The sequence below is a fragment of the Gekko japonicus genome, unplaced genomic scaffold (genome assembly GCF_001447785.1).
Source record: "Gekko japonicus isolate JY-2015 unplaced genomic scaffold, Gekko_japonicus_V1.1 scaffold1195, whole genome shotgun sequence".
Lineage (NCBI taxonomy): Eukaryota > Metazoa > Chordata > Lepidosauria > Squamata > Gekkonidae > Gekko > Gekko japonicus.
Genome location: NW_015176007.1, coordinates 181,518 through 252,619, shown reverse-complemented (window position 1 = coordinate 252,619; position 71,102 = coordinate 181,518). Strand labels below are relative to the sequence as shown.

The window sequence follows — 71,102 nt, the reverse complement described above, 5'->3', positions numbered from 1 at the left end:
TGCATCAAGGGCCGAATTCAGCAATCTGGACCAAGAACAAATTGGGTTGGCTTGCTTTGCATGACTTATTCAGCTTCTCCTATCAATAGTGGGCTAAGTTAGTTGGCAAGATCTTCAATACCTCATCTCTACTGATGGCCGGTAGACCTGCTCAGTGCTTCTCTTTACTTGGCAATACCTGGGGGGGGGGGAGGTTCAACTATATTTCAATTAATTTTGGAATAACTCATGGTGAAGGATCTCTTGTGTATATATATTATTTCTATGCAGGATAAAAACAGACCTGATCATAGCTGGACAGCAGTTTCAAAGGAGTCTACCTTCAGGAATTGCTTGCATTTAACTAAGAGTCTAACTTTGAGTGAATGCCACTTTTTTTTTTCCTTGAAGAGGTAACAGGTGTGTGCTCTTGTAGCTCCAGGGCACTGTTGTCTCGTCTTCTCTATTTTTAAGCACATATCTGAGATCTGCGTGTTCCCCACCCACCCTCATACCAGTGTACATTCTGTGCATGAGTGGAGAGGTAGGAGTTTTAGTTTATGGCTCAGTCACAGTTATCATCTTAGAGGACATTGTGAAGACTAACAGCTGACAACACGCCAGCATCCATCTTGGACTCTACTAAGAGGAGGTCTATGTGTGAAAGACCTGTTTGAATTTAAGCAAACTGTAGAGCACTAGCACAGTAGACGGCTAGGCTTCTTCTTGATGTCCTGGTTTTCTACACGCAGAGACTCTCTCTCATGCACGTGGTAGACTCTGACCATGCAGTTCCCTTCTTGCAGTTTGGAATGGCACAGCCTGGAAAGGACTATACTATAGAGCACTGTGTGGCATCAGCCCCACCTTCAGCGAGTAATGCTTTGCCTATATTTCTGCCAGCCCGGTGGGCACGGGATGGTTGTGAGCCCAAAGCCAATGTCCCTGGTGCTTTTGGGGTACCCTACAGGCATCTTGTCAGAAGGAAGTGTTGTCAGGACTGAGTGTGTGTGAGTCACCTGGGCAACACATTGCTTCCAGTCAGGACTGGATTGTGGCTGCAGGCCTGGGTATTTCTATGCGCAGGTGTTGTGGGGTGGGGGTGGGTCATTCTTGTGAGCCCTCCAATCAACTTGAGGGAGTGTGTGTTGGAACTGGCTGCCCTCTTCATTCTTCCCCACCATCAGTACCAGTTATTCTGCTGGTGCTGGCTTCTTACCTGGGTAGGGTGAAGAGTGATAGGGTGGGGAGAAAGAGCCGATTGGGGCCTTTGAAATGCTGACCATTGTGTAGTGAGCGGATAGATGATGCGCTCTCTCAGAACCTGAAATTTATTCATTTGCTCCACTTGTACACTGCCTTTCTCTACAATGGGGACCCAAAGCAGCTGACATTGTCCTCCTCTCCATTTTATCCTCGCAAGTCTATGAGGTAGGTTAGGCTGAGACCGCTGGGTGACCTTGGGCCAACCACACAATCCTCCATGGCGGAGTGGGGATTTGAACCTGGGTTTCCCAGATCTTAGTCTGACACTTTAACCAGTACACAACACTGGCTCGCTTGGGTGAAACTTGGGTGGTGTTTGGGGCGTGTGGGTGTGAACATGGAATCTGAGTGGATTGTTTACCCTGAGCCTGCCAAGCAATGGTGCCTCACGTAACTAGCCTATGAATTCTTAATTGTGGGATGCTGTATGCACCAGGCGTACACCTGGCACAATGGAGATGGACTGTGGCTCAGTGGTGGAGCATCTACTTTGAATGCAGAAGGTCCCAGGTTTGATCACCAGCATCTCCAGGTAGATGAAGCAGGTAGCAGGAGGTCCATATGAGGGTGCTTGGAGTCTCCTGCCAGTGAGACTAAACACCACACCAGTAGTCTGAGTCAATACAATGTATTAATCTGGCTTTAGACAGATACGGAGGCATGGAGGATAAACCATCAATAGCCTTGCCCTTATAGGCAGGAATGGTGCCTCCATGATCTAGGGCAATCTGTCGTTGACTGTTAGATTCAGGGAGTAAACTGCTAGATAAGTGATGCTCTGCTTGTAACTTCTGAGGGAAGGTTAGTATCTGGTACAGTGGATTACAGAATGACCTGTGATCCCAGAAGGTCCTGGTTCAAATATCACCTCTGCCAAAAATGCAGATGGTCCCAGTCAAGACATACACACTCCTGACCTCAGGCACTCCCCCAGTGATCTGTGACATGGAGGCAATAATACAGCGCTGCCATTTGAAGCACTGTCAGATAATCAAATGTAGAAGTGCCTTGGTGCAGTGCTGTGCTCAAACTGAAAGAGCCTGTGCATAAGGAAACATGGACACATGTCTGTTTCCATTTGTTTATCTGGATTTTTGATCTTCAGTACTGGCAAACCTGCTTTTCCTGAAATACTTTGTAGGAGGCTAAAGATTTAGAGCCAAAGATATACCATGCAGGCTGGCATGTGATCCAACAGGATTTGAGGATAGGGGGAATTTTTTTTTTTTACAGTTACAGTTCAGATGTTGGCTTTTCACTTCGTGCTCCCTGCTTAGCCCTGATCACATGGCTTAGAGAGAGATGGGAGGAGATGTCCCTGACCATATTCAGAAGAACAAGGGGGCTGTGTGCACACAGAGCTGGATCATTGGTGAATCCAGCCCTATAATGTCTCTTCTGATTGGCCATGTCTAAGGTCCAGGCAGGGCAAGATCTTTCCTAACCTCTGCTGCCTGAGATCCTTTGACCGGAGATGCCAAGAACTGAATATGGGACCTTCTGCCTGCAAAGCGGGTGCTTGACCATTGAATATAAACATGGATCTATGTCTGTTGTCAGACCATTGCTTTCTTCAGCTCTATATCATCTGCTACAACAGTCTCCAGCATGGTTCCCATGGGTGCCACGGCTGCTGCTGACACCATTTCCAGAAAGTGGGTGGGGTCAGGTGGGGGCTCTTGCCCAGAAAGGCTTCTGATTGGCCACTGGAGATCTGATGGGTTGCACGGATTAAAATAATATTGTTTCTCTGGTAGCTGCCACTCCAGTGTCGGTTTTACTCTCCCTCATCTCTCTTTCCCAACTACCCCTCTTCTCTGCATTTAGGCTTCCTCTGTGGGTGTGGCTCTGCCTCTGCAACTGTCGTGTTGTGATTGGCTTCACCTCCAGCAACAGCTGTTTTGTGGTTCTGCCACAGGATCAAAAAGGTTGTGGGGACCCTTGTCTACAATGTCTAATTCAGTGCTACTCGCTCCACAGTTCATGGAGAGTAATCACCATTAACCGAAGAACCTCAAATTTACTCCCGTCCCCGGCATGAAGCCTGCCCTTCATGGAAGCTCACAGCTCACCTGTTCTTCAGCTGTGGCTGTTTCATGGTGGAAACCATCATGCCCTGTTAGGTAGTGGCATTGCATACTCTCCTTAAATGTGGGCCAGGTGCCACATTGGGAACAGTGGCCACAAGAGCCGCATGTGGCTCCCAGGCCATTAAGTGAGTATCACAGCTCTAGCTTAGAGGGTCCTGAGAAAAGCAAGGTTGTCCTCAGCATCTGCTGTCCGAAGGTTTCTTGCTGGAGATGCTGTTGAGTTATGGGCTCTCCGATTTTGAACTTGTCCTTCCAATACTTTCTCACTAGAAAAGCCTGTCTTTCTGTTGGCTTGCAGCTTTACGTATAAACGTATCTTCTGTGCACCTGCCACATGCATCTGGTGAAGTAAACTGTGGCTCGTGAAAGCTTACGCTGGAATAAATTTAGTTAATCGGACTTCTTTTTAATTTTCACACTAGAGGACTCTCTAGGAAAAAAATGGAACCAGCCTGCGTGTTTTCTGAGGACTCCAGTGTGTTTTGTGGACCTCTGCTGCAAAGTGATGCGCGTCTGTCCCAAGTACACGGCTGAAACCTTTATAAGTCATCTGTGCTGAAAAACACCTCAAATTCTATTCTGGACTTTCCCTTCGTAACAGGAAGTGAGCGATCAGCTCATCCTAGCAAATCCTCTGAAAAATCTGTTGTTCGTCCGCCCACGTAGCTGCCTCCTCCGCATCAGTGTGCTGGAGTGATACGATGGTGAAGAGCATGCTTCAGGCAAGAGATTTTCTCAGCCCCCTTCCGTCTCTCCCAGCAATCTGTAATATGGTGGTGACGGTACTGGCCCGCCTTATAAGATTGTTGCAGGAATGACAGATATACGCAGAGGTATTTTGTATCATGAGCAGAAGGGTCTGGGAGGGCTATGAAGGAGGGGGTGGTGAGGGAAATGTTAGAGAGTGGAGGAACTGAAGGAGGTACTATTGGCTGGCCTCCCCCAGCTTCATGGGAAACCGGTGTATGCCTTGTGGGAGTTAGGACCCATATAAAGGATGGCCGTCATCCGCAGAACTGAGTTTCTCAGAGGGAAGCTGTATGTCAGTTCCCACAATGAACCTGACTAGCGTATGACCATCCAAAGGTGACATTGACAGAGCGGTTGAGGCCTTGCGGTACCTGTTGCTAAAAGCTGTACAACAATATTTGCGTAATATAAGGTCAAGTAGCATTTGTTTGACTTTAATTTGTCTATTGTTTGCCAAACTGCACTGAGGAAAGGCTTGAGAGCCCAAAGGCTCTGTATAGAGTTTTACCCCCCCACACACACACACACCAACAAATTCTTTCTTTATAGCCCTATCAACTGGCAGATTTCCTCTAATAATCCCTTAAGCAGGCTAAGGAGGTGCTTTACCTGGAGTTCTTCCAGATACAACTTCCAATTTTTTTTCTAATCTAGAGGGGAAAGAATGGGCTAGGCAGCCCCAAGGTAGGATCTGGTGATCCCTTAGCAGAAGGAGCTGACAATCGCTGATCCTTCTACCCTGGCACTTCCAAACCCTGGAGAGGTTAACTGCAGGTATTGCAGGACCATTGAGGACTAATAGCCATGGGGGGGGGGGCTTCGCTGAAGGTGGGGAAGGGGAGAAATCGGCCTGTGCATCAGCAGAGCTGGCCCCTGTAGAAGAAGGGGCAGTTTTGTCCCTATCTCTGGCTTTCAATGGAGTCTACAGGTCTGCATCCACAGGGTGCCCAGGGATCAACTTTCCCAGGGTCAGGGAGCACGGGAAAGATCCTTGCACTTATGGGTTGTGGGATCCAGCCCATAGGTATGTACATGTCCTGGTGACACAAAAGTCTCTAAATTGGGATTTCAACGGCTCCCACAAAAGAACACAAATTTTGGTTCAGGTAGTCATTTTGGAAGGAGATCTTTACCTACCCATCTGCCTCAAACTAAATCAGACCTTGGCTCCATCCAGCTCAACATTGTCTTCTCGGACATGCAGCGGTTCCTCGGGGTCAGAGGAAGGTGTCCCCACCACACTTCACTTGAGATTCTCTAATTGTACTTGTGTAGCTTGTCCTAACCTGGGTAGCCCAGGCTAGCCTGATCCTGTCAGATCTCAGAAGCTATGCAGGGCTAGTATTTGGATGGGAGACCTCCAAGGAATAACAGGGGCATGACGGCCAGCCACCTCTGAACATCTTTTGCCTTGAAAACCCTACGGGACTGCCATAAGTCAGTTGTGACTTGACAGCAACAACAGCAAACTTGTGTATCATACACAAAAGGGTTTCCCGTCCTATTTTGTCCTCACAACAACCTTATAAGGTAGGGCTAGTCTGGGGGGGAGACGACTCTCCCAGTATCACCCATTGAGTGTCATGACTGAGATGAGATTTGAACTTAATATCGCCCTACCCGGGTCTCCCAGTTTACTGGGACGCTGAGTTTTAGGCTGCTTATGGAATCCTGCCATTGCCCGTGGAGCAAAGAACATGTAGCTCTTGACTAGTCTTACAACTCAATTGCTTCTGTGCCCTGCTGGGCCCATTCCTACTTGCTTCCCCGTCACCCCTTGAGTTTGGTGCAGTGGTTAAGTGTGCGGACTCTAATCTGGGAGAACCGGGCTTGATTCCCCACTCCTCCACTTGCACCTGCTGATGTGACCTTGGGTCAGTCACAAGCTCTGGCACAGCTGTCCTTGAAAAAGAGCAGTTTGTGTCAGAGTTCTCTCAGCCCCACCCACCTCACAGGGTGTCTGTTGTGGGGAGGGGGAGGGAAAGGAGTTTGTAAGCCGCTCTGAGACTCCAAATGAAGGGCGGGGTATAAATCCAATCTCTTCTTCTCTTCTTCTTCTTCTTCCAGTGCCTGCAAGGCCCTGCTTCCCAAGTTGTCTTGCTTGGCTCCCCCCCCCCACAACAAAAAGGAGGTTCCTGTGCAAGGGGAGCAGCTGCAGGAGGGCTCTTGGGTGGGCGGTGGCATATGATTTGAGCATCTGCTGGAGGGGAGTCAGCCTCGATGGCACAGGGGAGAGGGGGAGGCTGAGCCAGACCTCTTCCTGGCACACTGTGTGGGAGCTGGATTCTGTCAGCACATGAATTATGCACTAGCAGCTCACTGTTTATGGCAGGCAAGCACTCGTAGCTGGCTTTGCCAGCTGCCTCTGGCCACAGCTTTCCCACTCACAGGCCTTGTCAACTCAGGCAAATACTTTGTCTGCGTTCTCCCATCGCCGGAAGGTCTTGCTTACCAGGGGGCTTCTGTGGTTCCGGATTCAGTTGCTTGCAACACCCTGGAGATCAAGGAAGCTTCAGCAGCCAAGATCCAGGCCTTGGCTGGCTGGGGTGTGTGAACGGGTGATCGAATTTTTTGATGGGGGGGGGGGGGATCCTCTATGTCAAGAAAATGTCACTTGGGAACAAGGGACTGGCAGATGACAGACTACTCCCAGGCTGTACATTTTACTTACAGGGCTAAACCGCCTATGATAATGTTATATGAATTCATGAAGCTGCCTGATACTGAATCAGACCCTTGGTCCATCAAGGGCAAAAGTGCTTACTCAGACAGGCAGTGGCTCTCCAGGGTCTCAGGCAGAGGTCTTTCACATGACCTCCTGCTTGGTCCTTTTTACTGGAGATGCCGGGGATTGAACCTGGGACCTTCTGCGTGCCAAGCAGATGTTCTACCACTGAGCCATGTGGTCATGAAACCTTTGCCTGGGAAGGGGGGGGGAGACGTAGCCTGTCCTGCATTTCCCTTGCCTATAGGGGCTACCTGTAGGGGTTTATTGCTGCTATGCCTGGCTTTAGGGAGCCATTTGTGCCTTCGTGACATCAGTCATCACACCAGTCTCTGCCATCATCGCAGACCTATCTGCTTGCCCAGCAGCTGACATTGCTCACTCATAGAAAAGGAACAGAGCTCTCCTCAAATGACAAATTGATCCAGAAATTATATAAAATATTATTGGAAGAATACATGAAAGAAGAAACAATGAAGAACAATGTGGATGCATGGACGAGAGATATAGGTTATGTAATTCAACCTGAAAAATGGCTTAAGATTTGGAAAACAACTAAAATTATGAGAGCGACTAACTTCAAAGAAAATGTTTTCATAATGTTTCATAGATGGTACTGGCCGCCAGAAAGAATAGCAAAATGTTATGCAAATTGCTCCAACATTTGTTGGAAATGTAAAACAAGTGTTGGAACATTCTATCATATGTGGTGGTGATGTACCAAAAAACAGAGATATTGGTTATTTATTCAGAAAAATAATACAGGAAATGGTAAAAGTTAAACTTGATTTAGTGCCAGAAATATTCCTACTCAATTTACTTCCAGAACACATTAGCTACAATAATAGATATTTAATAATATATATATTAACTATAGCTAGGATACAATGGGCGAAATGTTGGAAGCAAGACAGTAACCCCAAACATGAGGAAGTAATAGAGAAACTTATGGGAGTAGCCGAAATGGACAAATTGAGTTTAATGTTACAAGGGAAAACTGAAGAAATTTTTGTGGAACGATGGTTGGGATTGTACAAATGGTTAGAAAATAGATAAATGACCCTAAAATGTATATATGTAAGGAAATAATATGTATGAAAAACTAATAAATATAATTTAAAAAGAAAAGAAAAGGAACAGAGAGTGCTGTGCTTTCTGGGCTACAGGTGGCTGTGGGCATCGAAAGGGGATCAACCACCTATGCAGCTCCTTTCAGCTAATAATGTGGTGACAACTTGGTGTGGCCACCTTTGGGATACAGCAGAGTGTGTGAATCTGACTGTTTTCTGCAAGGGAAGTTGTCGTTTTGGCTGCCTCTGCTCTCTTGCTGAGATGTACCCTTTGGGCAGAACAGCTAGATGCTAATGGGCAGAGGGAAAGGGAAAGACATTCATGGCTGCTTTTCCTGGACTGGAGTGGAGAGGAGAAAAGGCTGTTTGGTTTTTCCAGGGGGTAGTAGACTGAGAAAACTCCTCTCCCGCCTGGTTTGGAGCATTAGAGGAATAATCAGCTTCTAAATCTCCTTCTTGCCAATTTAGTTTAAAGGCGCCCTGTAGGGTGGGGAAGACTCAGTGTTTGACTTAAGGGCAAATAAAATAGTGTTTGGCTTGGGGGGGGGGGGATAAACGGTCAAGCTGGAGTATTAATGGAATCATCCAGAGCACTTCTCCCCTCCCCCAAAAGTTTTTGCGATGACATTTTGAATATTTTTGATGGGCATATTAGATTCTTAGTGATATTGGCGGAGATTTGCAGGGGGGTTATGAAACTGGTTCACACCTCTGTGAGGTTAATGACATTGAAATTTGTCTTGTGTGTGAAAGAACACGGAATTATTTTTCTTGGGAACTGGTTTCCCTTATTAGGCTTAATGATGATAAAGATAACGCTTTGCAGTCTGTGGCTGTTGTGGGTGGAGGTTTAAACAAGAGTCCTGGAGGCAAAGTTGGTAGGACATAAGTGTTCTGCAGAGCTTCCTGTCCGTCCCTATTAGTAGCAAAAATGAGAACAAATTATGCCAACTGGCTTAATTTGAGTAATACATGTCTTAGAATTCAGCCTGGTTATAGATGCAGAGGAGATGATAACGGCAAATGGGACTTTATTGCCTTGGAACATTGTGTCTCCAGAGCTGCGACTGCTCTGAACTGGAGCTAGGGTCTGCTGCTCAAGCCCAAAGTCAAGGTCGTCAAAGGCAAGCCTTTTTGCACAAGTGTAGTGCGCTGAATCAGGAGGCTGCACCAATTGCAGCCAAGCTCCCTGGCTGTGTCACTTGCACAACTGCTTAGGCTGGCGCGGCGGCCCTGTGTGGTTTTTTGTACCAGCTGAAAGAAAGTGGGCATGAGAGGTGCCAGACAGGGCATTGGCAACACTAAGCATCCTCTGTTCTTTAGTCAGCAGCACCATCTAGACCGAGCACAGTGTTGTACTCAAAATGAGTCCATTAATTCTAAATGCAGGAGGATATGGATCAAAAAACCCAGGAAGAAATGGTCTCTTGGGGGGGGGAAGAGTTGTTTTATTCATTACTAGAAAAGAGTAAGAGTCCAGGAGAACCTCAAAGACTAACAAAATTGGTGGTAGGGTAGGAGATTCGTGAGTCACTGCCCACTTCTTCAGATGCAGCTGGAATGTGAATCCATCTATCCTATATATTGGAAAGTGGAGTGATTTCAGATGCCCAATGACATCAGCAAGCAAATGACAATATCCAAATCATACCTTCTATTGTCATTTGCCTGCTAATGCCATTTGGCATCTGAAATCACTCCACTTTCCAATATATAAGATAGATGGACTCACTTTCTAGCTATATCTGAAGAAGTGAGCAGTGACTCACGAAAGCTCCTACCCTGCCACAAGTCTTGTTAGTCTTCAAGGTGCTACTGGACTCTTTTCTACTGCTACAGACAGGCTAACACAGCTACCCGTCTTGTTTTATTCAGTACATCTGGGACAGTATATCTGAATGAAGCAACTTTTTTTCTCCACTACACCATTTATTTTGTTCTTTTGCTCCATTAACTCTAAAACAGGAATCTGCAGTGCCTGGGCCCATAGGCTGATGCCTTCTGGAGGCTTCCTGGGTAGCATCTGACTTTGAGAGGATAAAACTGAGCTGTCATCTTGGGGTCCCCAAGCAAGCGCTTGTGTACCCAAGAGCGTGGATGCCGGCTACACCTTGCAGGCTTGAAGCTTAGTCCATGGGGCAGTCATGGTTCTTTACAGAATGCTGTCAGTTTCCTTCATGACTTGCATTGCAAGCAAAAAAAGGCTGGATCCTGCTCCAACAAGCTTACAATCTGAAGAGCAGAGGTCCATCAGTGGCTATTAGCCACAAGGTATAGATAGGGACTCTGGGGCAAGTGATGCTCTGTCATCTTGGTGCTTGGGGGGGGGGGGTCAACAGTGGGAGGGCTTCTAATGTTCTGGCCCCACTGGTGGACCTCCTGATGGCACTGGCATTTCTGGCCACTGTGTGACACAGAGTGTTGGACTGGATGGGCCTTTGGCCTGATCCAACATTGGTGTCTCTTATGTTCTTATGTCTGAGAGGTGAGAATGGAAGGGATAGGAGAAGGAGAGGTCACTGTGCATTCATTACTAGGCTAAGGAGCTGAAACGGTGCTGTCGGTTACCTTTGCTTGGGTAACGGAAAAACAATAGGAAGAACGAAGGATGCGACTTGTTTCCCCGTATTCTGCTTTTAGTTGCCTATAAAGCCGGGACCCTTTCTCTTCTGTGTCCACACCTTGGCTGGAAGGATCTCTTTGGAAAGGGATGCAGCCCTTGAGAAATTCATGGACATTAGGTGGAGGCAGAAGTTACAACCCCAGATGTTTCCAGTGGAAATGGATGCAACAAATGAATAACAGGACAAGTCTGCACATCCTTCAACTTTACTGCCCTGAGTGGCTGTTGGGGTGGAGTGGGAGGGATGAAGCAGCTCTTGGATCGTGTTGGGTAATGCTTGGCTGTTGGAGGAGGGTCTGTTTGTCCCTTGGGGCAGTGGCTGTCTCCCTCCAGTTCAGTGGCTTTAGGCAGGCCTGGCTATCATGAGATGATCCTTCTGGAGTTACCGTTTTCAGGATTTCAGATTAGCCCCAGATAATGCTTCCCTCTCTCGGAAGAGAAGCCCCTCCTAGTTTCTGATCTGTGGCGGCAGCTGCCAAAGTGGCAGAGGACGCTTAACAGAAGGCCCATAATTAGCAATTTCTCCCTGTAGCAATTCCCGTAATGAGGAGAAACGTGAGCGTTCCCAGGCCCATAGATCGGAGGCGAGCTCTCATTTCTTGGTAAGAACGGTTCCGGTTGCCGAGACAGAAGAGCTGCGGGGAAGGGTGTGCTCTCGCTGGCTAGCTGGAGTGCAAACAACATTGTGAGCTTAACCAAATATTTAGCCAGCTGAGCTGAAGGTGGGGGAGGGGATCTGAACACCTAGCAGTTGCGTAACCAGCTCGCCTGTGACCCAGTCCAGGAGGCTAGCTAGGAATCCGTGGCCCTTCTGAATTAACATATCCCCCTGCATTTCACAGGTAGAATTTGGGGGCTCCTCTGTCACCCTCTGTCTCCTCTGTCATGCCCCCCACCTCTGACACCTTTGCCCTGCCTGCTGTAAATTGACTTTATCACAGCCAGCTCTGCTCTCCACTGAAGCAGCCGATTTGCATAAAGATAAATTATTTACAAAATGCAATCCTGTTACAGTGGGCGATTGGTCCATCGATAGTTTCGAACAGGCAGGATTTTGGATGCCATGGCCAGTGCCAGGGGGCACAGCTGTAGTGTCTACCCATATGCATTCATGTGGCTGTACGCTGGCGACCAATTTCCTCTGCCCCTGGCGCCCACTTGGGGACTTAAACGTCTGTAGACTGGAGGAAGGGAGCTTGAGCCCTGAAGAATAACTACTACCCCCACCAACTCGCACTAGCAAAATTTTAATTTGGCCTCAACCAAAGGCAGAAGTTGGGATGGTGACGGGAAGCAGAAAATAGGGGTTGTCCCTGGAGTGTTTGAAAGAAGCCAAAATTATTGGATTAATGAATCAATAATTGGATAATGTTAATTTATTTCCTCAGCCCCAGTAATTGTTGAAGGAAATAAGCACCTGGTCTTCTCTCATGATATTTAGAAAATTGTGGGCTGTATGGCATTTCAACACATTTTAAAGGATATTAGAATGAAACAAGAAGGGGGGACCCGCGATACTCACGGGGGGGGGGGGGGAGGAACGGCGCGAGGTTTTTTTTGTGTGCCTCCTCCCTGGCCCCCTCATCCCCAGCACCCACAGCGAGGCCCGTGTCCCTCCAAGCCTTCTCCCCCCTCCCCCCCAGCGGCGAGGCCTGAACTCGGCCTGCCAAGCTTTCTCCCTCCCTCCACCCTAGTGGCGGTGAGGCCTGGCTGGCCCGCTGAACTTTCTCCCTTTCCCCCCCCCCACGGCAATGGCGGCAAACACTGGCCAGCCTGCCAAGTTTTCTCCCATTCCCCCTTCCCCCCAGTGGCGGCAGTGGCGAGGCCTGAGCTCAGTCCGCCAAACTTTCTTCCCCCCCAGGCAGCGGTGGCGAGGGCTGAGCAGCTTACAGCCGCCAGCCGACCAAGCCTTCCCCCGCCCCCTCTCCCTCCCTGTCGGCGGTGGCTGTACTTTCGGGAGGATTTAAATATCCCCCGCATATTTTTTCCAAGTTTTCAGATTTTTCTGCACATCTGGGTATTGCCCCAAATGTGCAGGTAAATCTCCCTGCCCCCGATGTGCGGATTTAGATATCCGCACAGAGGGGGCGTGTTAGGAATTGGATATATAGATATTTGTATGTATTGTGGTGGTATAGGATACTGTTGCACTTTATGTATGGCAAGGAAGTATGAACATAAGAAGAGCCCTGCCAGGTCAGACTCCTGGTTTCACATAGTGGCCAACAGCTTGCCCTGGGGGGGGCAACAAAGAGGGCATAGAGGCCAAGGCCTTTCCCTGCAGTTATCTTCTGGTACTGATATTCAGAGGTTTGCAGCCTCTGAATATGGAGATTCCCTTTAGTCACCTTTGCTAGTAGCCACTGCTGGACCTCTCCTCCATGAATTTATGAAGCAGGGAGAGCGTAACGGAATAATTAGTCAGCTGATTCAAAGCAAATTTAAGGAGCTATTGTCTTAGTCTCGCCCCCTCCACCCTGCAGTGGCAAGGTAACCCTGCCCTGTCTTGTTGGGTGGTGGTTAGGATAACCAGCTACGTATTGTGTGAAGTGCCTTGAGTAATTAAAGTGTTGTTTTGGCCTCTGCAAAGGATGATTGGCAGCTGAGTCCTGGACAGTGCCCTCCACAGCTTTGCTTAGGGCCAGAGCAGAAATACTGCTTTTGAGAGAGTAAAGACTGCCTCTAGGCATGTACAGAGTACTCTTTTGCCACTGGTGATTAACAGGGGTGTAGACGGTGGCTCAAGTGGTTAAGATGCTGAGCTGCAGGCTGTGGAAGGTCAGTAGTTCAGCAGTTCGAGACCCAGGTGCCGCATGATGGAGTGAGCTCCCATCTCTAGTTCCAGCTCCTGCCAACCTAGCAGTTCGAAAGCAAGAAATTGCAAGTCGATAAATAGGTACCACTTCGGTGGGAAGGTAACAGCGTTCCGGGCGCCTTGGTGTTTAGTCATGCCGGCCACATGACCACGGAAACGTCTTCTGACAGCGCTGGCTCTTCGGCTTTGAAACGGCGATGAGCACCGCAACCCTAGAGTCGGATTCGACTGGCTTTCAAGCAAGGGAACCTTTACCTTTACTTTAGACATTCCACAGCATCTCTGAGGGTCCAGCTTTCAGAGGGCCTTGATACCTAGCACCTTTAAAAATAATTGGCTGTTCATTAGATCTTGCTGGGCAGCAATGAGTTAAGAGCTTGCCTTATGCAGAAATCTACAAATCCTGAGTCTTGGAAGGGGTCTTCGTGGTAGGTGGATTTTGCATGTACAAAATGCTTGTTTGCCCCAGGGGCCTCTTACCTTTGGTCAAAGGCAAGGGAGTTGCTTTCAATTAGCAAGGGAATGCAGCTGAACCCCTTAGCAAGCTTGTTGCCTTTCAGAGTGCCAAGCTGGTCAATGGCTTTGAAGGTTACCTTGCTGCCTTCCTTGCGGCTGCCCCGCGCTGCAGAGAGCCCCATCAATAATTCAGCACTGCTTACGTGGCAAGGAGGCTGTTCCAGGCACTAGTGCCAGGGCTGGAAAAACAGGAGCCTCCCAGTGGCTGTTAAGAAATCCAGGGAAGGTTAAGAAGCCAAAGGATGTTCGATGCAGGTGGTCAGCTTAAGTTATCGCTAGGTGTGTTGGGTGGTCTTGGGGCTTTCACACAGCTGAAGGACAAGAAGCCTGCTGAATCAGATCAAAGTCCAGGATCTAGTCCAGGATCCTGGATACAGTATCCTAGATACTGGACTAGTTTTTCTAGTCCAGTCTTCTGTTGCAGATGCTTTCAGAGGACGTTCCCTGGCAGGAAATGAGTGAAGCTACAACCTGCCTCTGGGTTTTGTCCTCAGCAAGGGGATGCTGGCTCTGGACCATGGCGATTCCACTTGATTAGGTCCTGGGGCTGAGAGCTGTCCCTTGGCCCCTCTGCCATGAATGGGGCTATAATCTTTTTTTTAATGCTGGCTAAGCCGGTGAGAGTTTTGTGCTCTGCAGTGAAAAGGGCTAGAGGTTTGCTTTTCTGTTTTTTAATGGAAGCTGGGGATTCAGAGGAGTGAGGAAGTCATGGCATTCGATTGTTGTCTTGCTATAGTGATCTAGCAATTACAGTTTGTTTGTTTTTTTAAAAGCCCGTCACTGGTGGGGGGAGGAGGTGAGGGATTTGGTGCTGAAGTGGGCATGACCTTCAGAGATGTGGGCCTTTCTTAGCTACCCCAGCGTGCAAAGGTGTTGCGACGGCAGTCTTTCACAAAAAGGTGATCTCAAAGCAAGGGAGTACCTGGAAAGCAAATGATGAGGGAACGACATTGTGTGGATGCTTTTAAAGAAACAAGCAAGCGTCCTGATCCGCTTTGGATTCCAAACCCGCGCCCAGCCTTCATGCGGAAGCAGCCTTTTTATCCACTTATGATGCTGAAATCTCCTGGGGTGGGCTTCGGAGGAGCTGACCTGATTCCTGATGACCCCGTTTGCCGGTCTCCTGAGAGTGTAATCATCCTCTGCAGAGTCTGGCCTGCTCTTCAGTTAATGCAAGGCCAGCTGCTAAGGCTGTTTCAACTTGTATCTAGCTCTGTATTTCCCAAAGGTCTGATACCTGGGGGGACACTCTCTCCTCCTCCCTCCCCACATTAATAGGGTTGCCAAGTCTGGCAAACTCACCGGCGGGGGAGGCTCCGACGAGTCCGGGAGCAGGGTCCATATGCACGCGCGTGCGCGCCGCCACCACGTCACCGGAAGTGACGTGCGACGTTGTCAGCGGAAGGGCCGTGCGACATCGCTCACGTTGGGGGCGTGGCCATAATCGTCGGGGGGAAACCATATGGTTTCAGCCCCCAACGTGAGTGATGTGGCTGCGTCACCTCTGGTGACGCAGCTTTGGGGGGCGGAGTTCCCCCCGGGGCCCGATTCCGCCACAGCGGAAATCGGGCCTCCAAAGCGGGGGTTTCCCCGCCCCCACTTGGCAGCCCTACAGGAGCTGGAGGTCTCCCGGTATTACAGATATCCTCCAGATTATGAAAACGGGACAATTTGCACAAATTTCCTACTCAGATGGGCTTTGCACTTGTGTATCTGGATCGGGACCCTGGTGCACCTCTAACTGTTCTGTTCTCAATGGTCAGCTTTTAGGTCTTCTTGGAGATAACTTTTTTTAATTAAATTTGTATTAATTTCAGATCTTACAAATTAGTTACAAGCTTTTTTACAACAAAAAGGAATAAATTTAACAGTCTTTAACAACAGTCTACTACAAGTTGCCAGCTCTCTTCTGCTTCTACCTCATTTGTGTATAAAAATCATTAATTGAGTCTGATAGAGATTGGCACGCCTGAATAAATATTTCTGCCTCTCAAAATTACTCCAGTACCAATGCTTTATTTATAAATCCTATTTCCCATTATTTTCCTTATAACTATTTGAGTAATGTTTTGTTAGATCTCCTTATGCTTATAACTATATATATTCTGCACATATTTTGTTTCCAAATTTATATTATAAGATAAAATGAAAGAAAATAGAAAGAGAAAATACATTACACCATATCATTACTCTGTCTCACTATCTTTTTCTGTCTTTGCGTTCTTCTTCTTTAACTGGAGCTCTTCTAATCGGTGATCCCTCCCACCGGGACTCCGGAACAGTTCCAAAGAAGACTCAAAGTGTGGGTCTTGCCCATTGGGGAGGTGGGGGGGTTGCCCCATTAGCCCTTCTCACGTGCTCCTCTGCACTTTATAGTCTGGGCTAGTTTTCTTGGGGAAAAGATAAAGGAGATAAAGGGGAAAAGAAAAATCTCTGGGACTACAATCTCCTCCAATGTAGTTCTTTACAGTCTTATGGTACCTTCCTCTTCTTCCGGTTACCAATTCTTAGCTTCTTTGCCCAATTCCAATTCCAATGCCTTCAGAAGCTCCTTACCAGATATTAAATCATGAGCTGTGTATATGCATCCTTGGTGTGTAACCGATATATGGCCAAGCAGAAAGCAACGGTACCTATAGTTCCTCTCTGCGAGCTTTTGTGCAATTAGGCGCATATTTTTCCTGGCATTTAATATTTCAAAAGCAATATCTGGACATAGCTGAACCAAGGTGTCTTCGAGCTTCAGACCTCTGTTCTTCCTAGCCATTTCCAAAAGGTGCCACTTAATCTTTGTATCCTTAAGTTCTGCCACTATATCCAGTATCAATGCATTGTTTACCACAGGCCCCAGAAGCTGTATAATTCCCTCTAGCCACTCGTTTAAAGTGGCAGTAAGGTCCTCATTTAAACCAAAGTTCAGGGAAATTCCACGGAATTTTACTTTAGTTTCCCGTGATTTAATTTCTAACAGCATTAGCTTACTTTTTGCCCATCCTTCAAAAGTTTTCAGTTCAGCTATTTCTTTTAGAGTTATTTTGCATACCGGTAACCACTGTCTCCGCCTTCACCTGTGCCTCCAATAACTTTTTGTTAACTTCATCTAAGTTATTCATAATAGAAGTGATGCTGTTTCTTATCTCTTCTTTTACGTCTTGTTTTAAGTCTGTAAGCATCTCTTGTAAATGCTTTTTAGTTAAGGAGTATTCTCTTTTCCTTTTACTTGCCAGGGCTTCTTCTTCCTTCATTTCCAATGGGGTCTCCATCAGAAGAGTCTTGGTTTTCTTGCAGTGCTCTAGGCATCAGTTTGGATGGGTTCTTGCCTCCTTTTGGTCCCTTGGTTTTCCCCATAATTTTGGTAGGGCTATACTATTTGAATTGTAGTCCTTTTTTAATTGTAGTTCTTTTGTAGGAGCTTGACACAGAGGCAGTGTCGGATGCGACTGCGCAGCTCCACCCCCTCACTCTTGGATAGATCTGATTTTATCTAAATACCATCTTCCATTGGAGCCATGGGTGATCTCTTATTTACTGGCAGACCCTGACTCTGAAATTACTGTTTCAGTTGCAAAATATCTAGCAATTATAATCTCATTGAAACATAAATAACTGTGTCACATTGGAGAAGTTTCATTTCGTTACCTGTATTTAGAATTGTTAAACTTTTGACCCAAATCTCTTAGCTTTTAATGCTGAATTTTAACTTGTAGTGTCTTTCTGCTCACTTATTTTACTTTCTAACATTTTAAACCGAATTTCTTATAACCATTTTATAGCTTGTAAAATCGTAGATGTTTCAATGTATTATTACTTGATATATTTGTAATTTATTTTAAACTGAAATAAATCAATAGGCTGATAGATTACAGAAATCAGTTCCCATGGAGGAAATGGCTGCTTTAGAGGGTGGATTGTATGGCATTATACCCAGCCCTCTCCAGGCTCCACCCCAAAATGTCCCTGAATTTCCCCACCCGGAGTTGGGAACCCTAACTCCTGTTCACTGCAGGGAATACAACAATGTCTCTCTTATGCTCATATTAAAAAATGCTACCACCAGCAGTGCTATAAGAGGTGTGAAAAATCACCCTTTGTTCCCTGCAGTCTAGGTGCATGGTGTGTGTGTGTGGGGGGGAGGATGGTGGCCGCAACGGGAGCTGTAGGCAGGCTTCATTCTTATAAGGAAGCCAGAATCCTTTTGGAATAGGAGTCTATGTAGGTGGGGGTGGGGAGGGAACTATCGACCGGTGTCCAATTTGCCCTATTTGGGCAAATTGATTGAGAGGGCGGTGGCGACACAGCTGCAGGGTTTCCTGGATGACACTTCCACCCTCGACCCATTCCAGTCTGGCTTTCGACCTGGGCATGGAACGGAGACTGTACTGGTTGCCCTTACTGACGACCTCCGCAGACATCTGGATCGGGGCGGCGGGGCGGCACTGTTGTTACTCGACCTGTCGGCCGCATTTGATACGGTCGACCATCAGTTGCTTGCCCGCCGCCTTGCCGATGTGGGGATTCAGGGGCTCGCTCTTCAATGGCTTGTCTCTTTCCTCCAAGGTTGGGGACAGAGGGTGGTATTAGGGGAGCAGCGGTCCCGGAGGTACCCGCTCGAATGCGGTGTGCCTCAGGGGGCGGTTCTCTCCCCGATGCTATTTAACATCTATATGCACCCCCTCGCCCAGATTGTCCGGAGGTATGGGCTCGGGTGTCATCAATATGCCGATGACATCCAGCTCTATCTGATGTTGGGTGGCCAGTCGGACTCTGATCCAGAAGATCTGCACCGGGCGTTGCAGGCCGTATCTGGATGGCTCAGGCTGAGCCGGTTGAGCCCTGCGGGACCTGTTGCAGTTCCGCAGGGCCTGCAAGACGGAGCTCTTCCGCCAGGCTTTCGAATAGGAGCCGCCGCCGCCACCACTACCACCAATGGGGACCGTTTTACAGCACCGCTGGAGGCCAAGTGGCAAATAACATCAGGAGGCCACAGCAACCTCCCCGGGAATGAAAGGGTATGTGCAATATGGAGAGAGGGTTTTAGTCACGCGGGATCCTTGGGCGTGGCCCATGTATTAATTGTTTTAAATTGTTTTATTGCACTGTGTGCCATATGGTTGTAAGCCGCCCTGAGCCCGCATGCGGGGAGGGCGGGGTATAAATAAAATAAAATAAATAAATAAATAAACTGACCTCAACTGAACCTGTGGCTTTTTGTGTGTGAGCGCTGCTGATCTGGGCAAGCTCGGAACAGTGACTCTTGGAGATTTATAGCAGGAAACATCCACTGGGGTGAGTAATTCTTCTGCCTCTCGGCATTGGTAGCAACTGAATGATTCCACTGTATGTGATGCTGAGATAAGGCAGAAGTATCCACCCAAGGGTAGGTTGACTGTGGAAGGAGGCATGTCCACAAGAAGCAATCAAGCAGATATAGTTGCATTCTGATGATCAGCTGTTGTGAGAGGTAAATGGAACCTCCATGTACCAGGTCCGTAGCTACAGTGGGGCGTTTCAGGGCCTGGCCCCCCTGACTTCCTGCCAAGGCCCCCCAACTTCCATTCAGCCCCCAGGCCCCTGGCTCTCTGGGCCGTCCAGAAGACTCCTGATTCTCTGGGCCACCTGGAGGACTTTCCACCACTGCCCCTTCCCCAAGCATGACTTGCCTTCCCATTTAGGCAGGCAGAGTGTGAACGCTGCAAAAGTGAGTTTTTTAGAATTTAATTTTAATTTTTATTTTGTGACATCAGTGCTGCCTGACTTACTCAAAGGCCCCCCAAATTACAAAATCCTGGCTATGGATCTGCCATGTATAGAGGCAGAACACCTCTATATACTGGTTGCTGGTTGGGGGCAACAACAGTGAGGTGAGGGGGGCTGTTCCCGTCAGGCCATCCTGGACTCCCAGAAGCATCTGCCTGGCCCCTGTTGAAAACGGGTTGCTGCTCTAGATGGACTTTTGGTTTGAGCCTGTTAGGCTCTTCTTACACTGTGCTTTTGTCTGTCTTGGGGGCAGAGGCTCCTCTCATGGGTGTCAGATTATTTCTCTGCTCCTGTTAAGCTGGAACAGAGTAGGAGGAAGGAACAGATTGTGGGCCGTAATGCGACCCTTCCTTCTGGCACAGGTCAAAGCCAGCCATAATCTGCTCTGGGCCTCCGAGATTTCCCTGCCTCTTGTTTCTCAGCAACCTGCCTGAAAAATACCGCTCCCCCCACCCCCAGCTGTTTTCCTTGGGATTCTTCTGCAACTGTTTGAATTTCTTTGTAGCTTGCATTTTCTAATACCATTTCACACTTCAAAACTCACATGGAAACAGTTCTGGTTCAGGTGAGGGTAAAACTCTGTATGTAGGTTCTTATGTGAGGACTGCATGAATGAATTTTCTGTTGGAAAATCTTGTAAAAGTAGTTAGATATTCAGAGCTTGCAATGGATCTATGTTCACTGGAGAGGAGGCATATTCTTTCTACGTAAAAATCTTTATTTCTAAAGGGAAAGGTACACGGGAAATCTACAAAACAACAAACACTTAAAGACTACATCCTTACGGTTACAAGTACAACAGCAGTCTGGCTGACCACATGGTTGGTAATGGAGATTCTTCTTTCTTCTTGACCCTTGAAGGAAATTACCTGAATACAATAACCAATGATTGTTAGTAAATAGGCTCCGGTTTCCTGGGCTTTCTCCCCATTGGCCTTGTGCCAGGTTACCTTCCAGGTCAGTCTAAACAATAGCACACAAGGTAAACACATTAACCCTATGATGACTGAATTTAGACCTTGCAACACACATTTCCAACATTTTCTACCACGGGTATGACTTTAGGTAGCTGTGGTTGGAGCTGAGGAATTCTGCCACCCAGTGAATGAGTGCAGTCAGGATCCTGTGGCTTTGAACGGAAGAGTATTTAACACCTTCCCTGCAATACTCTTACTAAATAATAATCACAACATCGAGGTTACCTGGTATAAATGTGAAATGGAGTGGAGCTGTTAGTGTCATATTATTGCCTCCCTTCTCCATTTGGTTGTCAACTCTGCCTTGGGAAATTGCTGGACATTTGGGAGTGTGTGGATCCTGGGGAGGGCGGGGTTTAGGGAGGGGAAGGGGGCATCAGTGGGATATCATGCCACAGTGTCCACCCACCAAGTCAGCCACTTTGTCCAGGGGAACTGATCTCTTGTCTTCTGGAGAACAGTTGTAATTCTGGGCAATCTCCGGGCCTCACCTGGAGGTTGGTAACTCTTCCTGTGTTGGTCCAGAGAGGTCTGAATGTTGCTGTAGGTGAATCCTTCCATAAATGAGCCAGGTTGGTTTGCAAGTGCTCTCTCTCCCCCCTCCCTGGTGCTGAAATGTGGGCGTCCGAGAGTATGTGCAAATTTTATATAATCCTACACAAATCAGCGACTCCAAAGACTGGGAGTCTCTCTGGGGAAACTGAGCTGCTGTCCTGCCTGTGTGCAGAGAAGTCAAGAATGGTCTCGGGTTGGGGTGCGGTGGGGCTGAGCAGAGCTGAGGCCGTTTCCCTGTGTCTAGCAGGACGGGAAACCCTGTTCAGATGTTTACGGTACATGAAGGCTGCACAAGCTGGCCTGACGTGGCTCTTACATACGGAACAGGTACAAGTCAGTGTTGTGGTGGCCAACTTTTGTTTTGTCTAATGCAAAAAATATATATATTTCATGCATCCAGTTCTTCCTCCAGCCTAGCCACCTGAGCAATCACTTGGGATATCAAGGAGAGCCAGTTTGGCGTAGTGGTTAAGTGTGCGGACTCTAATCTGGGAGAACCGGGTTTGATTCCCCACTCCTCCACTTGCACCTGGCTGGGTGACCTTGGGCAAGCCGTAGTTCTGATAAGAGCTGTTCTTGAAAAAAGAGCAGTTTCTGTCTGAGCTCTCTCAGCCCCACCTTCCTCACAGGGTGTCTGTTGTGGGGAGGGGAAGGGGAAGGAGTTTGTAAGCCGCTCTGAGACTCCTTTGGGTAGTGAAGGGCGGGGTATAAATCCAATCTCTTCTTCTCTTCTTCATCTTCTAATGAGGAAGATGCAAAGAGCAGGAACTTGTTCCTCCTGGTTATTTAATTTACCTTTTAAAAACCTATTTAAGACTTTCCTAATCCTGTTGTTGGACTGGGAAATGACCAGCGTCACCTACTGAACCTGCACCACCAGTGTCACATAGTAGTAAGGGTTTTCAACTAGGATCTGGGAGATCCAGGTCCAATCCCCACTCTGCCATGGAAGCTCACTGGGTGACCTTGGGCCAGTCACGCACACTCAGCCTACCCTACCTCAAAGGGTTGTTGTGAGGATAAAATGGAGGAGAGGAGAACTGCTTTGGTCCTCCAGTGGGGAAAGGGGAAGGATGTAAATGAAGTAAAATATAAAATCTGAGTCCAAACCAAGCACTTGCAACACCTGGCTGGTGGCTGGGTGGGAGGTAGCAGCAAGGAGCGTGTGGTTTGGGGTGACAAAACACTTGGAATCTGCCCTTCACGAGTTTTCCTTTCTCCTGTAGTGATGAGAGAAAATTCCTGTTCTGAGGTAAAGTGGCCTCCGGCCAGCTTATGTAATAGTCTCTGCTGAGGTGTTAACTGTTTGGCTGTATCCTGTTTTGGATCCCACAAATGGTCTGTTAATTTCTCAACACCTTTCAAATGTTGTCTCTTCCGACCTCACTGCTTTGGTGGTGTGAAGAGTGACTAGTCACCATTCACAGTGAGAGTGTTGTTTGAGTTTACTACTGCTGAGTGCTTTTTAAAAAAAAAATACTTTTTTTTGGTTTAGTGCTGAGCTGGAGAACGGTTGGCTCAAACAACAGCAAGGGCCAGTGGAGATATGAATCAAGGCCCCCCTCCCAGTTGATCCAGCCAGCCTATCCACCACATTGCTCTGGGGCCAAATTGTGCTGAAAATCTGGCTGATGATGGGTAGTTATTTCCCACAGCCAAGTGGTAGTCTGACATGAAAGGGGGGAGGGATTGATGGAAACCCACAGAGGTCTTGGTTAGTGGGTGTGGCAGGGTAGGAACTCAGGGTTGAGGAAGGATCCCTACTTGGCCCTGATGCTCCTAGGTGACCTTGGGCCAAACCCTCTTTCGTCTTCATCTCACCTCTTTCTCAAGGTTGTTAAAATGGAGGAAGAGAGAGTCCTGAAAGTTGCTCTGAGCTCCTTGGAAAGGTGGGATCAAAATGTGGTATAGAAAAGGGCTAACAGATGCGGTCTGCGTGTCCTGAGGCTGTCAGCCTTGGATGACCAGATTTTTCAGGCAAGCAATGTAGTGTGGTTATTTTCTTCTGATCTTTCCAAGAGCAGTGTTGGCGATTGAGTCCTGTTCTATTTGGGTGCTTGGATGAATCCAGCTGAGGCGATTTTTGTTGGGAAAAGGAAGGTCTGTGTGCTGTCTCATGCCTCAGACTTCTGGAGGTTACCACAGATTTAGTCAGATAGAGGGGTCGGGACACAGAGCATCCTTTCTTTCCTGTTATCTGAAGTAGAATGAAGTAAAATGCTATTCTTAAGTACATGTTTCCTTCATTCCAGCTTGCCACCTCTCTCCTACACACACATGCTTCTCTACCAAAGAGGGAGCAATGGATGCAGGGCGCATTTCCCCTGCATCTCTGTCCATCCTAGCTAATTAGCTTAGATTCTCTCCCTATCTCCTATCTATCCTGTCTAGAATGGAATTCTGTATAACAAAGGACTCTTATTTATTTATTTATTTAAATTTATAACCCACCCTCCCCGCGAACGGGCTCAGGGCGGCGTACAGATGGGGCCAATGCCCAATACATAAAACATTAAAACTGCATTTTAAAAACATTCAGTGCAACATAAGTGGTCTCCACAACAACTAACAAGGGAACCGATGACATCACCAGGATGGTATCCTTAGTGGCCACAGCTCCACGCAGTACCACCATTTTTGCACTCACGACGAGTTGGTAATAAGGGCTAGGACAGATAGTAATAATCGTAGACAGATGGTAACAGTCGTAGAACAGTAGTTCTATAAATCTGACTACTGGCTCTGTGTGACTTTATAAGCTTGCTAGCACATTCAGCACCTAAGCTCGGTGCACTCTGCTACATTGATAGTGCTTCCTGGCTGCATCAAAACCAGAGATTCCAACCATTTTTGTGTCCCTAAAAGGCAGCAAGCCCTGACCTGGATGACCCAGGCTAGCCTGATCTCATCAGGTCTCAGAAGCTAGGCAGGGTTGGCCCTGGCCAGTACTTGGATGGGAGACCCTCAAGGGAAATCCAGGGTTGCTACGCAGAGGCAGGCAATGGCAAACCACCCCTGTTCTTCTCATAGTGACTCAATGGGCACTTTCCTCTACCAAAAGGCAGAGGAATGGCCGTAGTTCTGGCCGGTTGACCCCAGGATGTTCACAGCCGGGGTCTGGCCCAAACAGGGAAATGGGTTTCCACCAATGTTCCCTCTAAGATGTGGAGTCTTGTGTGCAAAACTTCAACTTTGTGAGCAACTGGCATTAAAGCTGTGAGCCAGCGATTTGGCTACTGCATAAATTAGTTTGCTCTGGAGCCGCCCTTCCTGAGCTAAGACAAAAATCTGTGAGCTGGAGGCTAAAAAACTGAGCTAGCTCACACTAACTCAGCTTAGAGGGAACACTGGTTTCCACGTGTCTCTTCTTCACAGACTGCCCTGCAGGCTTCTTGGCTGTTGTCAAAGGCTTTGCACAGACTCCTTGACCAACCGGGGGCTCTCTGGAGAGGCAGCACTCCGGAGAAGATCCATGGCTGAGCTGGAGGGGGTGTGTTTGTGTGTTTTCCCTCTTGCTGACGTGGCCCGTTCCAGGGAGGTGCCTTGACTTCTGTGTTCCCTCGCCTGATCTGGGCAACTCTGTTGCCTCTGCTTCTCGGCCAACTTAGCATAGTGGAAGGCAGGCAGAGGATTTTCTGGGTCGGTTGCCTTTTCATATAGGCTTGAGAAGCTGAGGTAGAGAGAGACGGATGCAATTGCTGGGGCTGGCAGCTGGGCTGATTCTTTTGTTTGTTCTTTTGGCCTCACCACAGAGGATCGAGTTTTCACATCTTTTCCCAAAACCCTAATCAAGATAGGAGCTTCCTGACCATCTCAGGTAGAACATTCGAGAGGACAAGATCTCCTTCAGGGATTGCTCTGATCCTGACACTGCAGTTCTGAACAGCATTATACCCTTCAATGGACTTAGAAAGGTGCAACTCTACTTAGAATTGTGCTGCAAATAAAGATGTCGGCCTCCAGGTGGGACCTGGGGATCCCCTGGAATTACAGCTCATCTCCAGACTACAGAAATCCGTTCCCCTGGAGAAAATGGCTGCTTTGGAGGGTGGACTCTATGGCATTGTACCCCGCTGATGTCACTGACCCCAGGCTCCATCCCCAAATCTCTAAGAGTTTCCCCAACCTGCATCTGGCAACCCAATCCCCCCCATTCCCTGCCGGTAGCCAGGGGAGACCTGGCAGCCCTATGTATAGAAGAACGAAACAGTTCCTTCTGACCTCATCTTCATTTACATGAGGCGGGACTCTGAGGGAGTCATCAAAAAGGAGGTGGTCCTAGGCTTGTTGTGTGTGGAGGGCACTGAAAAGTTAACCCAGCCATTCAAGCTGGGCCTGAAGGCGATCCTAGTTCTGCCGAAGGGCTGCCACAGGCAAGCCAATCTAAAATAGGAACAGTGGCAACCCAGAGGGAGCCGTTTGAGTTTTGACCTTAGCTAAGTGAGTCTTCCTTTAACTTGCAAATGAACTCTGCAGCTTGTGGCCCTGACCTGGATAGCCCAGGCAAGCCCGATCTCATCAGATCTCAGAAGCTAAGCAGGGCCAACTCTGGCAAGTACTTGGAAGGCCGACCTCCAAGGAATACCAGAGGCAGGACTCAGAAGCAAGTAATATCAAAGCCACCTCTCTGAAACGTCCTAGCCCCACTGGGGGTGGCCAGAAATCACCATGACTTCCAGGCTCACAAGCACATACACACATAAAATACAAAAATAGTACCAACCCCCCCCCAACCCTCTGCAGCTTGCAGTGACATGCACTGCGAGCGCTTGGACTATCTACCCTCCCTCCCTATGTCTTTTGCAGCACTGCAGGATGGTAGTGGTCCTCTGGATCATGTTTCAGATTGTGCGCTGCTTTATAGCTAAGGCGTTAATATGGCCCAGCTTTGAAGCTGAACATCTCCTGTTAGCAGACCTGGAGTTTTCTTGGGGAGGCTGTTGTGTTTCAGGCTCAGTGTGTGAGGCTGGGCTTCTGCCAAGGCCCAACAGCTATTGTTCTGGCGCTACTGGACTTCTCTGCACACAATGACAGGATGGGAAGCTCCCGGCTGCTTCCTGCAGTGGCAGAGTAGAAGTTCTTAGTCTGTGCCTCTCCCAGCAAGGTTTTCCCTAGTGGCCGCTATAAGGTTTCCTTGCTGCTCACAAGCCAGTTGTGATTTTATTTGTAAACTGTCGCTGTTCCTCTTCCTTTGCTAACCACCTAGTCTCCATCTTTGAGCCTTTTAAAGTTAGTTGGGCTCTTTGCTGTTCTCTCTAGTATTAGCCAGGGCTATTTTTGGGCAGGAACGCACAGGAACGGAGTTCTGGCTGGCTCCCAAGTTGGCCACGCCCAGCAGGAACTCATTAGCATAATAGGCCACACCCAACAGCAAAAACTCATTAGGATTGGCTACATTAGGGGTGTGTGGCCTAAGATGCAAAGGGTTCCTGCTACAAAAAAAGCCCTGGGTTTTGACAACAAACAAGGTAAACAGAATAAGAAGCAAAAGGTGGGTGTGGCTGAATGACCACACTTCTGGTAATGTGGGGGGTGGCCTAATAGGCTAATGAGCTGCTCTGTCAGGGGTGTGGCCTAATATGCTAATGCGTTTCTGTTGTTGGGTGTGGCCTATTATGCTAATGAGTTCCTGCTGGGCTTTCTCTACAAAAAAGCCCTGGGAGTAACCAAAGTCAGCTGTTCTATCTGGCCATTTGCAGCCAGGGTGGAGCAAAGACTAGAAGACTTGAGCTTACTCAGCATCTTGTTTCCACAGTGGCTAGCTGGAGGCTCACAGGAAGTTCACCAGAAAGGGCACAGAAGCCAAAACTATTCCCTGTTGTTGCCTCCAGCAAATGGTATTCTGAGTTATACTACCACTAAACATGGAGGATCCATTTAATCCTCTGCTTCTGGCTATCTCGATGAAGTGTCCTTACCTGGTCCCGTCTGCATCCATTCCTTCTGATACTGCTTAGAAAACAAACAGTGGAAATGGGTGTGTGTGATGGAGAAGGTAGAGCCCCCCGATTTTGCTTGCAGAAGGTCCCTGGTTCAATCCCCGGCAGCAGCAGCTCCAGTTATAAGAACTCAGACCTTATAAGAACATAGACCTCTGCCTGAGACCTTGGAGAGCTACAGCCAGTCACAGGAGATCGTAATGGAGTACAAGGACCAAAGGCAAGACTTGGTATAGGGCACCTTCATAAGGAGAGAGGCTGAGAAAGTGCAAACCAGTTCTGCTGAAGAACTTTGTCCTGCTTGTTCAGACCAAAGATACACTGAATCCAGCGTCCCTTTGCCCACTATGGCCAGCCAGATGCCCCTAGAAAGTTCACATGCAGAGTATGCAAGTGATAGACATTATTCAATGTTTGTCAGCAGCATCTGGTTGTTGTCATCATCTGTAAAAACACACACTGTTGTCCAGGCACTGTTCAGGAATCAAATCAAATGCCATGGCTCAGTGGCAGAACATCTGCTTTGTGTACAGAAGGTCCCAGGTTCAATCCCTGTCATCTTCTGATATGGGTGCCAATCTTCTGATAAATAGCGTCCAGTAGTAGGTGATTCGAAAGACTTCTGCCTGAGACCCTGAGAGCTACTGCCAGTCTGAGTGGACAGCATGGACTTTGATCGACCAATGGTCTGATTCAGTATCAGGCAGCTGCCTGTGACTCTTTCTTGTGGGCCCTTAATCTTAAAACAACAACACCTCGTCTAGTCAGAGGTAGACTGTCTCTGAAAATGGAGGTTCCGTTTAGCTATCACAGCCAGCGCTCCCTCTAAGCTGTGGAGTCTTGTGAGAAAAAAAATGTGCTTTGTGAGCTACTGACATTAAAGCTGTAAGTGAGCAATTTGGCTACTGCATATATTAGTTTGCTCTGGAGTCATCCTTCCTGAGCTAAGACAAAAATGTGTGAGCCAGAGGCTAAAAAACCGTGAGCTAGCTCACACTAATTCAGCTTAGAGGGAACATTGATCACAGCTAATCATTCTTAGTAGAACAGTCTTCATTAATGTGTCTAACCCTTTAAAAACACACAAAAAACCCACCCAGGCTATGAAGGTTTGGTGTTTACAAAGATAAAAGAGACCTCTTTTCCCTTACAAACTAATTTCCAGCATTGTTAGCCAGTAATGTAGGATACAAGTTTAATTGCTTTATAAATGGTAGTGTGATTATTGTACTAATTGCAAAAGAAGAATGTGCAAATGGCTATTGATTACCTTATTAGAACCTTAATTGGGCTGCTAAAAATCTACTTAGCTTGCTTGGGGGGGGGGGATAGTTGTTTAGAACCTGAACCCAGGTAGGGGTGGAATTAAGGCAGGACCAAGGTACCCTGACCTGGATAGCCCAGGAAAACTTGATCTTGTCAGATCCTGCAAGCTAAGCAGGGCCAACCCTGGCAAGTACTTGGAAGGGTGACCTCCAACGAATACCAGGGCTGGGACACAGAGCCACCTCTCTGAAATGTCCTAGCCCCACTTGGGATTGCCAGAAGTCACTATGGCTTCCAGGCTCACAAGCACGCCCATACACACAGAGTGGTGTTTTTTGTTTTTTTTTAAAGGCAGGACCAGGGCTTTGTTCTTAAAATATTGCATATATTTTACTTTTTTCCTATCTCTTCTGTCCCCCCCCCGGGGGGGGCTTTAAAATTTCTGGAAACCTTGCATCTCTGTTCCAGATGGGGCCTCTTGATCTATCAGGAGGATGCAGTGCAGGCTTTCCTTCTCTTCCTGACTTGTCCGAGAGGAACTCTGGACCATTGCCTTCTGAGTCACTTCTGTACCTGCCAGAAACTCTCGGCCATAACGTTTCCTGTCTCTCCCCTGATGGCCGGTTTCCCACCCCTAGGTGCATATGTGGTGCAATTTGTATTCCAGTTTTCCTCCTGCAAAGCCAATTACCTCTTCTTTTTGTGGCCGTCTCAGCTAGAACCAGATAGCCAAGCATGAGCTGTGGAAGAATATGGCTAGAAATGAACTCAGCCAGTCAACAGAGCAAGGGCTCCTTCCGTGGACAGCCTGGGGTCGCTGCCACACGGAGCTATCCATCCATCACAGTCTCTTCCCTTGTATGCTCCTGACAACCCTATGAGGAAGGTTAGGCCAGGAGGAGCGACTGTCCCATCAAGCTTCATTGCTGAGACCAGGAGTCTCAAGTCATATTCTGACATTTGAACCACTACACCGCATTGACTCTCCAGTGTGTGAAAATGGCATAACTTTAGACTTGGTTTAACAGTAATGCCACCTCTCCAGGGAGACTTTGGAAATATATATATCTGGTTCTTTCGTCTCTCCTGACACTTAGTACCTTCACCAGAACTACAGTTCCCAGGAGTCTCTGAGGAGAAGCCATGACAGCTCCTGTTTTTAAAGTGATGTGCATCTGCGGCGTAGCTGTGCCCACAGAGTCTGAGCTGGTTGTGTTCCACTCCGAAAGCATCCTATATTGTACCCCGGAGAATTTAGCTAAATTGCGTTGTGTGGATTAAGCTTAAATTATTCACTTTTGAAACTGGAAGGCTTTAGAGTGTGAGCCAAGAAAATGACACAGTCCCAGTTTCCCGTTCATGCAAAGTGGCATCGTTCCATGTATACCTTGTGAAGAGCCATGAGACGTCTGGGGTCACTCAGCGCAAGCTTTTTCATGAGATTTAGTGCCACTCAGATGGGGGAGAGAACTCAGGGATGTCCCACTAGTGCAACAACCTGGCATTGTGGTGCAGCTGCCCTCGTGAACTCGGCACCCTGTGCAAGACTCCCGTGGGGTTCAGATGACGGAGGCAGGCAGTTGGGGGGGGAGCAGGCTTTTGGGGGCAAGCCACCCAAACCACTTCCCCTGTTCTATCTCTGCCCTTGTTAGGGGGATCTCCATCTGCCACTTTCCCATGGCTTGCTTTTCTCTATCCAAAGCTGCCCTTCAAGAGCTCACATTCTTCTGCAACACTGTTGTCCCTGTGTGGAATGGCCTCTGCAGCCTCTCCCCTCATTGCTTCTTGTCTCTGTTTAAACCGGCTCCTTTTATTTCTCTGAATTAGCAAATTATCAGGGTCTGGAAGTAATGGAACCCTTCAAAAACCTCCCCTTCAGCTCTCTAACATTCTTCCTGGAAAGCATTTAAGAGAGCACTCCCTCCGGTCCCCTTTTCCTCCCATCCCGGTGGCATGTGGAATAATATTATGAGCAAAGCTCATCAGATTAAATCCTGCCGGCTGCTAGGCCAGGCATCATCAAAATGAGCTTGTTTATCTAATGAGAACTAATTGGGGGGGGGGGGAACCACCTGCCAAGAAGCAACCAGTTCCGGGAAAGAACAAGGATGGGGGCGAACTTCTGCTTCCTATGAATTGCTTCTCAGCACAGCTCACCGAGTTTGCAGAACATTTTGGTGTACAGTAGAGAGGATTCCGGGTTTCTCTTCCCTGCAGATCCGGGTTTCAGTTTTGCTTCACTGTTGTTTGAATCAATACTGTGATTCTTTATTTTTGCACCATTTTGCTTCTTTGCACTGACTCCCCCCCTCCCCCGGAAAATGTATGCATTTTACAACTTTCTGCATTGGCAAATCAGCACTTTGCGTATAAATTATGTACCGTGCACATCTAAATTGTGTATGCGTATGCAATGCCAGCTGGTCTACAGAACCAAAAGCACAAAGCAAAGACTAAAAACCCACAAAATTTTCGATGATATAAAATAAATCGTGAAGATTTGCTCACCTTTAGCATTAGAATTCTTAGCCATGAGATATGTGGAAGGAGGCTTGCTTTGGGTACCTGCTCCCTTCTGGAGGCATTTGACAGATAGGATAGTGGCCACAGTAGCTCAGCACTGTGGGTGGGGAAAACTGCCATCAGAAGGACTGGCCTTATACTCTTATACTGACCTTATACTAGTTTTTGAAGAACTACTGCAAGACAGATTCCCCTCATGAATCCTGTTGGTGAAACACATAGGGAATTTTTGGGAATTTTAACTGAGTAATAAAATATAATTTTACCTGATTTTGTGCCATCGGCCTTGGCCTTATTTTTTAGTTCCTGTCTATTACTGGTGCATTCTGTTCCCCCGATATGTATTATCTTAGCATCCCACGTTACTGTAGAGCAGGGGTGTCAAACTCATTTGTTATGAGGGCTGGTAAAAGGTAAAGGTAAAGGTTCCCTTGCTTGAAAGCCAGTCGAATCCGACTCTAGGGTTGCGGTGCTCATCTCCGTTTCAAAGCCGAAGAGCCAGCGCTGTCCGAAGACGTTTCCGTGGTCATGTGGCCGGCATGACTAAACACCAACGCGCACAGAACGCTGTTACCTTCCCACTGAAGTGGTACCTATTTATCGACTTGCAATTTCTTGCTTTCGAACTGCTAGGTTGGCAGGAGCTGGAACTAGAGACGGGAGCTCACTCCGTCATGTGGCACACTCGGATCTCGAACCGCTGAACTACCGACCTTCCACAGCCTGCAGCTTCAGCGTCTTAACCACTTGAGCCACCACAGCTCAAGAGGACTGGAACTGACATAAATGAGACCTTGTTGGGCTGGGCCATATGTGTCATAAGAAGAGAAGAAGAAGAGATTGGATTTATACCCCGCCCTTCACTACCCAGTCTCAGAGCAGCTTACAAACTCCTTTCCCTTCCCCTTCCCCTCCCCTCAACAGACACCCTGTGAGGTAGGTGGGGCTGAGAGAGCTCTTGACAGTAACGGCCCTTTTTCAAGAACAGCTCTTATCAGAGCTACGGCTTGCCCAAGGTCATCCAGCCAGGTGCAAGTGGAGGAGTGGGGAATCAAACCCGGTTCTCCCAAATTAGAGTCCGTGCACTTAACCACTACACCAAACTGGTGTAGTAAAATGTAATACCAGGGAGCGGCGTTATAAAGGACAGAAACACAAAGATTTTTTTTACTTAAATAAAAACATGCTTAAAACATTAGCACTCTTGCAATATTTTGTTTATTTAACAGTGTCTGATAACTGACACCTCTTGCTCTGAATTATTGCATCAAAATGTCTGTGCTGTTGCAATCTTGAGTATGCTGTTCAGGTGTGTATCTGTAAACTGCAAACCTACTTTTGATTTATTGACATTCACCACAGAAATCTCATGCTCAGAGTTCTGAGTCTAGGGCCCAGGTTAAAACATGAAATGGCTGAGTGATTAAGAGAGTCTGGCGAAGCAAACTATGATGCAGCAGCAGCAGCAGCAGAACTGGAAGCAGGAGATGGCCAGTTCCGCTGCAGGCCTGATAGAAGCCCTCCGGGGGCCTCATCCATCCCCTGGGCTGCATGTTTGATACCCCTGCTGTAGAGCTTTTTTGTTTGCAAGATTGAATATTATACCTACAATGGTTTTACAGGGGAGATTTTTGAATAGGCCTTATTTTGACAGAATCTGCTCTTGTGGCCCTGATAGGTTAGATACATCCTTCCATGCCTGGCTTCAATGCAGGCTCTTTGAGAATATAAGGGATCACTGTATTAAGCCTTTAATCAAGCCACCCTCCTACACTCTGGAAACCCTGGCTTTTTTGCTCAGCGATTAGGATCCTAAGTTTACTCTCTAGCAACTGAAGAAGTTGTCTCAGTCCTTTTAGCCCTTGCATCAAAAAAAAAGAAGATACAAGTATCTTCTGCTGCTCAAGATCTGTGAATCAATGAGCTTCTAAGGGGATAAGAGCAGGTAGAGAAAGAGGTACTTTTCTCCCTTTCTCACAATACAAGAACTCGTGGGCACTCCATGAAATTGCTGAGTAGTCGGATAAAAGGAAGTACTTCTTCACCCAAAGAGTGATTAACACATGGAATTCACTGCCACAGGAAGTGGTGGCAGCTACAAGCATGGACGGTTTCAAAAGGGAATTAGATAAGCACATGGAGCAGAGGTCCATCAGTGGCTATTAGCCACAAGGTATAGATAGAAACTCTCAGTCTGGGGCAAGTGATGCTCTGTCTTCTTGGTGCTTGGGGGGGGGTCAACAGTGGGAGGGTTTCTAATGTCCTGGCCCCACTGGTGGACCTCCTGATGGCACTGGTATTTCTGGCCACTGTGTGATACAGAGTGTTGGACTGGATGGGCCTTTGGCCTGATCCAACACTAGTGTCTCTTATGTTCTTTAAAGGAAAGGAAAAGAGCATTCTATCATGAATTCAGTGGAGTGTGATTTGAGACTCAGCATGAGGTAGTGGTCACAGAGCCATACCAGGATCTCAGGCACCCCGTGAGACCCCATGTGGGGACTGCAGTTTACTGGGTGACCTTGGGCCAGTCTTTTACTCAAACCTGCCTCACAGGGTTGTTGTGAGGATGAAACAGAGGAGAGACCGACGTTGTAAGCTGCTTTGGATCCCCAAAGGGGAGAAAACAGGTTGTGAATATCTAGATAATAATAGTGTGCATGTAAAGGGCCCTCAAGTCACAGCTGACTGAATGGCAACCCCATAGAGTTTTCAAGGCAAGCGATTGCCATAGCCTGCCTCTGCAGTGTTCCTTGGTGGTCTTCTATCCAAGAACCAACCCTGCTTAACTTCTGAGATTTGTTGAGGTCAGGCTGTACTATACAATTCCACATCCAAATAATAATTACCTAATTGGTATTTGAAATACCTATAGTGAGGATTTGATTTGATCTGCTGACTTGGAAGCCAATCCTGTCTCTGCTGGCGAGGCAGAAGGCATTGGAATTTGGATTTTTACACACACTCCTCCAATGCATTCTTCTCTTCTTGTTCCTAACAGACTCGTGTCCTCGGAGCTTGGATTGCACGCTGAAGAGGCGGGCATTGTGCCCTCCCGGATCCCACACCTGTGGACCTTGTCTCCCTCGGTTTGTGGAAGATGGCTATGGCAGATGTGTCTCGGAGGCACACGCGGCTAAAGGTAGGTAGGGGTGAGGGCTGAAACACTTCACTGTTTGCTTTTTGGGGTCCCAAAGGAAGCATTCTTTTCAGGAATTTTGTGCCTGATTCTAAATTCAGGTTCTGTGTATGCTCTCAGTATTAGCTGTTGTTTTTTTCTTCATTTCGCAGACAGGTACCCCACAGACCAGTGTGTGTGCATGCTTGTGCGCACAGGTGCAGGTGCATGCTCAAATTGTACTGTATCTTGGGGGGGGGTTAGTCATGGATATTTTGCTTAATGAGGTGCTGCCTCAAGAGAATTGCAAGCCGCTTCTACATCTTGGTGCCAAACGTGGTTAGCTACTAGGGCACAGGAAAAGATAGATATTGCAAGAATACCAAATTAGATGGCCTGGTAGCACAGTTGCAAGGATGCAGAAAGTGGCATGAATACATCATGTATGTTGCAATAGCATCAGAAAGGTATAGAAATGTGTTTCACAAGTAGGTAGGGTGGATTTGATCAAAGCATTGCAGACTGGGTGGGAGATGTCAGATTCTTGGAATACCATCTTTGGGCTAAAAATGAACTGTAATTGTATTTCCTAGAGTGTGTGTTAGCCCTCAAAAGCTGTTGCAGGGGATTGTGGCTGGTGTGGACCAGGGCCATGGCACTGTAGGGGTTAACTCTCCCCCTTTCTTCATTTTCTCTGTTAAAACTGCCCCCTTCCAGGACTGCATTTGGCCCCAGCAGAGAAACTGGATGAGCCTGAGGGGGTTCCCATGGAGACATTTGTCATGGTCACTCTGAAGTTCCTGGATTTTTGCCCTTAGTAGTAATTTTGCCCTTAGTAACTCCTTGTTATGCCTGCCTATCAACTGCTTTGAATTTCAGCACTTCTAGTGAAAAGCATGGACTTCAGGGCTGCTCACTCAGTCTAGCCTAGTGCAGTAAAACATTCTGGAGATGGGTGGGTGGCTTAATGTTGCCTCCACAGAATGCAAAGAACACATCTGGCCATGTGAATATGCCTGTAATGTGGGGCACATCCGGGTACTGTTACTGGCTGTCTTGAAAGAGAGCATGGTTTCCTTGTGAATCGGTAACATGGTATGAGGAGGAATGTGACAGGAAGTACGTGCTTTGGCGTTTTTGATCGTCTCTTTATAGAAAGCGATACTCTTAATGACAGATGGGCGGCTTATATAAGAGCTCAGTGAAGGGATTGGCATTTGAGCTGCTTTTCAGCCATTCTGCACGATTCTCTATAGTGGGCGGCCTTCCCTTTCTTCAATACCCTGAAGTGTATTGGGCCTATCTCTGTTCCTAGACTGTGACACATTCATCTGGATCCAGGGCTTGGTGCCCAGGCACTTCCTTTGCATGCAGAAAGTCCTTCAATGTCTGGTGAAAGGGTGGCTGGTGCTGGGGAAGTCCGGAGAATCACTGCCAGGCGGCACAGATCATTACTGAGCTAGATGAATCCATGCATGAATGCAAGAAGCTGCCTTGTACTGAGTGAGATCCTTGGTCCATCAGGGTCAGTATCATCTCCTTGGACTGGCATCAGCTCTCCAGGGTCTCTGGCAGAGGTCTTTCACATCACCTATTGCCAGATCCTTTTAAACTGGAGATGCCGGGGATTGAACCTGGGACCTTCTGCATGCCAGGCATGTGCTCCACCACTGAGCCATGGCCCCTCTGTGATCTGAGTTGGAACTGGAGTCTGGGTTCTAATCTCCATCTTGGGAATGATGTACAGTGGATGGCAGTCTAACCTAGCTTACAGAGCCTAACCTAGCTTACAGTTTACAGCCTAACCTAGCTTACAGAGCCATCTACTCTGCCGCGATCTCCTTGGAACAAGCGTGAGATTTTTTTTTTTAAATGAAGGATGTGAGGCAGGTTTATAGGCTTCACTAGAATGTTAAAATGTCCATGAAAAAACTCCTAGCCCCGGAATCCTCCCTCCAAGGCCCAGCTGAGTGGGAGAGGCATCCCTTTGTGCATGCTCAGGGACACCATCTTTCTTTTATTACTTACCACAAGCTATAAACTGGTCTTGAAAAGATCTTCTGAAATGAAGGGCTGGCTCAGATTTGTTGCTTGAGTTGCTTTTTAATATGGTAGTGGGAGCTGCTCTACTGTTGGGGTTTTTTTTTTAGTTAAACTTACCTTTATTGGCACAACAACACCCAAATAACAGCCATCATTCGTTAACCACGGCATTCAGGTACATTTCTCACCTTTTAGATGCAAGATGTAAAAATTTGGCCACAGTTTCAGTAATCGCTGGATTTTGAGTGGATAATAGAAAAAGAATTTTGCCTTTGTCAGGTTGCCCTTCTTGATCTCACAGCCAAGGTATAATAAGTAAGGATCAAATATTAAGGTGATAACTACAATACAAGAAAACGTGTCCAAGGCTTTCTGCATCGTGCAGTCCACAATCACAGAGCCTGTTAGAGTACGGGATTTTCTGAAATCTCCCATACGGTACCTCAGAAGGTAATGCATTAAAGCGAGCTAACATATAAGCTCTACGATAATGCGGGGCAGGGTTTTTTTGGTTGCTGCCTGTTGTGGTGAAGAAGAGGGCTACAAAGGGCTAAAGCACATTAAATTCTGGATTCATTGGTGGTCAGTTTGCTTCTAAAGCTCTTTGGTGGGACTGACCTGGACAGCCTGGGCAAGCCTGATGTCATCAGATCTCAGAAGCTAAGCAGGGCCGACCCTGGCAAGTATTTGGATGGGAGACCTCCAGAGAATACCAGGGTCAGGAGCAATGTTCCCTCTAAGCTGTGGAGTCTTGTGAGCAAAAATTCTACTTTGTGAGCTATTGGCATTAAGGTTGTGAGCGAGCGATTTGGCTACTGTGTAAATTAGTTTGCCCTGGAGCCCTCCTTCCTGAACCAAGACAAAAATGTGTGAGCCGGAGGCTAAAAAACTGTGAACTGGCTCACACTAGCTCAGCTTAGAGGGAACACTGGTCAGGAGGCAGCGGCAGGCTTTCAAGCTACTTCTCTGAACGTCCTCCATGCCCCAGTAGGGTCACCAGAGGTTGCCATGACTTCCAGGCAGGGGCACACACACAGACAAATGCAAAAATACAAAAAATAAATAAAAATAAAGCTCTTCAGTGGGCAAAGTCTTGTTTCTTTGCAAAGCCAAGAGCAGCACTGCGAGAGAAGGGAAGTCTGGACTGTGTTTTGCGTCGCAGTGTACGTTGCATTATTGAAAACGGTTTCTGTGTTCCACATCATAAAATGCTGACAAGGTCATGAAATATTTACTGTGGTTTTAGAAGAATTATGCTTGGAAACATTCATGCGCCCTAAAGAAAACTGGATGGTGTGCTCTGGTTATGAGACCTTGCAAGCAACAGCCTGGCTAATGGGAGGCTTTGCTCTGTGTTGCACCCCAAATGCAGTGAATTCCTGCTTGTGCATGTCCTTGTATAACCCACCTTCCAGGTTTTTCCCTGCTGCATTGATTTTTTTCCTCAAAAAAAACCCTCCCTTGGTATGATCTTTCCTGAAAGATCATGCTCAAAGTGGGTTTGGTCACCATATGTAGGGGAAGGTATGGATTTTTGGACTTTCATGTCTACTCCTGTTTCCTCCCCATCCCTGCTCCTTCTGCCAATGGGATATTTGGCTTTTAAAAAATCAATAGTACATATATTGCTATAGCAGTATACTTGTGATGCTCTCCTTTGCTTGCAAGTCAAGAATAGGGTACTCAAGTACCTGCTTCTGGATTCACAAAGCAGAGGTGAGTGTGTTTAAAATAGCATCCATTTATTAGCAAGGAGAAACTTTACGTCAGAGAAAATTTACCTCAGATGGTTAAAGGTTATAACAACAGACTATCAAGTTTGCTTCCGACCAACGTGGCTACCCACTTGAATCTAATAATTGATTATGGCTTTTTTGAGGCTTAATTTTGTTGTTTCACAGGAATGGTTCAAGAGCATAAACATCAAACCTGTCGAATTAAAAGTATCATTTTTTCTTGTATTAAATGGCTAAATATTTTTAAAGCAATAATAATTCTTTGACAACTGACCAAACCTATTTCAACCAGTCAAACGGTTGTACTCATACCTTCAGACTGGATCTTGTACTGGCTTAGGCTATAGATACCATAGATAGCTATAGATACCACCACTATTATCTGTTCTGGGGGCTGATCCCTGTCATTGAAAAGAGCTGTCAAGGTGGAACCTGGATACATATTAAGCCTGTCTTAAAACCTTTTATCCCCCTCAAGACATAGATGGGATAACACCAATTTATTCATCTCCCTTGAAAAAGCTAACCTGAATAAATGAGATGCAAACTTAGGGTCAGGATGCGACATATCACCTTCAGAGCAGTGGAGCTGACTTTGAAACTCCCTTCCTGGGTTTGGTACAAGTGTACCTTTTCCTCTCCGTAACTAAGTTCTGAAAGAAAGTTCTGCCACTTTGAAGCAGATGCTGTTCACAACACTGCTTGGCTCTTGCCCGGTCTGTCTCCCTGCCCCCTGGTGCCAGGACAGCTTAGCAATCCATCACTCCGGGGCGCATCCCAGGTAGCTCAGTTCCTCAGGCAAGGCTCCCAATAGCCATTCAGTGTTTCTAACTAAATTAGACATGGGGGGGGGGGGAGGACGAGATTTCTATAGCAACCAACCTTTACGAAAGGTGGTGGTGTACATTTAAACAGAGGCTTACACAAGGGCTGCACAAAAGCTCAAGGACTTTCTCACTATATGCTCCATTTTTAGAAAAGAGACAAACACCTGACCACAGTTGCATCTGTACAGTGTAAAAATGCACTGCTGGCATGGAGGCAGAAGCAAGGGGTGGTGGTGAGAACGGGGTCTCAAGCGCATTCCTCACCAGCTGCTACCCTCACCTCTTGCTCCTGCCCCCCCCTTCCACTGTCGCATGTGTGCAAATGCACAGTGTGTGATGGCAATTGTCCTGGGGGACTCCCCTGCAGCTTAGAAACCATCCCTTTCTCAGCCCAGCGACTCTGTAAGGGTACAGCATGACTGGGCTTGAAAAGGGACAGTGCCCTTTAAGCAACTAAAAGGAGGGCGAGAACGGCACCCCACAGCAAGCTGACCCCTGCCATCTGGAAAACTGAGCTTAGCTGCATCTCCCTTTCTGGACTTGGAGCCTCCAGGTGGATGCCCCCCCCCCCCAGCCACCAGGAAGTTCCATATCAAACAGGCTCAATGAGGGTTTATTTTTGATCTGGTTTGAAGGGGGAAGCCCACAGATTGGAATGAGCATGCCTTCATGCGGATATTCCCCTTTAATGCAGGGGCTTCCTAGTTTCCATGTGTGGAAAAATCCCAGTGTGGAAGCAATCCATGTGTTAGTATTTCTGGTTGCTAAGGATGCTCAGAATGGAAGTCTTAATGACTGAAGAGTCTGTCTTGTTCCATGTGCTCTCCAAACATTCGTTTCTAGGGTTGCTAGCTCTGGGTTGGAAAATACCTGGAGACTTTGGGGATGGATCTGGGAGAGGGCGGGGTTTGGGGAGGGGAGGGCCCTCAGCATGGTACAATGCCATAGAGTCCACCCTTCAAAGCAGCCGTTTTCTCCAGGGGAGCTGATCTCTGTCAGCTGGAGATCAGTTGTAAAAGCCGGAGATCTCCAGGCCCCACCTGTAGGCTGACAACCCTATTCGTTTCCCTTCTTCTCTCTGACAGGATGGGGTCAATACAGATGGTCATGTACCCTGAGTTAACTCAACAGTGGGCATGTGACTTCTGCATTTGTGGCTGCAAAACCCTTGTCCGCATGGGTGTATCATGGTTCAAAAAGTATCTGTCTTCTGCAAGAGTAATATTTTTGGCACCATGAAGTGGAGCGCAAGTTGGATCATGTTGCAGACTTCAGGGTCTACTCTCAGTCAGACAGATTGCTTTGGATAGCAGCATCAGATGCTATCCTTAATGGTATCTCCTAGCTCTGCTTGCTTTTGCTCCCTGTGGAATTAGACACTGCCAAGGCATTGCCTTTAGACATGGCTGTGGTATGACTAGACTGAAATGAAGAGGTGCAGTGAAATGGGGTGGCAATATATTCTTGTTGAGGCCCATGTTTTTCAATCCAGGCATGAATTTGCTCATGGACAGTCATGAGCGTGTACACTTTTTGTGTGTGTGTGGCAAGCACATCATAATGAACAGAGGGAGACTTGCATGCCACATGGTCCATTGCCTCTGCTGTTCCTAGTAGCTACCATAAGAAAACCTAAAAAGAGACTTGCTGGTTAAGACCAAAGTTCACCTAGTTCACCATCCTGTGTCCAGTAGTGGCCAACAACGATATCTCCACAAAGACGACAAGCAACACATGGAGGCAGTGACCCTTTCCTGTTTCCAGCAACTGTCTTTCAGAGGGATACTGCCTCTGAACATGGAGGTTTTGTTTAGCTGTCAGTGCTAACGGCTGTGGATGGACCATTTGTCTTGAGCTGAGATGGCTACAAAAGGGGATTAGATGTTGTCATTCCCCTCCTCTTGTGGCAGCAAACGGTGTACGTTAATATGCCTTGGGTGAAGCACTTATTTTCTCTCTTCCTGAACCTGTTGCAAAGAATCAGTTCACAAATGTGCACAGTAGGTTTAAGTTTAAGATGTATAAATGTAAGTCCCCCTGGGAGGACAGACCCCCCCCCCCCCATAGCTAGCAATCCAAAACAGTCCAGTGGAGCCTGAGCGGTGGCTGTTGCCTTCTGACACACTTCCGGTGATGTCAGGGGTGTGTGGCATATGCGAATGAGTTATGCAAATGAGTTATGCTAATGAGCGCCTGCATCTCTTTTTCTACGAAATGACCCCTGGCTGTCAGTGCTAACGGCTGTGGATGGATCATTTGTCTGAGCTGAGATGGCTACAAAAGGGGATTAGATGTTGTCATTCCCCTCCTCTTGTGGCAGCAAACTGTGTACGTTAATATGCCTTGGGTGAAGCACTTATTTTCTCTCTTCCTGAACCTGTTGCAAAGAATCAGTTCACAAATGTGCACAGTAGGTTTAAGTTTAAGATGTATAAATGTAAGTTGGTAATCCTTGCTTGGATTTTCCCCTCCTTTCCAGGGCGATCTTCTTTTCCCAACTCAGAGGAAGAAATTGATTTCCTAGCTGATATGCTATCCAGACAAGATGCTGTCCATTTGCGCCACAGTCAGGATGGTAAGCTGGACACTGCCCTGGGACTGGATATTCTTCCTTTTTGAATGCATGAAATTGCCTTATACTGAATCAGACCGTTGGTCCATTGAGGTCAGTATTGTCTACTCAGTCTGGTGGTGGCTCTCCACGGTCTGAAGCAGAGGTCTTTGACATCACCTACCACCTGCTCCTTTTAACTGGGAATTGAACCCAGGACCCTCTGCATAAAGGTTTCTTCTGTCATGGAACTCATTTCCAGGCTTCCAGGAAATCTCGTATCCTGCTGCTGGCTAAACCCAGGCCTGGTTAGCTTCAGCAAGGCCGCTCATCCGTTCTATCATTATCCTGGACCATTTCTGACTCATTGCTTAATATTGGCCTCTCGTCGTTCGGGTTGTAACTTCTCCTGCATAAAAGTATAGTGGGCGGAAATATTCTACCTATTAATGCCCCCCTTTGTTCTCTCCCTTGTGATGTAACTTATCTTCTACAGAAACTCCAACCTCTGCAGGTAAACATCCCATAGTTCTTGCAGTGATGGCCAAGTCCTCGCAGAAGAGCCGGGCAGGACCTGCAACGCCTCACCCTCCCTCTTCCACAGAGGCTGTGAAGAGCTCTCCAGTGGAGTCTTTGCACATGTTTTCAAATGATGCGCTTATCCTTGGTAAGGGATTGATGCAACTGGATGATCCATCGTGGAGGCCATTGGGAGGAGAGGGGGAACCTCGATTCTGTTGCCAACATCTTCCTGGGATGATGGGGACTCTGAAAGTGTTTCTGGAGGCTACGATGAAGGCCTCTTCATCCTCTCTCTCTGGCATTCTATGGTTTACTGCTCTATATAACAGCTTACCTGTGTAGGTTTGCCAGCCCCCAGGTCTGAGTGGGAAATCACCTGCTTTCAGGGGCTTCTCCCCACTGTGGAGGAGCTGGCCAGTAGGGGAAACCCCACCCAGAAGTGATGTCATCATGTTAGGACACTCTGGTTTTTAGGCAAAACTCTATGATTTCAGGGCGAATTTACCATAGAGTTTCACTCAAAATCGAGAATATCGCCGTTTGTGTCACTGATGCGATGACATCACTTCTGGGTGGTGTCATCGCATTGCACGACGTCCCCGCCCACCCCTGGAACACCCCTCAAATCCCCCTGCCAGATTGACAAAGGGACCTGGCAACCCTGGCAAATATATCTGTGTCCTGTGTTCTGTTACCTTTTAAATTTAATTGATGTGTGGCCCTTTTTTGGGGGGGGGGGAATCTGTGATTAAAAATAATAGAGTCCACATCATGGAAAACTGAACACTATAATTTCAATCATCCAACTTAAGCAAACTGAGCTACTCACTCTCTTAGCATATTCTGCCTTGCTTTTATTGCACCGTATTGCAACTTGTCCTAGACATGCACACAGGCTAGAAATGTTTCTGATAACCCAACATTTCAATCCATCAGCTGGCAATTCCAATCCTGACTGTGATGCACCTGGATCACTGTGACAATACACTGCTGCTAATGTTTTTGTCCCTCTCTTTCTTTCCCTGTCTCTTGGGTCCTCTCTAGGTATGATAATAGTGTGCACCATTGCAGGGATCTCTGCTCTGATTGTGGCAGCCGTTTGCTGGTGCAGGTAAGCTTCCAGGAGATGTTTCTTATCCTGGTTCCAGTGGCTGTGCCTTTGACATCCTGCAGAACCTTTCCCAAGAATCCTCAGCAGGACTGGTAGCATTAGGGGCCTAAGCAGTAAAGAGGCTTGGGCCTGGAACTCAGTTCCTCAGATGTGGTGTCAAGATGCATGCATTGCCACACCATGAAAGCAGCACCATTGGCTGCCCCTTTGTTAGAGTTGCCAGCCTCCAGTTCCCAGCAAGGGTTCCCCCGCTTTTGAGGGCTCAGACTGGGGGAAGATCCACCCCCAAACAGGGATGTTGCTGGGAGACACCCCAAATGTGATGACGTCACCCAGAAGTGACGTCATTTTGTCAGGGACATTGGAGGTGGCATTCTAGTTTTTAGGCAAACTCTATGGTTTTGAAGGCAAAAAACCATAGAGTTTTGCCCAAAAACTAGAATGACACCCCCAGTGTCCCCAGTGTGATGACGTCACTTCCAGGTGACATCATCACACTGAGTGTGCAAAGTGTGCATGGTAAAAGATCCCAGAAAGGACCTTCTGCTAGACAGAAGGGAGGACCTGGCAACCTGACCCTTTGTTGTGGAGCTCCTTGCTTGGACTGTTCGATAGAAGAGTAGAAGAAGAGTTGGTTTTATACCCTGCTCTTCGGTACCCGAAGGTAGCAGAGCGGCTTACAAATCGCCTTCCCTTCCTCTCCCCACAGCAGACACGCTGTGAAGTAGGTGGGGCTGAGAGAGCTCTGATTTGCGCGACCACATAGTCCTTTGAAGCTGTGGGGGCAGCCCGCCACTGCGTGATCAGACGCAACCGCGGGTGAGTCATTTTTTTTGGGGGGGTTGCCGTTTGTTTCTGATTCGCTTAAACGGGGAATTGATGAATTGGCTCTCAGCAGCACTGAGGGCTCCCTATGGAGTGTGTGATGATGCGCATACTGAGAAGGGTCTGTGTTAAGTCCAGCGCTTAACAAATAGTCAGAGAGTGATTTCAGCAAAAACTCAAGTTTAATCTTCAACACGAACACTTCTCCAACACGGTACAACATCTGATAGCCCGAACAGCTTGTCCATAGTAGCTGCTCGGTATTTAAACATTTCCCAGCTAATATAGCCACGCCTACTATACACATAACAACCAATACGATTGAGCATATAAGAGCCAATCACCTTTGTTCCCGCTTACAGCTTGCTTGAACGTGATTGGACACATTTGCCTTGGGCTTGAATCCCTGCCCAAGACGAAGCTTAACATTGCTTCCCTATGAAATGTTTCACATACATCTTAATGCATTCATGGCAGCTTCTGAATACATTACAGTCCGTTAGTGTTCAGGGCAACTAAATTGGGTCTGTGAAAACATAAATCTCAGTTCTCTTTAAAAAGTCATTTATAGAGTGTTGGTCTCCTCCTTGCTGGCCCTCGCAACAGCCTCGTGGTGAAAGCCACTAAAATTCCAGTTCACGGATGAGAAAATGGATGCCAAGGGGCAGCTGCTCTTATCCCAGTCCTGCGTCTACTGCGTCTCTCACTCTCTTCCCCATTAGCAAATACTGTAAAGAGAACTGGCTTTATAGGGATGTGTCTGCTAGAATTCACCTACCTTGCCTTGAAGCCATAAAAATGGGATTTCCATGGTGAGAGGCAGTTTGTTTCTGACTGTGAGGGAGGAGGAGCAGGAGGGGGGGAGGCTGTTGGCCTCCTGCCCTGCTGGAGGACTTCCTGGAGGCCTCTCTCTGGCCATTGTTGGCAACAGGATGCTGGGCTAAAGGTGACGTTATTTTCTTCTCCTCAGGCTGCAAAAGGAAATACAGCTTGCACAGAAAGTGGACTACCCGGCTCACAGTCTACCAGGGCCTCTGTCATACGATAAGATCTCGGTATGCCCTCCGACTTGTGCATCTTATTTTTTTTTTAATCTTTCCGCTGAGGTGCTAAACTTAATGTGCTTCTCTGTTTGAAAATGAAATGCTATTTTCCCCTTGACAATTTCAAACTGATTGCCTCGAGAGGACCCTGGAGTGCTGCAATAATAAAGGAAAATTAAGTAAAGGCTCCCCATAGCAAGATATCCCTCCCACCCCGGGACTCTCTGCAGGATCCATGGCTCTAGCTCTACCTTCTCCCCAGTCTCTCTCTGCTTGAGTGATTCAGGGCCAGACAACATAGTAGGACCTTAAGAAATCATCTCTGGGTTCCAGCTCCAAAATGAGGCAAAAAACTCCCCCCCCCCCAGGCTTGGGGAAAATAGCGCAAGGGGAAGATAGGAGCACCTCCTCTGCCTTACCACAGTCCAAAGCTAAACTGGTTTCCTGCAGGCTTTTAGAAATGACAGTGCCCACAGCTGCTCTCTGGCTTCAGGGAAAGGAAGATGGGTCCAGGGAAGACGGACCGAACTTGTTAAAAACTGTATTGTGTAGTTTGACCCTCAGTCATTCCCAGTGCAGCGGAATTACTGGTACTTGGAAGAGGCATGCATGATGTGTGTCTGGATGAGTCACTGCTCTGGGTGTGGCAGGAAGCACTTTCAGCTCCTGCAGAAACACTGGGGGGGGGTGTTCACTCCTCAAAGAACTGGTGGTAACTATTCTTGAGCACTGTTGTAAAGTCTGTACCTGTCTTACACAGACTTGAGCCCCCAGTCCACCTAGCTCAGTATTATCTGTTCTTACTGGCCGTGGCTCTCCAGGTTCTCAGGCAGAAGTAGGACTTTCCAACATCTGAGTTCAGGTTGTGATAGGGTTGCCAGCTCTGGATTGGGAAATACCTGGAGATTTTGGGATGGAGCCTGAGGAGGGCAGGATTTGGGGAGGGGAGGGGCTTCAGTTGGGTATACTGCTATAAAGTCCACCTTCCAAAGCAGCCATTTTCTCCAGGGGAACTGGTCTCTGTCGTCTGGAGAACAGTTGTAATCCCAGTAGATCTCCAGTCACCGCCTGGATGTTGGCAACCCTAGTTTGCGATGCCAGGGGTTTAACTCGGAACCTTTTGCATGCAAAACAGGTGCTGTACCTCTGAGCCATAGCCTGCATCCCTTTCTTGTACATGTTAAAGCTTTTTGAATGGAAGAGTGAAAGGAGTGTCCAATTTTAAGAAAAGCTTTTGGGAAACAATGTTGTGGATATTCTTCCTTTGACTTTCAACATGAAACTACAGTTTTCATCACGCAACTGCATGCACATGTTTTGTGTTCTTCTTTTCCCAGCCAGGAGACAAAAAGTTGGCGCAGAGTGCTCAGATGTACCACTACCAACACCAGAAGCAACAAATGCTCTCCATGGAGAAGTGAGTAGCTCACTCTTCCACTTCTTTTTAGTTTTGAGTGTACAGGACTCGACTGTCTGGGTTTCCTTCAGCCCTGGAAGGTTTGCTGCTTTCCTGTAAATAGTGTAATGATAGAGATGTCCTTGTGCAGTGCATATTTAAGCTTCCAGTATTTAGAGCATGGTTGCCTTTCCAGTTTTCAAATCGTGGTTTGCACCACAGAGACGCAACGGATAAAGCAACATCCCTGCTTATGATGGTAGTGAATTCATGGCCAATGATGAGGTTCAGTTCTGGAAGTTTAGGCTGTGTGATGCTTAGCTCATATTCCTCTAGAGTTGCCAATCTCCTGATGGGGCCTGGAGTTTTCCCAGAACTACAACAGATCTACAGATTATACCAGTGATGGCGAACCTTTTAGAGACCGATTGCCCAAACTGCGACCCAAAACCCACTCATTTATCGCGAAGTGCCAACACGGCAATTTAACCTGAATGCTGAGGTTTTACTTTAGAAAAACCAACTCATACATTAACTTAAGATGATCCAAACAAAGTAAGGAAAGCAATCCCAAATGCTTTCATTTACTTAAAATTATCTGGCAGAGAATTCGACACTTTAATGATGGTCTGGGCCTGGCTGGGGCGATGGCACGCGTGCCCACAGAGAGGGCTCGGAGTGCCACCTCTGGCACCTGTGCCATAGGTTCGCCACCACTGGATTATACAGATCAGTTCCCCTGGAGAAAACAGCAGCTTCAGATGGCAGACTCTGTGGGATACCATAGATTTTAGGTGGAATTGTTCCCCAAATTCCCCCCTTCACAGGTTCCAACCCCAAATCTCCCAGGCTTGAATTGTAAGCCGCCCTGAGCCTGCCTTGGCGGGGAGGGTGGGATACAAATTAAATAAAACAAACAAACAAATAAGTAAAAAATGCAGCCGAATCCCCCACAGTGTGATGTCACTACAGAAGCACCTGTAGAAAATGGTTGGTTCTCATGGTCCCTGCTACCATCTAGGACAGGGGTGGCCAAACTTGCTTAGTGTAAGAGCCACACAGAATAAACATCAGATGCTTGGGAGCCGCAAGACATGAATATTACACATACATTTTTATTGGAAAATATGTAAATTTGCTTTTTATTTAAAGTAAATGAGACTGCCAAAAATAAAAGCAAAAGTGGTAAAAGAGAAGAGAGAAGAGATTAGATTTATACCCCACCCTTCACTACCCAAAGGGGTCTCAGAGCGGCTTACAAACTCCTTCCCCTCCAGATATTAATAATGATATTTATTTGTCCAATGATATTTATTTGCTTGCTAATTATATCTATTTGTCTAAGAGAGAGAGAAGGAGAGAGAGAGGTAGAAAGAAAGAGATTGAGAAACAAAGAAAGCAAATAGATGAGGGAGGGAGGGGGAAGGAAGGGAGAAAGAGAGAAAAAGAGAAAGAAAGGTGGAAAGCAAATAGATTAGGGAGGCGGAGGAAGGAAAAGAGAGTGAAAAAGAGAAAGAAATGGGGGAAGAAAGAAAGAAAGGTGAAAAGAAAGAAAGAGGTGGAAAGAGGGAGGGGGTAGGGAGGGAGGAAGGGGAAAACAGCGAGAAAGAGAGAGAGGTGGAAAGAAAGCAAATAAATGGGGAGGAAGGGCAGGCAGGAGGGAGAGGTGGAATGAAAGCAACTGTAACTTTAAATGTGTTCTCCAACCCCTGCCCCCTTACACCCCAAGACAGCCGGCTTGGCTTGGAGAAGGGATTGAAAGAGACAAATGCCTTCTCCAAGCCGCTGGGGGGGCGGCTTGATAACACATTTAAAGTTCAAGTTGCTTTCTTTCTCTGCTTCCCCCCCAACTCAAGCCTTCTGGCTGGGGAAGGGAAGACTGATCGCTTCGCTTCCCCAGCCGCCCTGCCGGGAGCCGCACAATATGTGTGAAAGACCCAGTTTGGCCACTCCTGATCTAGGAATTTTTCCACCTGTAGGCATAAAGAAGAGCCCAAACTGCCAGAATCTGCATCATCCGATGAGGAAAATGAAGATGGAGACTTCACAGTATACGAGTGCCCGGGGCTTGCTCCTGTAAGTACTTTGGCAAGAGTGGCCGTTCTGCCTTGAATGTTCTTTCATTCGCATTCTGGTTTTGACCTTGCTTGCTTTGATGATGAGGACTTATTACCTTGCCCTTCTGCTCCAAGGTGCTGTCAAAAGCAGATTACCACAAAAAAATACCATCAGGCTAAAACCAATAGCCAAAGTCAAATAAATTAAGCAGCTGCCAGCATAATTCCAGAAGTGGCAGATTACACCACACTGTTTTGGATCATTCAAAAGCAGCAAAGAGACGAAAATTGAGGCGACAATTGTCTTGAAAACATCACAGCAGCTGTCTGGATGCTTTTTCACCACTGAGGTCTTTTAGGCAGTGGGTTTTTTTAATGTCCTTTCTGAGAAAGGCTGACTTTTGTTTTTACTTTTTATTTTAAATTTTTCATGAAGTTCTCAGTACAGGTTGACAAAAGATAATGAAATCCCTCTGCCATAGTGGAAGACAAAGAGAAGCAGAATCTCAATAGGTCTATCAAATGCATCAAGAACTAGCAAACAAAACAGAGAAGGAGATCATACATACCTCCAGGGGGAGGGAGTTCCACAGTTCGGGTGCTGCAGCCAAGAAGACCCTGTCGCAAGTGCTCATAGACCTGGCCTCTGACATCACAGGCTTTTGCTGTAGGGCAACGCTGGCTGATCTCAGTTCCTGGGCAGTGTGAACCAGTTAACTGTGCTAAATGTCACTGGGCTTCTCTTACTCCTACCAAATAAGCCCCATTTTCTCTACCTAGCTATTGCTTGTTTGGGTGTCGAGAGTATATTGTTTTAGAAGGGGTCATCCCTATAATAATTGTTCTGGGGCCCATTATAGAAGGGAGTCCTCATCACACCCTTATAAGTCCATTAAAAGGCTGTTGATCCCCCACTCCTGGCCCTTTGCCAAGCCAGCTAGCCAGATTTTGGTATACAACTTCATTTAACATCAAAATAAAAACTATGAAGGAGCTTCTGATTTTGGTGCAACAAGATCGGAGGGAGCCGCGGAGCTCTGCTCCAGCGGCCACCCCTATTATGCAGATTTGGGGAGTCTGGTTTTTTTTGATTCCTAGGGGTATCCCAGGAGAGGGATACCTGAAGCAGTGGGCATGACAGGGAGCCAGATCTTGGCGGCGGCTTTGATTTGGAGTCTCCTTTTTGCCCTGAAGCCCCAGCCAATGCAATCGCCATTTTAGCACTAAGTTGTGACTACTGGACTTTTAAGAACTGAAACTATGCATTCTTCTATATCAAGTGATTTTCTACGTAAACTATAAGAAGATATTCTGCAACTAAGTTCTCTTTTTTTTCATGAAATGCCTGCGGAACTAGAGCTGAAGAAGTTAACCAGACTGTAAAAAGGATTAGAAAAATAATAGGGAGAGGGGGAACTGTTCCCCCCTCCCCTGATCTGGAAGCAGCTCTCAAACTAAAGGAATTGACATTCAAAAGGGACTACAATTCTTAGAAGATTTTTGACTGCCGTATCCCTTATTGATCTAACTGGTTGCAAATTGAAAAGTGGGGATTCTCTGGCTTAGTCTAAACAAACTTTGTGGGCTCAGCTATCTAGCTAAGTTGCTTCGTGGGAAAAATGACTACCTTGCAAGTGATAATGGAAACATTAAAGGACATTTTTAACACAGCTACACTTCCAATACAGCACAATTTATGCCTTTTACAGGATCATGTCCAGGAGCTTTCTTGCAAATTTCACCAAGTAGAACGTTTACCAAAACAATTACTAAATGAAGCAGTAGGACATTAAGGATCCATCATTGTATGAGTAAGGATTAGTTCTGTAGTAAATGATTAAGAGGTTTGAATATGAGAATCCATAGATATAAAATTCATACAATTTAAACATGGTTAAATAACTGGAATGTTTTATTAAAATGTATTAAAAAGGTAATAAGATTGTATACTTTTTAAAAAGAAGTTATAGAATGCTTTTATGATGTAAAATCAATAATATGGTTTTTTGCAGATATCAAGAAATGTATGGGCTTAAGTGATTAGAGTTAATATAAAGAATTACCTGATTGTATAAGTAGAATTATTAATGTAATGTAATAGTGTCTGTAGAAGTAATTGTAAGCACTTTCTTTTTTTCTGAACCCTTTCCCCCCCTTTCCTATTCCCTATCCCTATCCCTATCTTTACAGTATTCAATAAAAATCTAAAAAATTAATTAAATGAAACTATGTTCGTAACGGGGGGGAAAGCCCTGAGACAATTGCCAGTAAACATTTAGCATGTAACTGTATTTTTAAAAAACCAAAAACCAAAACAAGATCAGCAAATCAAGTCGGCTCACATCCAGCAATACTTAAATACTTATTGCAAAACAGAATAGAAACTTTGATACAGAAGCACACAGAATGAACGTGGGCAGACAGATATAGTGTTGTTATTTAAAAGTTTTGTGTCTGAAGTTGGTGGCTTTCTTCCAAACCATCCCTCCAAGCCATGCTTTTTCTCCCTGCCAAACTACTGGATGACCCATAAGTAAATGATTCAGGAGCCAAAGCTTCCAGTGGGGGGTGGGGGGTGAGTCAGTGGGTCCTTCCCATTGTATCTGTTCAGTGTTTGGAATTTCAGCAGCAAGGTTTCAGGAGGCACAGGATTTTTCTTTTTCAGGGTATATGACATGATTGCACAGGTTGTTGTTGTTGTTTTTTAAGTCCTGGTGACACCTCAGGATACAATTCTGTTCCAGCAGTTCACATAATTGACTGTGAGCTTTTCATCTGCACGTGTGATTCAATAAGCTCTGAGGTTTGCCAGTGTCCATTACCATGCTGAGGTTTCGCAGAACCCCACAGGCCAAAGTAGAATTCTGTGTCACCTGAAAGTGTACATGAACACCAGCCTAACTTGATACAGGCAATTGTCTGAGTTGCTCTGTGTCATCTTTGAGAACAAGATGGGAGCAATTATTCAGGAATCAGAAATTTCAGACGATGGGAGCCCAAAGGCATCTTCCAGCAAAATATATTCCCACTTCAGCTTTCAAGATTCAGAGTCATGTTCTGACTTACAAAAGCTTACGGTGGAATCTGTTTTGCTGGATTTTAAAGGGCTTTTGAGCTCCTGTTTTCTTTCACTGCAACAGACGAATGTGATGGAAAGGGCCGTCAAGTCGCAGGCAACTTCTGGCGACCTCGTCAGGGTTGCAAGGCAAGAAACAAACAGAGAGGCAGTTTGCCATTGCCTGCCTCTCTGTATGGACCCTGGACTTCTTTCGTAGTCTCCCATCCACGTATTTAACCAGACCCTGCTTAGTTTCTGAGAACTGATGAAATTGGACTAACCTGGGCCATCCAGGTCAGGGCCGTAACACGGCTACCCAGCTGGAACTATTTTCCAACTGACACCTCGGTTCTTATCTAGTGCTGGCCAAGGGACCATCTTGTTCCAGTATTAATAGAGCTGTACTGATAAGCACCTAGCTCCTGTGTCAGAATTCCAGCTGCTGATCTGCTGTTAACCTTGAAACTCAATTTCATCTGTGTCTGGAAGATCTGAGTGTCTTCTCCCATATATTTTCCATTCCTCATGAAATGATGAACAGAAGGTGTTTGAAGAGATCCGGAGTTACTGCTGTCAGAGATTTAACAGGCTATTGCTAAAAACAGGGCCTTTCCAAGGATGGCCCCTGGACTGTGGCATTCCCTCCCTCAAAGGGAATATGCCAAGTGCAGCTGATTTACTAGGAGAAAAGCAGAGAGTCTTTGGCAGATATTTTGGTTAGAGGAAGCTGAAACGGCTTCATTATTTCTTTTATTATACACTTGGGAATGCGCTTACTGATTGTCAAATTGCTTTTTAAAATCCGTTTCTTCTGCATTTCAGTGTTGTAAGGTTGCGTGTCTGTTGAAAAGCAGGATTGCAAAACGGTTAACTGTTTGGTTAATAGGACGGTGGGATGCAGTTGCAAACTTCCTTTGGCAATATTGTAATCACCTCCGTCTTCTCTCTTTCCCTACAATCTTTCTGTTTTCCAGAAATTGCTGCAGACTGGTGAGATGGAGGTGAAAAACCCACTCTTTGATGACTCCTCCTTGCATCCTTCACCCCCCAAGCTGCACCCCTGACCTCCGGCCGAACATGCTGTGGACTCTGTGCGCCAAGCACTCCGCGTAGGAACGTTCCCAAACCACAGACCTCATAAAGAGAGCGCCCGTTGCAACATGCCCAGATGCCCGACTGTTAGAACCCCTCCTTGCAGTGAATCTGTCGAATGAACAAGTGTTGTTGGCTTGCGGGGGGGCTTGCTTCACTCACCAGCTCTTGTTTGCTATCGCCTCCATGCCGTCTGCTCGATCCGCTGCCTCTCGCTGTTCAGATGGCACCTGGACAATTAATGCATTTGTGATCTCTGATTGGCTTGCTTTTTGGGGGGGGGGGGACAAGGACATGGCCCCTTGCTTTCCTAGTTTTCCGTAGTCTTTGGAAAACCCCATGTCTCACTGGGCATTGCTGCAAAAACCAAGAGATCCATTCCCTATCAACCTTTTGTGTAAAAGGATGGAAACTGCAGAAATCAAAATATTTCAAATCCAAGGCTTCCCCCCCCTGAGTTACTTTCAGTCTTGCTGATCCATCTGTTGCAGGTTCCACATGTTAGCTTGCTGCTGCCTAGGCTCATAACCTGTGTGTCTTTCCCCACGTTATTATAACCTTTCAGGCAGTAGCTTGAAGGGGAAGGAGAACCTGCAGCTTTTTGTACCAAATGGCTTCCCTCCTGTGTTCTGCCAACAAGCCCTGGGTTGGGAGACCACCACAAAGCCCATTTTAGAGGGGAGGCAATTCTGTAATAGAAAAATACATGATATAAAAATATAAGACAGCAAAAATGCAAATCACTATAGAATGTGAATTCAACAAAAACATCAACAGAAAAGTACCATGAATTTTAAAAGACAAATGGATGTTTACCACTAATCATTTCCCTCATTCCCACCCAATCACAGAGTGGCCATTTCTCTATACATTATCTGATTGGGTGTTAGAATTTCTGAGACTCCAATGCTGCTGTACTAGTTTTTGAATGCTGTTGCTTGGGGGGGGGGCTGTGCCACAGTTTTTTTGTTGGGGGGGGGGGGGCTGTGCCACAGTGGGGAGGATCTTGGATAATGGCTTGGTTTTGATCCAGGGAATGATTTCAATTCCCCCCGCCCCGGATCGTGACTGATCAGTGAGTAGGAAAGAAGGCTTAGCTGTTGCCTCTCTTATTGAATGTGGATGGGATAGAATCGGAACCTTTGCCATGGGTCATATTCCCAAATACCTCACTGCTGGTGGCAGTCTGGAGTTAAGCATTCTCTAGTTAGCTATCCAGCCCCACTGGGTAAACACTGATATAATTTATGCTGCACACATGTGTATGCCACTATCCCCCCCACCCCGAATATTTCCTTCAGACTTTATTCTTCTTGTAACTTCAATGGAAGCACCTGTGCTTCTGTGTTCTATGCATGGCAGTGAATTTCACCTTCGTTACCCTTAATTAGGCACTCTGTGACCAGTTTCTTTTTTCCCCAAGCACACCCCATAATTCTTTGCCGCAAGAAAGGGATTATGGGGGATGTTCTCTTTTGCGGGAATTCACTTGTGAGTGGTCCCATCTGGAATGGCTGAAGGGCACCCAGTTCTGAAATTGTTGGCACTTCTGATAATTCCACCTCTGTGCTGCTGTCTCTGTGATGAATGAGAGTAAAAAAAGAACTTCACATGGATTTTGTCAGGCCTGTCTTGAAGTTTCGATTATCTTTGCAAACTTTCCTCATATTGACTGAGGTGCTTCAAAATGAAAAAGGTTAGTTCTTACACTTTTAAAGTAACGGGGTGGATCGTAGCCCTACCTTACCATTCAGCTGAGCAAAGCGTGGCACCTTCCTCCCACTTCAGTGGCTCTTCCTCCAGTGGAAGAAGGCTGCTTTGGCTGCAGGAAGGTTATGTCACTGTCTTGTCCAGATTCAAGAACTTACACGGAAGGGGGCAAAGGTGAAGTGACTCAGTAGGTACAGCACCTACTTTACAGACAGAAGGTCCTGGGGTCAGTCTCTGGCACCTCACCCTAAGGTCTTGGGGCTCATGGGGAATTTGTGCCAGTCATAGGAGATGGTATCAGCCTTAGAATCAGGATAATTACCTTCATATCCATGTGTGTACACCCTGTTTTCTCAAAACCCTCAAAGGCTACCCTAAGTAGCATTAGCATTCATGCGGCTTTGTTTTTCTTAAATCCTCAGTCATGAGGTCTAGTAACTTGCTTTCACAAAAAGAGAAGGAAAATGGGGAACTATTTAGCTGCTTGGCATTGTGAGGGACATAACCAAATTCACAGTGCATCTGTTGTAAATCAAATGTTTTTTTAAACTCGCATGTATTCCCATGAAGCACCGTGAGGATCCCCTAAGCAGCATGGCACGAAGCCCAGACAAAGGGCAGCAAGGCATATTGCAGGCTTGCATTGTGTCTCTGTGTGTGTTGTAGTCATCTGTGGGTATTTTTAAAAAATTGCTTCTCTGGGATGTTACACATTTGCACATGTGTTGTCCTCCTGGCCCTACAGAATGAGGTTCAAGTAAGATGGATGATGTTTACAGAACTGTCGGTGTTCTTAGAGCACACTGAATGGTATTTAGCCGCACCAACCCACAGTGGGAAAAGGCGCAATCCCCAGGAAATTCCGGAGAAGTCATTCAGGCGCATCAAATATTTGCCCATTGGATGGACGATCCTTAAGGAGTTTTCCTGAGCATTTTGGGGATGGCACCCTTCTGCTTCCTTGTGTTTCCCTTAAAACTGTACAGAGCAGGTTTTTACTTATGTTGACCTTTACAACAACCCTTTGAGGTAGGTCACCATTTTCAAATGACCTTCCCAAGGCCGCACCATGAGCTGATGTGGGAGGTGGGTACTCTGGCCAAAGTACATGGACCGCAGAGGTGCCAAATGGGAGAGAAACCAGCCCATCCAATCACCAGCACCTTGAATGTCTGATGCTGGCATGTCCTAGCTCTGCAGAGCCCTGGAGATGAGGTTCAAAAGAAACCCACCTTTGGAGGCAAGCGTGGAGCAATTTCACTGTGCGGAAAGTGGGTCTGTTTGGGAGGATATTTTGAGCAAACCCACACCCCGCCCCATTTTATTTACTACATTTTAATCTCTCCCTTCCAAGGAGCTCAGGGCAGCAGACACTGGTCCCTCCCCCCTCCTCCGTTTTACCCTCACACCAACCCTTGAAGCTGGTTAGGCTGAGACTGACCCAGCAAGCTTCATAGCAGAGTGGGGATTCAAACCTGGATCTCCCAGATCCTAGTCTGACACTTTAATCGCCACACCACACTGGCTGTCCTAGCGGTGGTAGAATTGGCATTATTTCTCTCCCGAGACAGGTGGACACCAACAGCGCAATGGTTTGGGCTGAAACCCCTGTCCTGAGTTTTACTGGGGTGGGGGACAAACCTTGGCTGTTTTGTTTCTCATTCCTTGACTCCCTTTCCAAACTAATTGTTGTATGGACTGTATTTAGTATTACCTTAAAGAGAGAAATTTTATTAAATGACCAACATTTCAAACCAATTCATTATGATGGGTCTTGCTTCCCAACTCCCCAACCACCTGGTCCCTGCTGTACATAAGACTAGCTGTCGTCTTTGTCTTGGTTTAAGTGAACTGGAAGTTGACTTTCACACTAGCTTGGGTCATGGAACCTTTTACCCCTTGGATATATTTGCCGATGAACTCCCTGCAAGCAGCGGACATTTCCAAGGATGTCCTCAGTGCAAGATGCATGCCATTTATACAGAGTGGTCTCTGTGTGGGAACAGAATGTGGGCCCCAGTAGGGATAGATGAAAGTGGAGGGGATTACATTTGTTAAGTATGTTTTGGTAACAACGGAATGCTGTGCGTTTCCTGCTTTCTCAGATTCCCGCCAGAGGGAAGAGGGATCCGGGAGAGATTGGGAGATATGCAACTGACATCAAGGCTTTCCAGCCATCAGAGTCAAACAGATCTTTCAATGGAAGAGAACTGTGCATTTCCCCTGCCATGTTTACACCAAGTGGTTCCGGCTTAGAGGTTAGAATAGGAGTAAAGATCTCGGGGTGGGGGTGGGGGAGTACAAGAGGTTGAAGAGAGGTAGAGAATACAAAATGGACACCAAATCTAACATGACTGGCAATTGTTTCCATTAAAATGAATGCGAATAGTAACAACTAAACTTTCGTAATGAACATGAATGCAGCTTCATTTATTCATGCTGTAGCCCCACGTTGCAAGAGGAGACTGGTGGCAACGGGAGCACGCAGGCACAGATTTGGGCATCAATAGGCAAACTGTCCTTTGGTGGAACTTGCACCATTGTGGATCTTCTCATTTTAGGAGCCCTTGATAATCTGAGGGACTTGGCTGGTTTTCCAATTGTGATCCAAGGAGTCCCAGAATAAGATAGCAGGCTGGTGTTGGGTGGTGAAACACAACTTCTGTAGGCATAAGATCCAGGGCTAGTTTCAGGTGTTGGTGGAACCTACGCAGGCAATGCTCAGAGGCCCCATCTGCCTACCCTCAGTCCCTCTCATGCCCCCCTTTCCGCCCTCCCACTGCCCATGCTCAGTCGCCTGCGTCATCTGCACTTCCTTTTCCCAACAGCACTGGCCTTTGCATTCAGTGGGGAGAGCTGCTGCCTTGGTCCCCAGAAGCACTGCCCCTGCACTGCCCTTCCCTCGATGATGCTGGGAGTAGGGGTGGAGGAACACTCAAGCGCACACTTCAAGGGCATGCAGACATGTGGCAGGGGAGGGGCATGGGTGGGGGTCAGCAGCAGTGTTCTGGTCCTCAGCAGCTGGCCCACTTCTGTGTACCAATCCCAATATGAAGATGATTTCTTTTTTAGGCCGTGGAGGTTCGCTTCCCCCAAAACATTGAAGGTGCTTGAAAAAAAGTGGTTGTATGATGTACATTCATCCTACTCTCACATTGTGGACAACAGGTCTGGCAGGGTTTTTGTTTTTTATTGCTTCGAATCCAATTTCTACAAGAGAAAGCCGTGCAACAAACACGGTTAATAGTGTGGGAAGTAAGCTGCCCTTAAACAGTCCCCAGCCTAAAAGGAGCAAGTTGAACTGTGGTCAGGGTTCAGTGAGTGATTCAGCACACCTGGCCAAAGTGGCTTCCAGTAAGGGGTGGGTGGGGATAGGTCCAGAGATGCTCAAACACCTGCCAGTTTGCCGTGCCAAAGAGAACAGGGAGCTGGTTTTCGGGGGAATAGCTTGGCCGTTTCCGAGGAGATCAAGCCTGTTCCCCAAGTTTGCACATTCTGAGAGTACAATACATGCATGTTCTCACACAGTCCAGTGGGACTGTTTCTCCTACTACAGGTTTGTCATTGCTGCATGCCGTCCGGCAAACAGCCGGGTAAACAGAGAATTTGGCAAAGCCACCTTTTGTCATTAGAGTTTGTGGCCAATTCAGACATGCATGTTGACTGCAGTTACAGTCGCATCAAATGACGAATGTATGTCTGATTGGGCATCTGATCACTGCGGGAAATGGGGTGCTGCACTAGGTAGACCTTTGGCCTGATGCAGCTGGGTGGCACTAATGTGCTTGGTGCCCCCCCCCCCATTACCCTCAGAATAGTCCTGAGCTGTGCTAGCTAAGAGCAAGACTGGCGCAAGGTCACCTAATGAGCTACATAATGGATACTAAACTCCCGTAGGGGAGGTGTTAGCTGGCGAATGGAATGTCCAGCTCGGAAGCCTGGAAAAAAGACCTCTTCGGCATCAAGAAGCCTGTAATGGGCCAATCCGGCCAGGCGGTGGCAGTGTGGCGCTACGACTCAAAAAAAAGCAGCCCAGGAAGAACCAACGTCATCAAGCCAAGCCGAAATGAATGCCCGGACCACAACTGAAGCCTATAGCTGAACAAAATCCCCGTCGGCTGCAAATGTGTGCAATTTAAAGAATTATATGTTGTCCTCCCTTACCCCTATCATTGTTAGTCCCTTGTGAAAAACCTGTGTAATTGTAAATCGCTCAGAGCCAGCAGCTCTGCAGGATTGAGCGATCAATAAATCGAAAGGTATTATTATTATTATTCATAGCAGAGTCGTGTTAGAAGTGAACGGAAGTTGTGGATAGGGAAAGCCTCACCTGTTGATGTGTGCCTGTTATGGAGCCATTGTATTCTTTTTTAAGGTGGCAACATTAAGGAGGAGTTGGGAGATGTGGTCCTTGCCTCTGCATGCACTGTGTGGTGAGTGGCCATTCTGAGAGTGAGACCTGTACAGAATCATCTGTAGAGCCAGATTTAAACTGCATGTTCTTGCAGTTGCTGGTTTGGACAGCTGCAGGCAGGTGCTTTGGTTCCTTCAGGTAAGGAGATGCTGCTGCAATTTCTCCAGAACCAAAAGTCAAACAGAAATTAGGCGTTTCTCTTTGGGCAAAACTTTTTCAAGAACTTAGGGGGATGTCAACAAAGCATGGATAAGATCTGCGGAATGCTTTGGGCTGGGGCTGGGGTTGCATCGCCCTTCCTCTGCGTGGGTATTCCTCTCCTTGTTCTTTCCAGCTGCACTGTGCCAAAAATTCTCTTCCAGCCCCAGAAGGCCCTTGATGCAGAATGAACAACAGATCTCTGTCCTCAGGCACTGATTGGTGCTGTATTCTGGACAGGGGGGGTTTTGAGCTGCTAAGCTGAATGGTTCCTAGATCTTTCTCCCCCTGTAGACTTTAGTGGTTGCTTTTGGATACTTTTAATGAGTCACTCCAGCAGCAGTTAGCAAGTACAACAGATTCCAAGATGGGTAACCCTGTGTTCCCATTCTTTAAAAAGGTATTTTATGGACAGGAGGTTCATATAGTCTGGCAGCCACCTTCCCACAGCAGCCAGCCAACTGCTCAGAAGGCCTACAAGCAGTGTTCCCTCTAAGCTGAGTTAGTGTGAGGTAGCTCACAGTTTTTTAGCCTCCAGCTCACACATTTTTGTATTAGCTCAGGAGAGGTGACTCCAGAGCAAACTAATTTATGCAGTAGCCAAATGGCTTGCTCACAACTTTAATGCCAGTAGCTCACAAAGTAGAAGTTTTGCTCACAAGACTCCACAGCTTAGAGGGAACATTGCCTACAAGCAAGGCATGAAGGCTGAAGCCTTTCCCTAATATCCCCCCTCCCCCCCGTGCAATTGGAATTCAGAGGAACACACTGAATGTCAAGGTCTTATTTAGTCCTCTTGGGTAACAACTACTGGTGGACCTTTCTTCCTTCATGAGTCTGTGTAGTTCCTTTTCAAGCCATCCAAGATAGTGGTGATCTCATCTGGTAGCAGTGAGTACCACAAGTTAATAAGGCATCCTGGGGCCATGGTGGCTCAGAAGTTAAGACGCTGAGCTGCAGACCAGAAGGTCTGTAGTTCGGCAGTTCAAGACCCTAGTGCCACTTGATGGAATGAGCTCCCGTCTCTGGCCCAGCTCCTGCCAACCTAGCAGTTCGAAAGCAAGAAATTGCAAGTAGATAAATAGGTACCACTTCGGTGGGAAGGTAACAGCATTCTGTGCACCTCAGCATTGAGTCATGCAGGCCACATGACCACAGAAATGTCTTTGGACAGTGCTGGCTCTTCAGCTTGGAAACAGAGATGAGCACCACCCCCTAGAGTCAGATACGACTAGCTTTCAAGCAAGAGAAACCTTTACCTTTACCTTAAAGATATATTTCCATTCGTCTATCCTCAATACACTACCCATCAGTTTCATTGGCTGCCCCCAAGTTCTAGTATCTGAGGAGTGGAAGAGCTCTGTCTATCCACTTTCTCTGTCCCATGCATAACTCTGCTCCTCTGTCATATTTTCCATCACCCTTGGAGGAACACTCAAGCAAACTAAATCAAAAAGCCTGGTAACTTTTCCTCCTAGGAAAAGTGCTTCAGTCCCTTGATCAATTTGATTGCCTTGATCAGTCCTTTGATATCCTTTTTAAGGTGTGCAGCCATAGATTGCAAGACTAGATCTAATGGGTGAAAATTACAAGGTAGTCGATAGCAGCTAAATATCAGGAGAAACTTCCTAACTGTAAGAGTGGTTGAGCAGTGGAACAGACTGTCTCGGGAGGTGGTGGATGCTTCTTTGCTGAATGTTTTCAAGCGTAGGCTGGACGACCATCTTTCAGGTATACTGTAGGGATATCTTTCGGCTATGCTCCTGCAGAGTACAGGGGGTTGGACTAGATGACCTGCAAGGTCCCTTCTAACTCTAACATTCTATGATTCTATTATAGATGTATACAGTGTTCCAGATGTGGCCATAGCATAGATCTATACACAGGTCTTGTGCTAGTAGCTATTTTACCTTTTCTAATAACCCCTAGGGTAACATGGGATTTAAATGTTAGAGAAATCTTTTTTCTGTACAGAATTACTATTTCCTGACAATCAGTGCATCTTCTGCAAGCCCACCATGACCATGTTGACCTGTGGCTTTGCAGGATGTAAATTTCCACAAGATTGAAACTATTCATTTGGAATTGTTCCATTGATTTCAATGGGCATTTGGAAGAAAGGGTGAACTTTTGAAACACTAAAATTCCTGGTCACTAGATGGGGCTAGACACCCTTTCAACAGGAGGAGTTTGAAAACATTCTCATTTGGAACGGGTATGTTGTTCAAATGTGCTGTTCACCAACCCCATCTTGTGGCTGACCTGTATACAGTAGTAATTCTAAAATAATTATTTTTATATATTTATAGTCCTACTTTCTGGCCGAGGCTCAAGGTGGATTACACAGTGTGAAGCAGTATACCCAAATGGCCTGAGTCATCCAACAAACACTATAATAGGACTAGGATTACACAAATTAGAAACAATGCAGCAAAATGTATCAGATGTGATATGTCGTCAACAATACGAAAAAGAATGGAATTACAATAGTAGAAAATAATGGTCTAAAAGCAAGATAATGCATACAATAAACCGTGGAATAGGCCACAATCCCTGTTCCTTTTATAAAAGCCCCCTTCATGCCATTATACTACAGCCCTCATGAACAATTCTGTTTTACGGTCTGTGAAATGACAAAAGCGTGAGAGCCTTCTTGGTCTCCTCAGGCAGGCCATGTCACAAAGTGAGGGCCACAACAATGAAAGCATATGCGCTGTGTGAGGGATCTGGTGCCTACCCTTGTATTGACTCAGTGTCCGCTACAATAAGTCTAATAATCTTTCATCTGCTTCCAGACTCCTTTCTGTCTCTGTTGCAAAATATTGCGTTGGCTTACCCTTCTTTTAAAAAAGGAAGCAGCGAATGAAGGAGCTTGGAATTATGTGCAGGATAAACCCCTAATCTTGTCCAGCAAATTCTATTAATTTTCACAAATTGGAAAGAAATCACAGAATTAAATTACAGCTAGAAAGCTCCCCTGTAGCCGGCTTTTTGTTTGTTTGTTTGTTTCTCCAGAAGGCTGAGCAATTGCGGATGGTTCTGGGGCAGAGTGCAACTCTTTTAGTTAGCCCTCTTGGGCAAAAAAGGCTTAGCCAGAGAGCTCTTTTCCAAGGAAGCACCATTTGTAGAACTTGGCTCATGCAAGGCAAGTATGGCCACTCCTTTCCTTTCTGGCTTAGATAGAGTAGCTTTGCATAACACGCAGTCACAACTTTGACAGTTAACGACATGAAAGCTGGCAATCTTTTAATTTTCCACTTGGTGTCAGTTTTGTTAAAGAGCACCAACAAAATGGTGGTGGTGGTGAAAATCATTTTTCTTCATTTCCCCCCCTTTCTTCGGAGGGCAAATAGCACAATAATCTGTTCATCAGCGGGCCCTCCACAGCCTAGACATCTGCAAGGCGTCAAGTGATCCACAGTTGTCCTCTGTCTGTGCTTCAAAGGGGATTCAGCTCTGTTTTCTCCAGCACTGAATCTCCAGCCCAGTGTGGCAGTCGGAGCTTAGATGTCATGAGATTGCCAGGCTGCAATTGTCACCCTGGGGCTGTGAACCTGCTATGGCTTGGTCTTGATCTGTTAGGGTTGACAGCCAAGTGGCACTTTCTTGGATGCTTCCAAGAGCTCTGCTGTAGATCATCTGGTCAGGGTAGGGGAATCCATCTTTCTTGTCATCCTCTAGATTTAATTGTGAAGTGGATGACTCCCATCAGTCAGAGAAACCAAGCCGGTCAAGGTCAAGGGAGGGATTTCTACCTATTCTGAATTTCTATTGGGGACTCTCCGGTTATACAGAAAAACAGGATTTTGTAAATTAGCAAGAAGGGAGGGAAGCCTTCCCACTGCCTGATGAAGGCTGAGGCTGCTGCAGAAAGTATAACATCTTGACAGCAGCTGAGAGATGGAATTTGAGGCTCTTGTGGAAAAAGATGTTTTAAATCAATCTTTTAAGGCCTGTTAATGAGATGGGGGCACTGGCTTGCTCTGGCTCCTGAGAATTTAGAGAATTCTGGACAGGGAGAATGTATTTATTTATTTATTGTATGGCAGAGTTACACACAGGAAGCATATAATAATATAAAATATGTAACCAAGTTGATACAATGGGTATGCAGACCGATTGGGCCATTCCCCTAAATACTAATATCTAAATTTTCAATCCACTCAGTCACAGCAGGGGGAGAGTTCAAAGAGCTCCATCACATCTCCCTGGAAAGCACGACATTCACATACCTGTGACAGATGGAAAATAGTTTGACGGGGTGCACTGCAATGGCATTCGGGGCTTGGTATTTTGCCCCATTTAAACAACAGGTCTGCGCAACCGCCAAAACCCATTTGTATCCCATTAGCCATCTTTCATACTTTACGTGGCAAGTCAAATCCTGCATACCTCTTGTTGGTGTTTATCAGGTTATGGATATCGGGTGGAACTGATTGGATTCCCTAGATTGAAATGCTGTGATTGCGGGATTTGTGCAGATCTCATTGCTGGGTATTGGAATCTTAGTCTGGGTAAGCCTGCATCAGCCATGTCTTTGTGGATAGGCAACTCTCTGCTTTCAGTGATCGTTCTATATCCATAAAGAAGGACATCATGTCTTCGGAGATGTGGGGAAGTGATGTGGCACAAGGTGGGTCACCAACAGGTCAGAGTGGGTTTAATACATCTGCTGATGGTTCTCATTGCCGTGTTGAGGACATCAGGTTTGTGGACATGGGGGGCTGTCGAGCTACACTGAAGCATCATATTCCACAGTAATGTACCCCAACCCCAAAGCTGAGCATCTAAGTGTCATAGCAGACGCTCCCCAAGTTGCACCACATAATTTCTGGAGAATGTTCGTTTGCGTGTGTATTTTTGCTGCTGCTACATTGATAAAATGGTGTTCATAGCTCAAGGTCCTGTCCAGGGTAATGCTAAGGTACTTAGATTGTGTGTAAGCTGGGTGCCATTAAGGTTGGCAAGATTGTTACTGAGGTGGGAGCTAGGCAGGGTTGGCCCTGGTTAGTACTTGGATGGGAGGCTGCCCAGGAAGTCCACAGTTGCTACACAGAGGCAGGCAGGCATTGGCAAACTACCTCAGACAAACCACCTCTGAACGTCTCTTGCCTTGAAAACCTCATGAGGGGAACTTCACGGAAGTTGGCTGCAACCTATGCTTTTCACTATGTCTCATTTCCCAGCTTTGTATTAATTATTAGTTTTTGCTTTTAATGAATCACTAGTAGCTTAGAACCAAAATTTCAGCAGCAGTGAGAAACACCAGACGGGGGGAAGAATCCTTGATCTGAAAACCGATGAGCCTCACTCACCCATCTGCACCTCCCCCCCCCCAAGTCTGCAATAGGAAGACTACAACAGTGGCCTACATTATAGGTTGGTTGTGAGATTTAATGAGAGTGTATGTGAAGCATTCTATGTATTCTTCGATCCACCAGTATGTTTCCATTTAAAAAAAAAAAAAAAGGTTCGGGAGATGAGCCTTGGTAAAAATGAAATTTAGCTTTAAAACCATCTGCTCGGAAAGAACCGTGGGGAAAGAGGAGGGGTTGTCTCCCCTTCCTGACCAGCTCATGCCAGCCTGCCAGCACTGAGTAAACAGGAAGGGCAAAGAGTTTCGTTGTGGGGCAAGGAGCTCTGTGTCTCAAAGGGAGGGCTGCAGTCACAAGAGTCAGATTCTCACACGTGGATTCATTTCAATGACCTTATCTCTGCATCTGCCACCCACACGGAACTTTAGTACATGCACCCACTTGCATGCCCCTGGTATCTACCCTCCTGTCCCTCTGTTGCTTCCCCCTCTCTTGAATCTTACAGTTTCTAAGTTTCTTTGGGCTCCTTGCCTGTGGCCAGGCAGACCAGAGCAGATGCCGCATGTAGGATTGAGACTTTCGCAAAGGGATCGAGCATGTAGAAGGAAAGGGTGTGCCAGTGTACATGAGAATCCTCCGTATATTCAAGTTCAATTAATTTGGAGTCCAGCGGCACCTTTAAGACCAACGAAGGTTTATTCAAGGTATGAGGTTTTGTGTGCATGCGCACTTTTTCAAATACATTGGAATGGAAGATAAGAGTTCAAACTTACAGACAGGCTGAACAGCAGATCAGCATGTAACGTGATGAAGATGTTTTAAGATACGCGAAGACAAAAGCTTGTCATTTAGTCTTGTCTTCACATGTCTTAAAACAGCTTCATCCTGTTACATGTTAATTTGCTGTTTAGCCTCTGTCTATATGTTTGAACTGTTACCTTCCACTCCAATGTATCTGAAGAAGTGTGCATGCACACGAAAGCTCATACCTTGGATAAACCTTCGTTGGTCTTAAAGGTGTCACTGGACTCCAGATTAGTTTTACTGCTTCACACCAACATGGCTGCCCACCTGGATCTATATTCAAGTTCAATTAGCCTGCCTCTAAATGATTAGAGAAACCTAAGGGTATGGTTGGAAGGCACCTGTTACAGCCAGCTAAGCAGGTCTGGTTCCGATCCGGGCTAGGCACGCTGCAATCCAACACATGAATATGATTGCCAGGTGAATATACTTTCTTTGAATTTCCTTGATTGCACGCAAAGTGAGCTCCTGATTGGTTCACCCCAATGTTCTTCGGCAAAGTTAGTGATGAGGGTGGTAGTGTGCTGAGCAGTTGTGTGCCTGGGCAGTACTTGCTTGGGCTTTGCTGTTTCAGCTGTTTTGTTAGGTTCAAGAACAATGTTATCTCATTACAGAACAGGTAATGTCTACTAGTGCCATAGATTATTGGTTATTGAATTTGTTTTTTTCTCAGTTTCACCAGTGTAGTTGGATTGGATATATCCTTTAAATGGCCAACTTTGACTAGATTGCATCACCTGCTTTTTGTGCTTGTGCAGTCAGTAATATCTATTTGAGAAGACATTCCAAGAACTGATAGTAAGATTAATTGGGTTCATGGACAGACACCAAAGGGACACAGAGATCCTAAGTAGTAAGTCTTAGCAAAAAAAAACAACTCAGACTGAATGTTTAAGAATATTACTGTCCACCCTTTTGAAAATTGGAGGTGGTGGCAGTAACAAAAAGTGTCATTATGACTGTGAAAACAGTCATAATTACACAAATGGACCCACTCAAACAGCTCTTTGGATGTTCAGTTCCTTGTTTGTGACCAACAAGCAGGGCATAAGATGAACTGGTGGAGATTTGAGCATAATTAATTAATGCCTAGATATGGGACCTCCTAGGTACTTTTCTCTTCCCCCACCCATACACTGTCCTTTGTCTCTTGATGGAAGAATGGCAGTATATAGGTATTGTACCTGAGAACAGGTATCATGGGTAAGTCAACTTGAAACTTGGCAGTTCATTGGCTTCCTGTTTCAGAAACAGAGAGAATTCCCAGAATCAGAACTCAGAACCACACTGAACGTTATAGCTAATGGAGCCCTCTCGTTCCTTCCTTTCCTTCCATTCCCACAGCCAGCAGTACAAAGGGACTGTGATATGAAGCAGACTGAGGTGGTTGCCTCATGTGATATGTTTAAGGTGAGATTTGCCCTTGGGATGTAATCCACCAAAGTCTTCTTGCACAGTTCCCACCTGTCAATAAGGTGTGCTCAGGAGAACTTCTCACTGAAGTGTGCCCCTTGGTCATTAGTCCTTGCCGTTTTCCTCCTTGGACATCCATATGCCAAAATATCTGTCCCCCTTCCTGATCTACACCCACCCGTCTATGCAGCGATGTATAAAAGAGCTGCATTTCTGATTGTTCACCAGTCTGTTGCCATTTACAATCTGACCCCACCCAGTGGATACAACAACAGCCCACTCTGCTACACTGTAGCTCAAAAACAATGAAAAAAATCATTATGCATGTAGTTCCTTAAGAGGAGGGGCCAATGTCCATGCACATTGATTTGGACATCAAAGTTTAGGGCAGGATTTGAATGCAGGGTCTGGTTATGAGCAGCGAGTGAAGAACACTAGAATAACACACACAGACACACATTCTGGTTTCCAATTTGTTGTAGAAGATTGATCCATCTCTGCCTTCCGGGCTTGCCCTGCTCACAGTAGCACAGTATTTTGGGTCAGATCAGCCACAATTGGTGGTACATATTGTAAAGCTAGAACTGAGGAAGGTTGTGAATGGCAGGACATTTTGGAGGTCATTAATTCATACGGTCACCATAAGTCGAAAGCAGCTTGATGGCACTTAGCACACACACAGTTGTGCAAGAGCACTGCTGTATGATAACTGATGCTACACCCAGGCAAGAGTCCAACTGATGCCACCCAGGCAAGAGAGCCAGTTTGGTATAGTGGTTAAGTGTGTGGACTCTAATCTGGGAGAACCAGGTTTGATTCCCCACTTCTCCACTTGCACCTGCTGATGTGACCTTGGGTCAGTCACAAGCTCTGGCACAGCTGTCCTTGAGAAAGAGCCGTTTGTGTCAGAGTTCTCTCAGCCCCACCCACCTCACAGGGTGTCTGTTGTGGGGAGGGGAAGGGAAAGGAGTCTGTAAGCCACTCTGAGACTCCAAGTGAAGGGCGGGGTATAAATCCAATCTCTTCTTCTTCTTCTTCATAAGAGGAAATCCTTTGTCCTGGCAAGCAGCGGTGTGTGGAGCAATGCTAGAAGTTTGCAGTGCTATTGTTTACATGAATTCTTAGTCACAACCCGGAATAGGATGGCCAGCTTGCTCAGGTCATCGACTTTAATCCCCTACTGTCGCTCCATAGGGGGTGGGGGGGTGGGACAATGGGAGTGTGTGTGTGTATGAAATAGCATCCCATGACTCCAAAGCATGACGTCCAGCTGCATAACCAGAAGTCACATTACCCCATGATGGGGTGCTCTAAGATTCTCTGAAAACTCTGCGGTGAAATCGTAGTGCATCCTGCAACACAGTGAGGTCAGTTCAGGTTTTGCAGTCAGAAGAGGCATTGTGGAACTGTGTGGTGCTATTTGGATAAGTCTTCTGCCCCAGTCCTCCAGTGGTTGCTTAATCTGTACATATTTATAATCCATCCAGCCCAATGGGCTGCCTTCTGGCTAGAGACATACTGCTGGGTTGGAGGGGCCATGGCTCAGATGTAGAGCATTTGTCTGGCACACATAAACCCCAGGTTCAGTCCCTGGCACAGCTCCCATTTAAAGGATGATGTAGTAGGTGATGAAGAAGAAGAGATTGGATTTATACCCCGCCCTTCACTACCCAAAGGTGTCTCAGAGCGGCTTACAATCTTCTTTCTCTTCCCCTCCCCACAACAGGCACCCTGTCAGGTAGGTGGGGCTGAGAGAGCTCTGACAGAACTGCTCATGAGCGAACAGCTCTGAGAGAACTTGTGACTGACCCAAGGTCACACCAGCAACTGCATGTGGAGGAGTGGGGAATCAAACCCGGTTCCCCCAGATTAGAGTCCGTGCTTCTAATTGCTACACCAAACTGGAAGATCTTTATCCCAGAGAAGCAGCCAGCCAGAATAGACTGGCTTAGGATCAGGCCTCTTTGTATGTTCATTTGGGAAGGGCAACAGTCTGCAGCCTGGACTGGCTCTCCTCAGAGGGGGTCTGCCGTACAGACTAAGGCCCACCAGGTAACCCCGACCTCTCGTTCTGGAACCAGTCCTCCAAGCTGGGGTAGACTTTCCCGCAAAGCAAGCTGGGATACCGATCACAGATGGTACAAAACCGTTCCTGCCAGTTGTCGTACAACTTCACCGTATACCTGTGTCTCCAACTGAAGAAGCTCTGGTAGTGGCTGTCATTCATCGTCAACAGGAAGGTGGCGAGCTCCTGCATGGAGCCAAAATCCTCTACATGTATGAAGGCTTCTCCAGGAATAAGCTGCTCATAATTGGCCCTGGGTGGACCCATGACTACAGGTATGGTGCCAGCGAGCAGGGCATTCCTCCAGAGCTTCTCTGTGATGTAGTCTTGGTGTATGGAGTTCTCAAAGGCAAGGTAGAACTTGTACTGGGAGATGGTTGGCAAGAGGCAGGCTGGGCAGAGAGGCTTCTTGCTTGCCTTTCCGTACACATCAATCTTGATGTGTCTGGACAGTTCTCGGTACAACTCTGCTCTCTTTTGAGTACGGTGGTAGTTGCTGATAACCCAGCACACTAAGTGGGATTTCTTTGGGATGTCCACCTTGTCCGACAAGTGAGGCACAAGTACCCCGTAGGGGATAAAGATATCAGAGTCTTGTCGATACGTCATGACCCAATTGAATGTCCCGTTCCAGCCAGCCAGGTCTTTGGTATTGGTGGGAGACTCCAGCGAAACCCACACCCAGTTTTGCCCTGGCTTCTTTTTAGCTCTGGGCAGTCTTGACCTGTTGCGCTGCAGTTCACGGTGATGGAATGCCACCACATCGGCTTGGTCAAGCCAGCTACGGTTACTGGTCAACAAACAGCCCTCCTTGTGATGGCGGCCTGTGGCACAAATGTGGCCGCTGAGGTTCAAGTTGTGGTTGAACGGCAAGTCCCAAATCAGAATGGACAATGGCTTGTCGCGGGTACTAGCTCCACCAGCAGGGATATGGGATGACTGCAAAAGGAATCCCAAGTTCCAGAAGAGGACTCCAAGGACAGACAAACTGGCTAACCTCTTCAAGGCAAGCAGAATGCAGGAGGTCATCCTACTGAAAAGCACCAGCCTCTTGCTCGTCCGCTTTGGGAACCCCTGGGTCAGTCTCGGGATGGAGCACTTCTGGGTTTTGTTTTGGTTTTTTGCCTAGACTCTTCTTTCTGTGTGGTTGTCTTGCAGACTGGAACAGAGGAGAAGGCGTATCAAAACCATGAGTCAGAAGCAAGGCACAGATTGAGAAAGCATTTTCTGGTCTGTGACGTCTTTCCAGCCCAGAGGAGAGTAATAAGGTCTGTCACAACAGGGGGGGGGGGGAGTGCATAAAAAAAAAATACACCCTGTTTCTTTCTCTTTTATTTTTCTTCATTATCAAGCACAGTACCTGGGTCAGCCTGACTAGGAGGCAGAGTGAAGCAGAGGCAGTTTTGAGCCACTTTTATTTAACAAGTTTAAAACAGTCAACTTGCCCGTCATGTGCCCTTATCCTCTTTCCTCAGGAAAGGAGATGAATTGATCTGGGTTGGTGGCCAATCAGGTCACAGCTGGACGCACATGATTAAAAGACATGTGACCATTTCCATCACACAGGGGGACAGGTGCCAGGAGGTCTGTGGACATCCAAGCAAAAGTTTTGCCTTGCCCTCAGATTTACTGGCACTGGATAGTGAAACGTCTACAGAGAAGTGCTGGTGTGAAGAGTGGTGGTTTCCTTTCGATTGTGGAGGTGTGATACGGTGGCTAAAAGGTAGAGCTAACAAATCTGAATGTTCCTGATTTGAATCTCATATAGTGAAGCTGGGATGCTTGCAAATAAGATGTTGGAAAATGGAACTTTCCTGGCTCCATGGTACCTGTTGTCTCTCAAACTCAGCACCCCATACCCTTAAATTGCTGACTGTCAAAAACTTAAAAGGAGGCTATTTGCATCTCTGCAGTTGGTAGCACTCATCACTGCATCGGCAGCCAGCCCGTAGCTGTTGTTGGCATATGCTCAGAATATGCTGGAACTGATGGGGAAAAGTGGGCCCTCGCTGCACACACCACTCACTGTGCTTACTCCAGAGAATCCGAGCAATCGAACCATTCAGGTTGACTTCAGGGGTTTTTGTGCCTGCCTTTCTGCATCACTCTTTTTCTCTGGTTTATTTATCGTGTGTTCTGTGTATGCATTCTGCCTCTCCAACAAAACCCACAGTTTTTGCTTAATTGGGGTGCAGACTTATGGTGCGTGTGAGGTGTTAATTGCCCTATTGCAGCTGTTCATCAGCCTCCAGGAAGTGCCTTCCATTTAACCGCCCTTGTTCAGTTCCATGAATGAAACTGACACAGGGAAATGGCCAACGACTTGGCTGAGCAGGTGCACAAGTGATGGGGTACACCACAGCCTCTCCTTTCTCTTCTCCTCACTCCCCCCCCCAGGGCCGGCTCACTCACTAGGCAGACTAGGCGATCGCCTAGAGCAGGCCGGCCCTTAGGGGCACCAAACTGCACACGGCCCCGTACTCTGGGAGTTTCTTGATTATTTGTGTTTTTCATTCTTCCTAAAATGCATTCATTTTTTTAAATTGGTGGGTGCACCGGTGGTGGGAGGGCGCCAGAAGGGATCCCCGCCTAGGGTGCAAAATAAGCTGGGGCCGGCCCTGCCCCCACCTGCCTCTATGGCTCACCGCCACTGGGCTACTAGACTTTCCAATTTCCTGGGGGGGGGGGGGTGGGGCTGGGGCAGTGGGTGGCTCCCGGGGGAGGCTGAGCACCTTCCTGAAAATTTCGGCGGGGGCTGAAGCCCCGCCGCCCCCACGAAGATTACGCCTATGCAGGCATGGGCGACCCAAAAAGGGATGTGAGCTCAGAGGTTGGCTGGTCTGTCGGTCAGTTTGTGCTTCGGTGGAGTCTGCCATGGTGGTGGTTGTGGAGTTATGGCAGGAGCTGGTGGGGATGCAGTTCCTCTGAGGCGCGGGGAGAAATCTTTCCAGCA

The 71,102-nt window shown here is 46.9% G+C and overlaps 2 protein-coding genes across 2 annotated transcripts; one reads left to right on the top strand and one right to left on the bottom strand.

The window, feature by feature from the left end:
* Nucleotides 1-27,409: 27,409 nt before the first annotated feature.
* NPDC1 (neural proliferation, differentiation and control, 1) lies at nt 27,410-53,166 on the top strand. Its single transcript, XM_015426493.1, has 9 exons — nt 27,410-27,455; nt 33,853-33,993; nt 41,055-41,150; nt 41,623-41,793; nt 42,693-42,759; nt 44,555-44,639; nt 45,965-46,044; nt 48,003-48,099; nt 52,125-53,166. Exons 1-9 carry the CDS (start codon nt 27,410-27,412, stop codon nt 52,200-52,202), a joined length of 861 nt encoding a protein of 286 aa, XP_015281979.1. The 3' UTR covers nt 52,203-53,166.
* A 14,956-nt stretch (nt 53,167-68,122) lies between these two features.
* On the bottom strand, nt 68,123-69,242 carry FUT7 (fucosyltransferase 7 (alpha (1,3) fucosyltransferase)). The gene has a single exon (XM_015426492.1). It carries the CDS (start codon nt 69,176-69,178, stop codon nt 68,123-68,125), a length of 1,056 nt encoding a protein of 351 aa, XP_015281978.1. The 5' UTR covers nt 69,179-69,242.
* Nucleotides 69,243-71,102: the final 1,860 nt, after the last annotated feature.

What these genes read in the sequence shown, in the direction of transcription:
- NPDC1 (XM_015426493.1), top strand. Translation starts at nt 27,410, where the DNA reads ATGGCCAGCCAGATGCCCCTAGAAAGTTCACATGCAGAGTATGCAA. An exon ending in GGAGGCACACGCGGCTAAAG is followed by an intron (nt 33,994 to 41,054) that starts GTAGGTAGGGGT and finishes CCTCCTTTCCAG; the next exon opens with GGCGATCTTCTTTTCCCAAC. An exon ending in TTTGCGCCACAGTCAGGATG is followed by an intron (nt 41,151 to 41,622) that starts GTAAGCTGGACA and finishes TATCTTCTACAG; the next exon opens with AAACTCCAACCTCTGCAGGT.
- FUT7 (XM_015426492.1), bottom strand. Translation starts at nt 69,178, where the DNA reads ATGACCTCCTGCATTCTGCTTGCCTTGAAGAGGTTAGCCAGTTTGTCT.